Source organism: Pleurodeles waltl, chromosome 1_1, assembly GCF_031143425.1.
Source record: "Pleurodeles waltl isolate 20211129_DDA chromosome 1_1, aPleWal1.hap1.20221129, whole genome shotgun sequence".
Classification (NCBI taxonomy): Eukaryota; Metazoa; Chordata; class Amphibia; order Caudata; family Salamandridae; genus Pleurodeles; species Pleurodeles waltl.
The window spans coordinates 671,061,066-671,133,154 of record NC_090436.1 but is presented as its reverse complement, the minus strand read 5'-3'; positions in this window follow the sequence as shown (position 1 = coordinate 671,133,154).

The following is a 72,089-nucleotide window of genomic DNA, read 5'->3' as shown; positions in this document are numbered from 1 at the left end:
TCACCCACAGTATTTTGTGTTCAATGGTGTTCCCTTTAGAATCTCTAAACCCGTTCAGTTTCCAATGATTGAGATAGCCATTGTATGACTGGACGCAGTAATACAAGTCACAGACTATTAAGGTCTGGCAGCCTGGCTCAGTATGTTCGAGAGCTAGAATAAGAGCTTTAAGCTCAGCCAACTGGGCTGTGCAGTCCCCTAAGGTCTATGTGTAGGTATTGCGAGGGTGGAAAACTCCATCTTCCATCACTCCGCTCACGGCTGCGCAAGCTGCCGATTATTGATGTTTAGTACCTACAGCCTGTTGTGCTGAACCATCAGTATATATGACAGTATGGTAGTTGTCTAAAGGCAAGATATTTAGAGGAGCGGGGTACTCTTGTTCGTACTGAAGAAATTCTTGTGTTTGGAGTTTTGGATCATAAATGTAATCGACATCAGTGGCGGTCAGAGACGTTGCCCATTGAATCCAATGTGGATGTAATGCTTTAGCGTTAGGAACGCTTGCTTTGGTGAAAGCCTTTAAGGCCGGCACCGCGGAGACAACAATAATACATTTCCCCTGGGCAAGTGGCCTCTCTTTTATGGCGTCCATCTGAACTGCCATCAGAATCTTTCCTGTAGGTGCAAAACGCTGTTCAGTATAAATGTGATTTATATGCTATGGGTACTGTGTCATCCTTATTAAAGGTGACATAAGTAAATCCAATGGCACCAGCTATTATTCTGATGACCAAATTATTTTTATTGTCACCGGTGTGCAAGTGTTTAGCTTCTAGCATGTCCTGTTGCATTTCCCTAAGGATGTGCGTGTGTTCAATTGTCCAGTGCCTGCTAGAAAATTTGGGCTGAACCAAGTCATAAAGTGGCTTGATCCGTTGTGCATAATCTGGAATGTATGTTCTGCCAAAATTAAAGAAACCTAGTAATGACTGGAGTTTCTTCAGCGAGTTAGGAGGGTGCAGTTGAGCAAATTTTTCTAAAAAGTGCGGGGCCAGGCTCTTTCCCTCGTTTGATAGCTCATATCCCAGGAATAATACACTGAGAAAGGCTATCTTGCTTTTCTTAAAATTGAATTTCTAACCGAGATCTGCAAATCCCAAAATGATCCGATCGACCCTCGCAAGATAAATGTCGAGGACGTCGTCTATGAGATATATGTCATCCACATAGGATAATGCCTCGGAATCAATATTGTGTAGTATCAACGTTACACGGGCTGAAAATAGCCCTGGGCTATTTTTATAGCCTTGAGGTAAACAACAAAAGCGTTTCTGCGAGCCAAATGAGAACGCGCTCAGGTCCCGACTTTCAAGTGCTAAATTCTGGCAGAAGAATCCATTAGAGATGTCTAATGTTGTTTTATATTTTTTACGCACTATATTATTTATTAGTGCTGTGCTGTGTGAATTCTGTATAGCATATGTGCGTGTATGACTATTTAGATTTCTGTAATCAATGTCTATTCTGTATGAATGGTCTGGCTTTGCAACGGGGAATAATGGATTATTCATTGCAGATGTACAGGGCTCAATTACTCCCTGGTACTCAAGTTGGGCGAGTATTTCCTTCCCCAGAGCTTTCGCTTCATGTTTAACAGGATATTGTGGCTGCGGTTGGGGTGTTGACCTAACAAGAATAACATGACAAGGCGACTCCTTGTCCCAACCTACATGATTGTGGTATAACGCAGGTGCTTGTGCTAAAGCCCATTCAGAAGCATAGGCTTCTTTGTCTGCTTCCGGAACAAGATCGGAGAAAGAAGGCAAAATTACATCTTCCCCATGCGGGAGCTTGCAGACGTGTTTAGGTGGCCAGTCTCTTTCAGCAAATTGGATATCACTAGTAAGTTCATCCCAAAATATCACACTAATAACGCGCTCCACGTCTCCCTCAATCTGAATTTTTAATTCATAAACCCTATCTGGGGGAGTACGCGGCCATCCACTGTTTCGACTGCGATGAAATCGCTAGTTGCTGTCTCATCCAGATGATCTTTCAGATTATGGCGACATATCGTGACCTCTGCCGCACTGTCTAACAGGGTCACTGCCCACGTCTTGTTCCTCAACAGTGTTCTCAAGTATACTGGCATTCTTAGCTGTCAGTGCTGCCACCTTCTTCTTTTTAAACTGTGGCTTTTGCTGAGGAGTCTTTTCTTCTTTTTTTATGTTAGACTGAGGAGAGTCTTTCTTTTCTTTCACGTATTCACGACGTCGATCTTGACGGCCCCCTCTCTCGCTACGTCTATCTGGTGCGTCCTGAAAGGAACGAGAGGGGCGTGAATCAGTATATCTGTCTGGAGTTTAAATATTCTCCCTATTTCTATGATTATATCTCCTTTTGGAGTTCTCCGGGTGTAGAGAATCAGCTCTCTTATTCCTTCTTTCTTTAAAGTCTTTTTGTTTGTCCCAGCACTTCTTTGTGCCTTCTTGTGCCTGCTTTGTACCCTCCTTATGGGCGGTACCGTGCAATTCCAACTTCTTTGGTTTGGCTCCCAAACTATCCTGTCTTATACTAGTATAGGTATCAGAGACCATTTTCGGTAGCTGTCTCTCTTGTTCCTTGTTGCAAGCACATTGTGAGAAGTCTATGTTTTTCCTGTGGTCCCGTATAGGGAAACACAGCTTCCAGCTGATTCGTTTTCTGGGCAATTCAGAACGTTTTTTTTTCCCCGTTCCGCGGGTACCTTACCCATAATAGTATGTACTGTTTGTGGATTAATCCCAGTAGCCAATTGATAACCACCAGGTGCTGGCGGTGCTGGACATGCTGGTGTGTTCAATGTTCGCATTACAAACTGAACTAATCGTCTATATAATGTCACTAATTCATTATATAAGTCTCGCAGATCTGCTAGTGGCTTATTCTGTATGCCTGGGTGAGGTGTGTACGTGGCAAACATAGGCCATGTAGGTCTGTCGTTACTTAAGGGACCTAACCTCACTCTTTGTAATACATGTGGTAGGGCACCTTCAAACCAGTTCTGATGCTCTTGGTATGTGAGAGATATTTCATGATAGTGGTATGGTCGGTACCGCTGAGGTACTTTCGCAATTTCATATGTGTGGAAAGTATGTGTTGTTTGGTCCACCTCAGGAAAGGTGACCCAGCAGTAAAATGTTTCTGTTTGGTATGCTTCATTAGCTTCTATAATAAGAGTAACATCCCGCCCTCATTGTAAGGCCATGCATTAATAAATGTTGTGTTAGTGCTTTTCTAGCATTTTTAGACTGGGTCAGCGTCAAGACGACTGCAGCATCGATGTCAGCAATGGTGGCGATGCCCTCTGGTCGGAATCCCTCTGATTATCTGTCTAAAGTGCGATATATTTATACAGATCTTCAAGGACCCCCGACGTAGGTGTGTTCCCAAACAATAGATAACAGACATGCTTGGGATGGCAATTATCCTTCGAAAGTATAGAGAGGGAAAATCCCTAAGTGTGAAGGCCTACTGTTTGTTTGTCTTTGGTGCTGGATCTTGACGCCTTAGCGCGGCGACACTGATAATGTAACCCATAACAAGTGGCCTAACTCTAAACAAGGCAGCCATCTTAGAAGAAATAAATAATTAAATGTGCTAAGACAGAGCAAGCTAAGTAGGTTAAAAGTCACTAGGTGACGGGGACACAAGTCTGCAAGCCAAAGGCTAAGCTAACTCCTGTTATCCCATTAAAACGAAGTAGGGTTCACTACAATCGCTTTGTAAATATGGAGCAGGGCATTGCTTCACTGGCACATCAGAAAAAAGTGATGTTCTGGTGGTGCAATGCCCTTGTAAATGAGGCCCTAAATTTCTACATGAGAGCAACTAGCAGTGGTAGCCCTAATCCTCCCTTCTGGTCCCTGGAATGAAGCCCATCCCCAAACCTGCATTCAGAGGTGAAAAAGAGGGCTGCTATTCTGCTGGGGGTCCTCCCACATAGACGAAGAGGAACCAAAAGATTTCTGCAGATGATGTGCAGCATGAGATGGCAAGCTCGCTATAAAGTCCCCTCAACCTTGGTATAGGCAATGTGTTTTATAATAACATATCTGTTATTCTAAGAACTGTCCTGACGTGAAAATACACATTTTTCTGTGTAGGATAGACAATGTACTCTTTAGACTGGCAATAACCGGTAAATATCGTGTACAGACTTGGGTTAAGCACAAAATGAAAATGCCCACTTTGGCAGATGGTAAAGCAAACAATTCCTTGACAAGGAAAACGAGGGAGCACTCATGTTCCTTTGCTTCAGCCACAGCTCATGGCTGAGGTGGCAGTTTCCCATGCAGTGACAGATTTTGTAGCACCTGGAGCAACTTGATCCCCAAAGGGGGTTCATAGGAAGCTTCCCATAATAGTTGCAATCTCAATGTACCTGTCTAGAAATTAACCCTCATCAAGAATACCAACAGACCAGCATCCAAAAAAGGTATGTGCTGCATGGTAAGACACACTTCTATAAGTCTTGCAGGCATATGTAAGCGGCATGTGTTTTTGAAACAAAACAGCCTTTAGTGTGTTCAGCCTGTCCAAATTTACATTTGAAGTAGCAATATGAGGCCAAATTTCTGCTACTTTTATCTTTCGTGTGGAGAGAAAAAACACATTTCTGCAACATGTAACAACTTGGGAGACCAAAACTACGTAGGCAATTCCGGCTCAAATACCACAACATCTGATTTTGTTTAGCATCACATAACTCCTATTCAAGAGCACTTGCAATGCTGGATGAATCAAAGGGGCAGGGACCCCCTTCAGATAACAGACTTCATTTGCAGCTGCAGCATTACATGCTCCGTACAAGGACAGCTGGTTACATATCATTGAACGACTTACAGACGTCTCACATTCGCTTCTGTTAGGAAAGAGATCCTTCTCATATTTGAAACTTGTAGCTACCAAGCATCATGGATGTAACAATCTCATAGATTTTCAAATCTGCCAACAAGAATGTGCTTGAAACAAAGTGAATTGAAGTGTTGAAATAGGCGGATTTATAAACTTGTGTATTAACCAAACTGCAGATGGTATTTCCACCACAGTAAAAGGCAACTTTTTAACATTTTCAATGTTTGACAAAATATATGTTGCCTCTTTCTTAGCCATTATTTGTTGCTGTCACGTCAGGTTAAACGTGGCAAGCAGTTTCCTGGAGCTGACTTGTTGTTAGGGCACAAAACCACTTTTCAGAACTGGTAACATCGAACGTAACTGCATAATGGACCTAAGCTAACTCTGTCCATGTTGTAAAAATGACATGTCATTTTCTATGATGTCAATTGCAGATGAAACAATATTATTTAGGGCATAAATGCAGATGGATAAAGTGTTCATGCCATTATCTACAATGGTTAGCGCTTTCTGTAAGTTTTCCTCATCAATTTGCCTTAACCAGACGGCGGCTTCTTTTTGTGAAAGTTTCCATATTTCATTATATTTTTCATATAAGTGTTTTGTGCATTGTTTTCGAGGTCCTACCAAGAAATCTTGTAAGTCTGTGTTTTCTGACAGGAGACTAAGGGTTCTTTAACGGCTGTTAATGTGGAAGATTTCAACCGTTGTTGACATAATTTGTCCACACTATGGCTGATATTTATACTTTTTGAAGCAAACCAGCGACGTTGCTGGTTTGCGGCAAAAATGTTACCGCCGGCTAACGCCATTCCTACGCACCATGTGGGCGTCTTATTTAAGGAATGACGTTAGCCTGCGCTGCAGACTGGTCAGAGTAAAAACAAAATGACTCAAACCAGGCAGCGTCGGCGTAGGGGAAAATGGGGGTTGTGCGTCAAAAAATGCTGCAAGTCAGGTTTGAGGCAAAAATCGTGCCTCAAACCGGACTTGCGCCATTTTTTGACGCACAAACCCCATTGAAATGACTTCTGTCTTAGCAAAGATAGGAGTCATGCCCCCATGGCCATTGGGCACAGTGGCATGTAGGGGGGCCTAAAATAGGCCCCCATGCCACTTAAAAAATATAAAAAATATATACTTACCGCAACTTACCTGTACTTACCTGGGATGTGTTCCCCATCCATGGGTGTCCTCCAGGGGTGGGCAAGGGTGGCAGGGGGTGTCCCTGGGGGCAGGGAAGGGCACCTCTGGACTCCTTCCATGGTCAGATATCATGGAAGTGAGCCCACAGATCCCTTAACGCCTGCCCTGACCCAGGCGTTAAAAAACGGCACACATCAGGCTGTGCGACGTTTTTTAAGGCCCGCCCTCTCCTTTGTGTCAAAATGACGCGGGAGTATAAATAAGGCGCACATGCCTTGCATGTCATTAACGCAAGGCAGTTTCCTGCATCCAAAAAATAACTCACATGGAGGAATTTTGACGTCCGCGGGCTCGGGCGTCAAAGTTTAATTATAGGGCAAGGTTTGCGCCGAATGTGCGTCAAAAATTTTGACGCACATTCGGCGCAAACAGAGTATTAATATGCCCCTACATGTGGTGACAATATTGGAGTCTTTTTATGACATTTAATGAGGGTCTGGTTGGGCGCTCTAAAACCCCCTGTGGAGTGTACAAAATGTGCCTGACATCTATTTATGTCCACTGGCCATAGTAACCGTCCGTAAGGAGCTGAAAGTGTTGAGTTAAATGTTTAATTTCTGACCCACAGTCGAACAGTTTTTCAGTGACATTTAAAATATTTTGCCATTTGTTAAATTTAGCTTGTGACAGAATTCTGGCCACACTCAGGCGGTTATTCTAACTTTGGAGGAGTGTTAATCCGTCCCAAAAGTGACGGTAAAGTGACGGATATACCACCAGCCGTATTACGAGTTCCATATGATATAATGGACTCGTAATACAGCTGGTGGTAAATCCGTCACTTTTCCGTCACTTTTGGGATGGATTAACACCTCCTCCAAAGTTAGAATAACCCCCTCAATTCCTTAATTTGTGCTAATCCAAAACACCTTGTTTGTTGTACAGTTTGATTTAAGATTATAATTTGCAACAGAATAAGGCATGTTCTCAACAAAGCTTCCCACCCCTCTGTTTGCCAATTTCTAGTTCCCCACACACTCTTTAAGTCAATCAACTTTACCCATTATTCATAGCCTTCAATAGCCAACTGGGAAACAAAGAAATAAGAATAGAATAAATTGGTATCTGTTAACAGGACATTCTGAAATTTCATAGGAGGCACTTAAAATAATAAGCATTTGTGACATCATGCCAAGAAAAATATGCAAACTTTTCTACATGTGTTTTAGAACTCCCCACTGTTTGAGCTGGATAGTGTTCCATTGTGTGTAATTGTAGACATTTCTCTGAGGGCTGGCTTTGTGTATACAATGGTGTCCGTAATTATAGTAACAGAACATTTCCCCATGATTTGCTGTTGTTTGGTAAACATCTTAACTTAAATAAAGTATAATATTCAAGCTCAGAAAGCAAAGAACCAACTGCTATCACATTTCAGTCATCTGAAACCACCCCAGGATTTATTAAATCATTCATAGAAACTTTAAGTACATCTAGAATACATATGCAACTGGAATCATTTCTGTCAGTCTGAATACATCAAATGATACTGAATCCTAAACAATCCCATCAGGAATTGGTCAAACTGGAATCTTCACTAGGGGCAAGTCTCTGTGGACCTTATGTGAGGACAGGTGAGGCTTCAAAACCTGATCCACCAGTTGAACAGCAAAGCGTTCAGGAAGATAATGACCATGTATTAGCAGAAAGAAAACAATGACCAAACCAATCCAAAGAAGCAAGGCAAGAACAGTCAGCAGCACTTATAGATAATACCATGGACAAATGAAATAGTTAATTTCAAGCCAATTGAATAGCTCACATGCTCTTGACACAGGCACAGTTGAAAATGCTGAAGAGTTTGAAAAAGAATCGTTGATGTCGGCAAAATATCCAGAAGCAGTTTGTTCAAACACTGGAACTGGTATTGGAGAAGGTTAATTGGAAGCTGACAGTGGTGGTTCATAATAAATAATGCCATCTGTCTGTGCTGAATTTGAGTAATATTGCTCAGGATTTTGGACATTGCTTGGTGTAGATGTAGCCACAGGTATAATGAGAGTTCATATACCGCCCTCCTCCAGCTCGGGAGAGTCTCATCACTGTAGGTTAAAATTAGGAGGGTCGCATTAAGATTAGCAGTGGGGGAGTTTGGGAATTGCTCAGGGGTCCTTGTGGTCTATGGTGTATGACCAAACACTTGAAATTGTCAATTGAAGCAAAAGGGTTTTTCTTAGAACCAGACAGCAGTTGTAGAATGGCCATTCTAGTACCATGTATTCCCAGGACTGGAACCGGTGCTCAATATGATGGGCCAAATTCCTTCTTCCCAGCACACTGGATCCACAACTTTCAGAATTGAGCTGGTAGACATTGTTAGTGAACCCCTCATTCCCAAGGTGGCAGCACATGCAGATGAGTTTTCATCAGGGACTGTTATAATACTTGCAAAACAGTGAAATGTTTATTTAGGTGTGACTGCCTCCACTGCACCAGGGCCATCAAGTTATGGGACATATATAGGTATGCCAAACAGAACCTCATATGGGGTGCTCCATCCGAAGCACTTTCTGGCCAGATTATTAAGTGCTCTCTGGTATCTATACAGGTGGCTAAGCCAACTACGACCTGAACCTTGTACTCTAACTGTCAACAACTGCTTTAAGTTTTGGCTCTTGCACTTCATAACAGTATTTCCCTCAGGATGATATGGAGAAGAGAAATACAGTCCGACCCCCATCGTCGCCACAGTGTCCCTGAACAGTTCAAATGTCAGCTGATAATTGTGGTCATACCCATAGAAATCTGGAGTAAGAATCGACAGAGACTAAGATATATTTGTATGAAACAACAGGTGCTAGGGGACCACAACGGTCGAGGAACACACATTGTAGTGGTTTGTTGTAAATTAGGAGGGGTGACTGCGGTGGACGTTTAATTGTGGACTCTCTTATTTTTTGACAGATGTCACAGCAAACTACATACTGTTTGGTCTGTTTGGATGGACCTTGCTACCAATAGCATTTTTTCAAAAGTGTAATTGTAGCTGCCACAGAAGAAACCCCTTCATGCACTGTTTTTATTAGATGTAATATTTGGTCCTGGTTAGGGATCACATGATCACCCACCCCTGATATTGTTACAAATGCAACATTTTGGGCACCTAAACGGTAGGAATATTTGGTGGTACATGCTTTTTAGCATGGGCTTGCTGTCGGTCAAAGCTTTTATATCAGCCAGTGTTTTTATCATCCAACCTCATCTTAGAACAAATAATCGCAGTAACAGAAGACGCAGCTACTGCTGACTTGGCTGCCTCACCAGCCAAAGAGTTTCCTGCCATGTGTATACCTACAAGTTGCTGGCCCATTATATGTACAACATGGGTATTTGGTAGCATCTCTTTCAGATCTGCTACCTTCCCCCACAGGAGTCTGTGTTTAATGGTGTTTCTTTTGATCCTCTGAACCCATTCTTGTGTCAGTAATGCAGATATTCATTAAAGGATGGGATACAATAATACAAATCAGATACAATCAGTGTTCGGTCAGGATCTGTGTGATCCAGTGCCAGTAATAGAGCCTTAAGCTCTGCCAATTGTGCAGTGCAGTCCCCTAAGGTCAGCGTGTAAGTGTTTTGGGAATGGAACTTGCCATCTCTCAGGAATCCACTCAGAGACACAGAGGCAGCAGAGTATTGTTGTTTTGTGTCTACTGCTGGGTGTGATGAACCATTGGTGTAAATAATCATTTGATACTGATCAAGAGGCAAAATATTTGTAGTGTTCGATATTGAAGTTCGTATTGAAGGAACTCTTGTGTCTGAAGGTTAGCATCAAAAATATAATCAACATCAGTGGCAGTGAGAGAGTAGGCCCATTGTATCCAACTTGGATGTAATGCTTATGACTTGAGAACGCTGGTTTTCATTACAGCCTCTAAGGAAGGTATTTTAGTCACAACAACAATTTGTTTGCCCCTGAGCTAGAAGTCTCTCTTTTATGACAGCCATCTGAAAAGCAGTCAGAATTTTCTCAGTTAAAGCAAAGCATTGTTCAGCTACTGAATTCAAATGTGATTTGTATGCTATAGAGATGGTATCACCTTCATTGAATGCAACATAAGTGAATCCAATGGCACCAGCGAGTACTCTGGTGACCAACTTTGTCTTGTTATCACATGGGTGTAAGTGTTTTGCTTAAAGCATGTCCTGTTGTAATGCTTTAAGAAGGTGTGTTTTTTCAACTGACCAATATTTATTTGAAAAATGTGGATGTATCAGGTCATATAGTGGTTTTATGCGTTCAGGAACATATGTTCTGTCAAAATTGAAGAAGCCCAATAATGATTGTGGCTTTCTGATGTTTTTTTGTGGTTGTAATTGTGCACACTTTTCTAGAAAGTGAGGCGCTAGGCTCTTTCCTTTATCTGATAACTCGTATCCCAAAAACAGGATACTGAGAAAGGCAATTTTTGTGTTCCTGAAATCAAATTTGTAGCCTATTTCAGAAAAACTCACAACAATGAGGTCCACCCATCTTAGGTGTGTGACCAGTGCATCATCTGTTAGGTAGATGTCATCTTCATAGGGTAATGCCTCAGGGTTACTGTTGTGAAATATGCATGTTGCACATGCTTAGAACAATCTACGATTGTTTTTAGAGCCCTGTGGGATTCAACAAAATTTCTCTTACAAACCTAATGCGCTGAAGGCAATCAAATCCCAGCTTCCAGGTGCTATATTTTGGCAGAAAAAAAGTTGGAAAATAAAAGGTTGTTTTCTATTTTTTGGCCACTAAATTGTTGATGAGTGCTGTGCTGTGTGCATTTTGTATAGCAAATGTGCGTGTGCCACTGTTTAAATGTCTGTAGTCTAAAACTATTCTATATGATTGGTCTGGCTTAGCTACAGGGAACAAATGTTTGTTCATTGGAGATATGTAGGGTTCTATTAAACCCTGGTACTCAAGTTGTGTATTTCCCTCAATGGTGCTTTAGCTTCATGTTTTTTAGGGTATTGTGGTTGTGATAATGGTGTCAATCTTACTGGTATTATATGGTTATGGAAGTATTTGTCCCTTCCTATATGGTTGTGATACAGCACCTGGGCTTGTGCCAATGCCCAATCTACTGCATAAGCTTGTTTTAACTCTTCAGGAACAAGAACAGAGAAAGATGGCATAATGATATCTTCCCATAGTGGGAGTTTATGGACAAATTCTGATGGCCAATGTTTTTCTGCCAATAGGATGTCAGAACATAACATTAGTTTTTCCCAGAATATAACTTTAACTGTGCATTCTAAGTCTCCCTCAATTTGTATTTTCATGTTGTAGACCCTATCTAGGGGGAGAGTTGCATGTCCACAGTTTCAAGTTCTAAGAAGTCGTTAGTTGCTGTCACTGCCAGAAGCTGTTGAAGAATCTGGTGAACTATTATGACCTCTGCCAAGCTGTCTAACAGAGTCATTGTCCATGTCTTGTTCTTCAGTAAAGCTCTCGTTATCTGTGACATTTCTAGCCATAATTGCTGCAACATTTTTCTTTTTAAATTGTGTTTTCTGTTGTGAAGGTTTTTCTCCTTTTTTTGTGGAAGGCGCAAATGAGTGTTGTGAATCTTTTCTTGGTGTCATGTACTCATTTCGTTGTTCCGAATGCCCTCCTCTCTCACTGAGTTTATCTGGTGAGTCCTGAAAGGAACAAGATTGGCATGTATCAATATACTGGCATCAATCAGGAGTTTTAAAACTATCTCCATTTCTCAAACTGTAGCTTTTCTCAGAGGTCTCCAAGCATGGAGATTCTCCTCTTTGTTTTGTATTATCTTTATCTTGCTTTTGTTTATCTCCAAAATTTTGAGATCCCTCTGATGGTTGCTTGGTAGAAGCCTTATTAGATTTACCTTATAGTTGGGTTTTACTTGATCTGGCACCCAGACTATTCCAACCTATACTTCAATAGGTTTCAGCAATAATCTTTGGCAGCTCGCTGTCCTGATCCTGTACAGAAATATCCCAGAGCCCTTGGCATACTGCCAGTGCTGCGGCTGCTGCTTTCATTTTACTTGGTATGATCGAGAATACTGTAGCAAAATTACCCATTAATGCATCCCCAGATCTAGGGTCGGAAAAGCCCTAGATTTATCCTGAATTTGTTTAACACTTCTGGAAGATGTGGGGTAGTGTAGAGTGAAGCCAACACTGCACCCCAAGTGGGGCAGTTATCCACTGAGAGAATCATCCCAAATGGCAAGCACATTGTGAGCTTTCTTTGTTTATCTTGGGGTCCCGTATGGGGATATACTGCTTCCAAAGCACTATTTTGTGCTAACTAAAACAGAATCTCTTCACATTTGGTAGGTACTTTACCCATAATTGATTGCACAGTATAGGAATAATCCCCCCTGTGGCCAAATGTGGTTGGGCTGGAGCAGCGCTTGCTAGGGCGGTATTCAAAATACACATTACAAACCCTTTTAGTCATCTATATATCCATAGAAAAATTATGTATAGGGGTGTACGTCTGCTACCGCCATTGTACCAATGTTAGGATGTGGTGTATAGGTAGCCAATTCTGGCCATGTACGTCTGTCTTTACCTAAAGGACCTAAGGGGGTCATTCTGACCTCGGCGGTAAAAGGCGCTTACCGCCGGTCAGAAGACCGCCATAACACCGCCGCGGAAAGCCGCCACGGTCATTCTGACCCACAACGGCCAAACCTCCAAAAATCCGACCTCCACTGCAGTCCGCCACATCAGCGGGCAGCGATAAACTGGAGATGACCAAACCTCCACCGTCACGCCAACAGAAAAACGCCCATGCCATTACGACCCACGAATCAACGCGGCTGGCTTTCCAACGCGGTATTCCATTGGCGGTACACACCGCCGCGGTCAAAATACACGCACAGCACCAAAACACAGGCACATTGGACAATTACAAATACACACACCTGATACACATACACAACCCACTCCCACACAATCAATCAACTATAAAACACACCCCCACATCACCCACAAACCCCTACGACCACAATTACTGAGAGAAGGAGAGAGAGACACAGCAGACAATCCATAGCAATACACACTGAGGCACACTACACCATCACACACACCACATAGTAGCACAAAGCACCACACACCAACATACTCATCATCACATACACCACCCCACACCTCACCCACACCACCCCATGCACCCCAAAGGCACCCACGCTTTTCGGACCAAGAACTCCGGGTCATGGTGGAGGAAATCCTAAGAGTGGAACCCCAGCTCTTCGGCTCACAGGTGCAGCACACCAGTATAGCTAGGAAGGCGGAGCTATGGCAGCGGATCGTGGACAGGGTCAACACGGTGGGACAGCATCCCAGGAATAGGGAGGACATCCGCAAACGATGGAACGACCTACGGGGGAAGGTCCGATCGATGGTCTCCAGGCACAACATCGCGGTCCAGAAGACTGGCGGCGGACCCCCACCCACCCCTCCCGAATTTACATCATGGGAGCAAGAGGTCTTCAACATCCTGCATCCTCAGGGCCTCGCAGGAGTAGCCAGAGGAATGGACTCTGGTAAGTCCAATCTCAACTACTAGATCCCCCCCACCCCACCAGCATGCCAACCCACACCCCCACCCTCACCCCCAACCCCCCAGCACACATCCTCCCTGACAATGTCTCACCAGCACAACCCACCCATCCCAACACCAACTCCTGCATGCCAACACAATCCATGGACACCCATCAACCAAGCATGACCACTGCACTTACTCCCCCCCCCACTAACTACCCTCACAACACCTCCCTCAAGGGAATGCCTGCACTGGGGGACGAGGGCACCCATAACACGCACGCTATTGCACACACAGAAACAATAACCAAACTCTCTTACCCCATGCAGGACCCGAACGCCAAAACACCAGCCAGGAGGGTCCAGAAATGTCCATCCCACCCCCGGATCAGGCCCACAGTGAGGACAGCAGCTCTGTCGACACTGAACCTGATGACCAGCCCGGACCATCGGGGACCTCTGGGCAGTCGGTTCCCCTCACCCAGACACAGGCCACACCAGACCCGACCCCCTCTGCCAACACCAGCACAGCTCCCACCCAGCGGGCCCATGCCTCTGTCTCTAGGACACGTCAATCAGCGGTGTGTCTGCCACTACAGGGCACCCAGGCTAACCCAACACCCCAACAACAACAGGGACCTGGGGGCAGTGGGAGCGGGCACACCATCCAGGAGACAGAGGCCGGGGGAAACCGGGCAGCTCGGAGGGCTGCTGTGCGACAGGGGGGGGAGGAGAGGCCCAGGGAACCCACTCTCCAAGAGGCCCTCACCACCATCATGGGGGCCTACCACCACTCCCAAGAGACGATGGCGACGGTACTGGCCAGGTTCACGGAGATCCAGGCACAGCAGGAGGAACGCTACATGGGGTTCAGGGAGGAGCTGAGAATCATCGGGACCGCAATGGGGACCATCGTCCTGGCCCTCAACAGGATAGAAGACGCGTTGCGGGACCATGTGGCACCACACAGGGCCCCTGTCACTAGCCCGGACCAGGAACAGCCTACCACCTCCGCCGGCGCTAGTGGACAGGAGGCCCCAACACCACGGCAGGCCACCAGAACCCCACCTCCTGCTGAAGAACAACCACCCCGTAAGAGGAGCCTGAGATCCAAAAAAAAGACAGAGTAGGATGTCAAGACCCCGCCAGCAGGACATACCCCCTGAACTCTTCCCACTATCCCACATTGCCACCCTGTCCAACCATGAACTGCCTCTGCTCCATCCTTCCACAGGCAAAAGGACAATGCACCTGTGAGACTGAGAACTGGACTCTGCCATGGACATTACTCCACCCCCACCCATCACCCTTATAATCACATGTACCAATATCTAGCCCTGTAAATAAATCACATATTGCACACAAATCAGTTTGGAGTCATGCTGTATTATTAGCAAATGTATTACATATTACTGTTCAATATCTGTTCTGTCAATTAGTGATGACAACATACCAATGTCAATACGCTGTAGTTCATGGGCAAACCAAGCAGAAGTCAGGCACTGAGTCATATAGCACTGAGAAGGGAAGGGAAAAACAAAAATTACCCAAAAAGATCTGGTGGGAACTACAGAAAGTACAGAAGCAGGAGGCTAGAAGCAATTGTGAAATGGCGTGGGTGATTCTTACCTGGGTGTTACTGGAAATACTGTTGTATCACTCTGTCCCTATTGTCTGTGTCGTCCTCTGAGTCTTCCTCCTCTTCACTCTCCACAGGCTCCACGGCTTCTACAACACCACCATCTGGACCATCCTCCTGCAGGAAAGGCACCTGGCGTCGCAAAGCCAGGTTGTGAAGCATACAGCACGCCACGATGATATGGCACACCTTCTTTGGTGAGTACATTAGGGATCCACCTGTCATATGCAGGCACCTAAACCTGGCCTTCAGGAGGCCAAAGGTTCGCTCAATCACCCTCCTAGTACGCCCATGGGCCTCATTGTACCGTTCCTCTGCCCTTGTCCGGGGATTCCTCACTGGGGTCAGTAGCCACGGCAGGTTGGGGTAACCAGAGTCACCTATTAGCCACACACGTTGTCTCTGTAGCTGCTCCATCACATAGGGGATGCTGCTATTTCGCATCACATACGCGTCATGCACTGACCCTGGGAACTTGGCATTTACATGGGAGATGTACTAGTCAGCCAAACAGACCACCTGGACATTCATCGAATGATAACTTTTTCTGTTTCGGTACACCTGCTCATCGTCTTTTGGGGGTACCAAAGCCACATGGGTCCCATCAATGGCACCAATGATGTTGGGGATATGTCCAAGGGCATAGAAATCACCCTTCACTGTAGGCAAGTCACCCTCCTCTGGGAAAATGATGTAGCTCCGCATGAGTTTCATCAGGGCAGACAACACTCTGCTCAAAATCTTAGAAAACATAGGCTGAGACATTCCAGATGACATGGCCACTGTGGTCTGGAATGACCCACTGGCCAAAAAATGGAGGACTGACAAAACCTGCACCAGAGGGGGAATCCCTGTGGGTTGGCGGATGGGGAACATCAGGGCTGGCTCCAGCTGGGCACACAGTTCATGGATAGTGGCACGGTCAAGTCTGTATCGAAGTAATATATGGCGTTCTTCCATTGTCGACAGGTCCACCAGCGGTCGGTACACGCGAGGATTCCTCCTTCTCATCGCAAGTCCCAGCGGACGGTGCCTAGGAAGGACAACATGGAGCACAGAGTCAGCCAAACCACAGGTACGTACAGACAGCTTGCACAGTTAAAGAATGGCAATGGGTTGAAAGGCGTGTATGTGTGGCAATGCAAGGCCTAGGCCTGTGTGTCGCAGTCAAAATTAAGCCATGTAGGCCCTTGAAATGGCGGCTGCCTGACCTGTGAAGTGGGACAATGGGATGTGAGGTCAATGCGCTGGCGGGGCACACCATGGCGGTAGGCGGTCGAAGACCACGGCGCAAAGCCGCATTGGTTAACATTGAAGCCTATGGGTTTCAGGAGCCAATGACGAAGTGCGCCGGCGGTCGCGGTACGCACCACCGCGGGCGTGACCACCATTTTCTATCTGCTTAATCACTCGAGACCTGATCATCCACAGGAGAGGACCTATACTGCAAGTGCTGCTGTGACCTCGGTCTGGAAGATACAATGGCTGCTGCGACTGGGGAAAGGGCCCCTGCCTTCACGTCTGAAGAGTTGGAGAAGCTCGTGGATGGGGTCCTCCCCCAGTATGCGCTACTCTACGGTCCTCCAGACCAACAAGTGAGTACACCGGGTGCACATGGAATGGGCTATGCCTGTGTGGATTGGGGTGGATGTAAGTTGGTGGGGTGGGGGGCGAATGAGGAGTGCAACGCCCGACAGATGAGAGCATGTGCCATATGGCAAAGTTGGTGGGGGGGGCCAATCACATCTAACATGCAGGTCATTCATGATTTCCTCCTTTCCACCCTGTACATGTCAAATAGGTCAGCGCCCATCAGAAGATCGAGATTTGGCGTGCCATCGCCAAGGAAGTCCAGAACTTGGGGGTCCACAACAGACGGGGCACCCACTGCCGCAAGAGGTGGGAGGACATCCGCCGCGGAACAAGGAAGACCGCAGAAACACTGCTGGGGATGGCCTCCCAACCTAGGAGGGGTGCCAGTCGCACCATGACCCCCCTGATGTCCCGGATCCTGGCGGTGGCCTACCCTGAATTGGATGGGCGCTTTAAGACATCACAGCAGACACAAGGGGGCGAGTATCAGCACATTCTCCTATCTTTCTGCGCAGTGGAGGCGTCTGGGTGGGGGAGGAGGGCTGTGGGTGACATTAGGCCAGGGCGCTTTCTGTAGTGTAGTCCTCTCCCTTAGGCATGGCCCTGTGCCCCCGGCCCCCACCTCGGTAGGGTGACAAGTACAGCCATTGAAGGTCCAGCATCTCCCATGTGCGCGTTTGACGTCTCTTGGCCTGTTGTCTTAGTCAGTAGTACTGAGTAGTGTACCCCGAATGCGCGGATTAGTGCATTAGGCAGCTGTGTCTGTCCTCTCCGCCAACGGTGTTGACATTGCATGCACTCAACCTGGTCTTCTTTTTTCTCCCCCCACCCTTTCTCTTCATCTTCTTGTGCATGTGTGCATTAGCATCATCAGGCGGAGGAGATTTGGCATCGGAGCACGAGGGAGCTGCAGGACACAAGGCCCCGGTGGGCCCAGGAACAGACACCGAGGGCACCAGTGATCCGGAGGGCGAGGGGAGCACCACGACGGGGACCGCTGGTGAGAGCAGCGAAAGCGACACGTCCTCGGATGGGAGCTCCCTAGGGGTGGCGGCAACATCCGTGCCCCCCGCCTCTACAGGTACAGCCGCCACCCAGCGCACCAGCCCCGCCCTCCCAGCAGCCCCTCAGTCTTCGCTCCGTGCCGGTTCGCCCAGGAAGGCGCGCGTCTCCTTCGCCCCAGGCACCTCAGCCCCTGCCCCTGTTGCCCCTGCTGCCCTCAGTGCGGAGCTCATTGACCTGGTAAGGACGCTCATTGTTGGGCAGACGACCCTTTTGAATGCCATCCAGGGTGTGCAAAGGGAGGTGCAACAGAGCAATGCGTACCTGGAGGGCATTCATTCGGGTCAGGCTACCCATCAACGAGCGTTCACTGCTCTGGCCTCAGCACTGACGGCAGCCATTGTCCCTGTTTCCAGCCTCCCTCTTCTTACTGCCTCCAGCCTTTCTCTGTCTCCTGTTCCTCAGCCTATCCCATCCACACCATCAGACCAGCCTGCACACACCTCAACACCCAAGAGCAGCTCCTCCAAACACAAGCACCACAGATCCCACAAACACTCACCCAAGCAACACCCAGATGCAGACATGCCAACAGCCACTGCCACCCCTGTGTCCCCCTCCTCCTCGTCTCCCTCCTCCCTCCCTGTGACGTCTACACTCACACCTGCATGCACCCCAACATCAGCCAGTGCTTCCATCACCACCTCACCCTCCAGTACAGTCCACACTCGTGCAGTCACCACCCCCACTGCCATTTACACGTCCCCTGTGTCCTCTCCCACTGTGTCTGTCACCCCCTCTTCCAAGACACACAAACGCAGGCAGACACCCACCCAACAGCCATCCACCTCACGACAGCCTACAGCACCAGCACCTTCACCCAATGACAGCACACCTGACTCTCCTACAACCACCTCCTCTACCTCCACTTCCATCTCCACTTCTCCTACCCTTTACCTTGGCCCTAAAAAACTTTTCCTGGCTAATCTTAACCTCTTTCCCCCCGATGAGCTCCCCCATCCATCTTCAAAGAGTCCCAAGAGCACCGCAGCCACCACCAGCCCAGCTTCGGGTGTCACTGTTGTGCCTGGGTTCTGGAGCCCACCCTTTGCCAGCAGTGACACATCGATCAGCAGCAAGGACACGTCCAGCCCCCCCCCCGGCAAGAGGACCCGCAAAAACAAGGGCCGCCGTGCGAGGACCGACAGGGCTGCCCCCAAGGAGCAATGTGCGGCCACTTCACCACCCACACCATCTAGGGGAGGCAAGGGCCCGAGAGCCTCATCAAAGGAGCGGAAGGGCAGAAGGAGCGCGGAGAAGGTGGACCCCACATGCCACATCCCAGCTGGGAAGGAGGACACTAAGGAGGCCAGGAGTCCGTCCCCGAAGGGTCCAGAAACGTCACGGTCCGAGGGCGACTGAGCAGGGAGTCCAGGCCAGGTCTGGCTCCCTTGACCTGCTGGATGAGCACCGCTGAACAGGGCCCGCGGTGCAGAAGAGCACCGCTGAACAGGGACCCGCCGTGGAGTAGAGCACCGCTGAACAGGGCCCGCGGTGAAGAAGAGCACCGCTGAACAGGGCCCCGCCGTGGAGATAGGCACCGCTGAACTGGGCCCGCGGTGCAGAAGAGCACCGCTGAACAGGGCCCCGCCGTGGAGATAGGCACCGCTGAACAGGGCCCGCGGTGAAGAAGAGCACCGCTGAACAGGGCCCGCCGTGGAGAAGAGCACCGCTGAACAGGGCCCGCGGTGCAGAAGAGTACCGCTGAACAGGGCCCCGCCGTGGAGAAGAGGACCGCTGAACAGGGCCCCGCCGTGGAGAAGAGCACCGCTGAACAGGGCCCCGCCGTGGAGATAGGCACCGCTGAACAGGGCCCGTGGTGCAGAAGAGCACCGCTGAACAGGGCCCCGCCGTGGAGATAGGCACCGCTGAACTGGGCCCGCGGTGCAGAAGAGCACCGCTGAACAGGGCCCCGCCGTGGAGATAGGCACCGCTGAACAGGGCCCGCGGTGAAGAAGAGCACCGCTGAACAGGGCCCGCCGTGGAGAAGAGCACCGCTGAACAGGGCCCGCGGTGCAGAAGAGCACCGCTGAACAGAGCCCGCCGTGGAGAAGAGCACCGCTGAACAGGGCCCCGCCGTGGAGAAGAGCACCGCTGAACAGGGCCCTGCCATCTCAAGCACCGCTCCGCTGGGCCCTTCCTCTCAAGCACCGCTCCGCTGGGCCCTTCATCTCAAGCACCGCTCCGCTGGGCCCTTCCTCTCAAGCACCGCTCCGCTGGGCACCGCCGTCTCAAGCACCACTCCGCTGGGCCCTTCCTCTCAAGCACCGCTACGCTGGGCACCGCCGTCTCAAGCACCGCTCCGCTGGGCCCTTCATCTCAAGCACCGCTCCGCTGGGCCCTTCCTCTCAAGCACCGCTCCGCTGGGCCCCGCCATCTCAAGCACCGCTCCGCTGGGCCCTTCCTCTCAAGCACCGCTCCGCTTGGCACCGCCGTCTCAAGCACCGCTTCGCTGGGCCCTTCATCTCAAGCACCGCTCCGCTGGGCCCTTCCTCTCAAGCACCGCTCCGCTGGGCCCTTCCTCTCAAGCACCGCTCCGCTGGGCCCTTCATCTCAAGCACCGCTCCGCTGGGCACCGCCATCTCAAGCACCGCTCCGCTGGGCCCTTCATCTCAAGCACCGCTCCGCTGGGCCCTTCATCTCAAGCACCGCTCCGCTGGGCCCTTCATCTCAAGCACCGCTCCGCTGGGCCCTTCCTCTCAAGCACCGCTACGCTGGGCCCTTCCTCTCAAGCACCGCTACGCTGGGCCCTTCCTCTCAAGCACCGCTCCGCTGGGCACCGCCATCTCAAGCACCGCTCCGCTGGGCACCGCCGTCTCAAGCACCGTTTATGGTTCACTGTGCCCACCATGCCTCCTCCTTGACCAGTGGAGACTGTCATCCACCTGATGGACTGTGGCTTTGCACTCCCCAGGATGGTCCAGTGGGCAGCCCACCCACTGTAGAGACATTGAGAGACTGTGGCTTTGCACTCCCCAGGATGGTCCAGTGGGCAGCCCACCCACTGTAGAGACATTGAGAGACTGTGGCTTTGCACTCCCCAGGATGGTCCAGTGGGCATGGTGGCTCCTCGTGGATCTGGCGTCGTGGACTCATGTGGCTGTGGTGCCCCCCCTTCCCTACCCCTGAGGTGCCTGTAGTTTTTACATCTGATGCCCCTGCAGTGTTCTCTCCAAAGGACTCAGGTCTCCTGTATGGGCTTTGCCCTTATTTCTCAAGACTTTGGCCCACGAACATGCTGAATTCGTAGGATGTGCAGGACTTGGTACTTCAGTTATACACTGATGTGTATGTCATTAGTTTTGTTGTGAATATCTTTCATGGTTGTACGATAATTTTCTGGAGCTTTTTGGTACATAAATATTTATTCCAAATTTGATTATGTCCTAGCATTTTTCAGGGGTGTTTGGGTGGTGTCACTGTGACTTGGTGCTCTGCATTGGTGAGTACATAGTTGGGGGGGGGGTTCGCATATGTGTGTGCCCGTAACCTTTCGTCCTCCCCCTCCCGTGTGTCGTAGGTGCAGTACTCACCGTTGTCGTCTGCGCCGGACTTCGTACTCGTGGTAGATGAGAAGGTAGACGAGAGCAGGTAGGATGTTTAATTCGGGTTCCATGCTGTCCTCCTTCCTCCTGGACTGCGTAGTGGTGAGCGTTTTCCCATCCGTAGTCTGTTTCCGCCGTATTTTTATCGGCGGTGCTCCCGCCCCGGAAAAGGTGGCGTATTGGTGAGTTGGAATAGTGTGGGCGGTACATTGTCTGCCGCCTGTCTGTTGGCGGTGACCGCCGCACTGTTTGTTTGTACCGCCGTGGCGGTCGGAGTGTTAAGGTGGCTGTCTGTGTTGGCGGTTCCCGCCAGGCTCAGAATCCCATTTTTTTTACCGCCAGCCTGTTGGCAGGTTGGCCGCCGCTTTAACACCGACCGCCAGGGTTAGAATCACCCCCCTACTAGTCTAAAGTTCTGTGGAATGTGGGGTAGGGTGCGATCAAGCAAAGTTTGGTGTTTTTGTAGATAGTGGTATTTCTAAATACACATATGGTTTATATTGTGTGGGTGTATTTTGTGGAGTGTAGTGATTAAATGTTTGTGTACTCCCATCTGCTGCTGGAAAAGTGGCCCAAGAATAAATAAATTCTGTTCTGTAGGCGTCGTGAGCCTCAACGACAAATGTAACCGGTCCTCCCTCATCCATGACGCCATTATTTAAAAAATGTATTGTGACAGAGAGTCTCATGTTCAATGCTATTATGACCCTGTTTTGGTCCACCATTTTTTTATAGCAGAATTTAATTGTTCAGAGATAGGCACATCGCCTGGGAATCCTTTTAAGAGTTCAAGCTTGAATGAGCTACAGCATCAAAAAGGTACTTCCTATTTAGCAGAGGAGGATATTCCTTAATACGACAGACAGCTCTGTATAAGGTAGTTAGGGTGACTTTGGATGAAATGATGCAGAGATACTTGGGAGATCTGCAAAATCAGTTCCTAACCAACTTTAGAGGCAACATGTCGTAGACTCCCGCGATAGTAACAAGACTGCTGGATTTTGGGTGACAGCACCACCAGGTATGGGGGACTGAGTCTGAGCCCACACCATGTGATAGCTGTACCATATGACAGCTGTAGGCCTAACCCCTCCGGCTACCTAGCAGTTCCTCACCAATGCCAAAGGTACGAGTGATTTTTGGCAGCCTCTTGCATGACACTCAGACTCCTCAGGGAAGTCGTGGTGGAACAGATCGTATCCCTTTCTCTCAGTTACACAATTCTCATACATGCAAAGTCAAAGAGAAGCAGGAACTTGGCTCAATACATATTTTATTGAAGCAACTGTGTTCTATGTAAGAAAAAGTATGAATTGCGATTATGAGCATAATGAAACACACCGTTATCACAAAAGTGACCAGGAAAGTGACACATAAGAAGAGTCCCACCATTCTGTCACAATCGTGTGCCTAATATTCCCACATACACTACTAAGGCCCTCATTACAACATTGGCGGTAAAAGCCGCTTACCACCGTGCAGAAGACCTTCAACACACCGCCGCGGACGCGGAATTCCTCCACAGCTATTATGACCCACATTTCGAAATCCGCCAAAATTCGGACACCCACACAAGTCCGCCACACCAAAGGTCAGTGATAAACTGGCGATAACAAAACCTCCACCGTCATGCCAACAGAAATACACCCACACTATCACAACCCACGAATCCACGCGGCGGTCTTTCAACCGCGATATTCCATTGGCGGTACACACCGCCGCGCTCAAAATACACACACATTTACAAAACACTACCACATTGGACAATTTCAAATACACACACCTGATACACATACACACACCACTCCCACACACCCAATACAATATAAAACACACACCCACATCACCCACAAACCCCTACTACCCTCCCAGCAGCCCCTCAGCCTTCGCCCCGTGCCCGCTCACCCGGGAGGGTGGGCATCACCTTCGCCCCAGGCACCTCAGCCCCTGCCCCAGTCACCCCTGCTGCCCTCAGTGAGGAGGCCATTGACCTCCTCAGGTCCCTCACTGTTGGGCAGTCTACCATTTTGAATGCCATCCAGGGTGTGGAAAGGCAGTTGCAACAAACCAATGCATTCCTGGAGGGCATTCATTCTGGTCAGGCGGCCCTTCAGCGAGCTTTTCAAGCATCACACACATGCAGACACACCAACATCCACTGCCTCCACTGTGTCCCCCTCCTCCTCGTCTCCCTCCTCCCTCCCTGTCTCGTCTACACTCACACCTGCATGCACTACCTCTACAGCCACTACATACCTCTCCAGCACACCCACCACCACACCCCCCTCACGTGCAGTCACCACCTCCACTACCATTAACACGTCCCCTGTGTCCTCTCCCAGTGTGTCTGTGATGCACCCTCCCAAGATACACAAACACAGGCACACACCCACCCACAGCCATCCACCTCACGACAGCCTCCAGCGCATGCACCTTCACCCAAAGTCACCAAACGTACACCTCCTACAACCACCACCTCTTCCTCCACTCCCAAACCCCCTCCAGCTACCTGTCCCAGTGTGTCCCAAAAATGTTTCCTGTTCAACCTTGACCTCTTTCCCACACCTCCCCCACCCCGTCCGTCTCAGAGGTCCCGAACTAGCACCTCAGCCACAACATCTCCGGGACCAGTGGTGCCTGTGGTCACCGGAATCTGGAGTGCACTGGCCACCAGGGCAGCCAGTGTGGCACGGAGCCACAGCACAGACAGTCCCCCACCTGTGAAGCATCAGAAGTTGGCCAGTGCCCGGCGAGAGAGGGGGAAGACTCCAGCCACCAAAGCCGCTCCCAGGTGTCCCGGTGGGAGTGCGGAGTCAGCTGTGACACCTTCCAAGGTGGGGAAGGGCAACAAGAAACCCAGCAAGTCTGGGAAGAGCAGCACGGCGGAGAAGACCGCCATCATCCCCGCTGCCCAGGAGGCAACCTCCAGCACCAGCCCAGCTGCCCAGGGCAGGACCACCAGCACAAGCCCAGCTGCCCAGGACAGGCCCGCCAGCACCAGCCCAGCTGCCCAGGACAGGATCGCCAGCACAAGCCCAGCTGCCCAGGACAGGAACGCCAGCACAAGCCCAGCTGCCCAGGACAGGACCGCCAGCACAAGCCCAGCTGCCCAGGACAGGACCACCAGCACAAGCCCAGCTGCCCAGGAGGGGCCCGCCAGCACCAGCCTACCTGCCCAGGAGGCCACCGCCAGCACAAGCCCCGCTGGGCCATGAAGGACCGCCAGCAAAAGCCCCGCTGGGCCATGAAGGACCGCCAGCAAAATCCCTGCTGGGCCATGAAGGACAGCCAGCACCAGCCCCGCTGGGCCATGAAGTACCGCCAGCACAAGCCCCGCTGGGCCATGAATCACCGCCAGCAGCTGAGTCCCTGCAATGGAGACCTCCGCCTCAAGCACCGCTGAACAGGGCACCGCCATCTCAAGCACTGCTGAACAGGGCACCGCCATCTCAAGCACCGCTGACCAGGGCACCGCCATCTCAAGCACCGCTGCACAGGGCACCGCCATCTCAAGCACCGCTGCACAGGGCACCGCCGTCTCAAGCACCGCTGAACAGGGCACCGCCATCTCAAACACCGCTGAACAGGGCACCGCTGTTTCAAGCAACGCTGACCCATGAGCGCCAAGGGCACTGATGCTACTGAGTCCGTCACGGGCAGAATGAAGCACTCTGGGCACCATGCCCCCTCCAGAACCAGTGGAGACTGTCATCCACTACCTCTGTCCTGAGCAGGATGAAGCACTCTGGGCACCATGCCCCCTCCAGAACCAGTGGAGACTGTCATCCACTACCTCTGTCCTTAGCAGGATGAAGCACTCTGGGCACCATGCCCCCTCCAGAACCAGTGGAGACTGTCATCCACTACCTCTGTCCTTAGCAAGATGAAGCACTCTGGGCACCATGCCCCCTCCAGAACCAGTGGAGACTGTCATCCACTACCTCTGTCCTTAGCAGGATGAAGCACTCTGGGCACAGAGCCCCCTCCAGAACCAGTGGAGACTGTCATCCACTACTTCTGTCCTTAGCAGGATGAAGCACTCTGGGCACAGAGCCCCCTCCAAAACCAGTGGAGACTGTTATCCACTTGAGAGACTGTGGCTTTGCACTCCTGAGGATGGAACAGTGGGCAAACCACCCACTGTAGAGACTTGAGAGACTGTGGCTTTGCACTCCCCAGGATGTAACAGTGGGCAAACCACCCACTGTAGAGACTTTAGAGACTGTGGCTTTGCACTCCCCAGGATGGAACAGTGGGCAAACCACCCACTGTAGAGACTTGAGAGACTGTGGCTTTGCACTCCCCAGGATGTAACAGTGGGCATGTGGCCCTCTCGTGGATTTGGCGTTGTGCACTCAAGCGGCTGAGGTGCCCCCCCTTTCCCTCCCCCTGAGGTGCCTGTTTAATTGCTGTCTGATGCCCCTGCAGCGTTCTCTCCGTCATGGTTGGGGATCTTGTGTGGGCCTCGCCCATACTGTGTGGTCCCAGTGTTCCACGGACTTTCTTAGAGCACTACCTGGACTACTATGCTTGGTATATATTTTGTACATGGTGTATATATATATTTTTGCCTACTTGCTTTTGATATATTACAATGGTTACACTAATTTTCTATTGTCTTTGCATTCTTCCGGGGGTTTGGGGGGTGTAACTGTGATGTATTGATTTGCATTCGTGTGTGTGTTGTAGTGGGTGAGGGTGGGGGTGTTGCGTGTGTATGTCCCTGTTTTTTCCCTCCCCTCCTCCCCTGTGTCATAGGTGCAGTACTCACCATGGTCTTCGCCGCCGGCGTTCGTGCTCCTGGTAGAGGAGCAGGAAGACTATTGCAGGGAGAATTTGGAGTTCTGGATCCATGGCGTCCTCATTCCTCGTGGGGTGTGTAGAGGTGAGCGTTTTCCCTTCGGGATTCCTGTTTCCGCCGTGTTTTTATCTGCGGTGAATCCGCCCCGGAAAAGGTGGCGGATTGGCCTGCCATAATAGTGTGGGCGGTACATTGTCTTCCGCCTGTCTGTTGGCGGTGACAGATGCGCTGTTTGTTTGTACCGCCGTGGCGGTCAGAGTGTTAAAGTGGCTGTCTTTGTTGGCGGTTTCCGCCACCGTCGTAATTGCAATTTTTTTACTGCTGGCCTGTTGGCGGTCTTACCACCGTTTTAACACCGACCGCCAGGGTTGTAATGACCACCTAAGTTTCTACATAAGAGAAGATAGCAGTGGTAGCCTTAAGCTACCCTTCTGGTCCTGGGAAGGAAGCAAAATCCCCAAATTGTGTTCAGAGGTGAAGAAGAGGTCTGTAAGTCTGCTGGGAGTCGAAGAGGAACCAAAAGGTTTCTGCAGAAACTGCAACGACATGCAGCATGAGATGGCAAGCTGGCTGGAATGTCCCATCTACTCTGGTGTGGGTTGTGTGCTTGTTTTATAAAAACACATCTGTTATTATAAGAACTGCCCTAACATGACTACACATATTATTCTGTGCAGGATAGACAAAGTATTCTTCGGGCCAGCAATACCTGGTCAATTTCATGCACAGCCTTGGACTAAGCACAGGATGAAAATGTTGTGCAAAGAAATTAATAATTTCTGCGTGGAAGAGCAACTGATACAAGAATGAAAAACATCTCCACTAAAATGAAGCTTTGCTAAAATACTAAAAGGAATAAAAGCAAAATGTATCTAGGTGAGAGGGCACAGGCCTCAGGCCCAGGACTTAATAATGTGCCCATGTAAATGCTAAAATCACCTCATGACATCCTGTTTTAAGTGTTCCGGCTGCTTGCATTTCCCTTATTCTCAATGCTTTCAACTTGCTCTCAGCCCCATTGTGTGCATGCCTACTGCTTGCCTTTCCCTCATTCTCACTGCTTTCTACTTGCTCTCAGCCACATTTTGTGCATGTCTGCGGCTTGCCTTTCCCTGTTTCTCACTGCTTCCTCCTTGATCTCAGCCCCATTTTGTGTGTGCCTGCTCCCTGACTTTCCATTTTCCTTACTGCTTTCTTTTCCTCTCAGCCACATTTTGCAATTTTCTCATTGTAACTGCTTTCTCCATGCTCACCCCCATTTATTGCATGCCTGCTCCTTGCCTTTTCCTACTTCTCGTTGTTTTCTTCTTGCTCCCACCATGTTTTGTGCATGTCTGCTGCTTGCTTTCCCCTTGTTCTCACTGCTTTCTCCTTGCTCTCAGTCTTGTTTTGTGAATGCCTGCTGCTTGCCTTTCCCTCCTTCTCACTACTTTCTTCTTGCTCTCCGCCTCATTTTGTGTATGCCCGCTGCTTGTCTTTTCTGTTCTCACTACTTTCTCCTTACTCTCAGACACCTGCTGCTTGCCTCTCCCTCATACTCACTGCTTTCTCCTTTGTTTCGTTCCATTTTATGGGTGCCTGCTTCTTGCCTTTCCTTCCTTCTCTTAGCTTTCTCCTTGCTTTCAGCCCCGTTTTGTGTGGGCCTGCTGCTAGCCTTTCCCTCCTTCTCACTGCTTTCTCCTTGCTCTCAGGCCCGTTTTGTGTGTGCCTGCCACTTGCCTTTCTCTCATTACAGAGCTTTCTCCTTGTTCCCAGACCTGCTCTGTGAGTGATTACTGCTTGCCATTTGATCGTTCTCACTGCTTTCTCTTTGCTGTCAATCCAGTTTTGTGCATGCCTGCTGTTTGCCTTTCCCTGGTTCTAACTGCTTTCTCCTTGCTTTGTGCCCCATTTTATTTCATGTCTGCTCCTTGGCTTTCTCTTCTTCTCACTGCTTTCTTCTTACTCTAAGCCCCATTTTGTGCTGAATGTTGAATGCCTTTCACTCCTCCTTTTTGTGCATGGCTGCTGTTTGCCTAAAGCCGGATCCCAAACTGGCTGCCAACATATCTATATTGCTCTCGGTTTCTCTCCTCCTTTCTCTCTCTCTCTCTGTCTCTCTCTCTTACAGAAAGAATACACACACACACATATATATATATGTATGTATATATATATATATATATATATATATATATATATATATATATATATTCACTGAAAACAGACAAAAATTCACTGGGACGATATAGTTAGGTTCTGAATTTACTCATACAACACCATGGAAATTAAGCAGTTATAGTTAGAGTTTTTCAAGTAGCTATAACTCTCACCCTAAGGTAACTATAACTCGTGCCCTCGCCATGCACAGCTTTTTCTTTAAACATTTAACTGCAAATGTTATTTTATAGTTTTAAGAATGTTAGAGAAGTTGTCATGACTGCTGTAATGTCAGGGGTATTAGCAGTGCATGACAAGGGTGTGGCAAAAAATATTAAAACAGAATGGTTGTTAGCCCTGGGGAAGTCCCTCAGGGACCCTACCACCAGAGCTAAGGGGTCGGGGAGTCTATAACCTGGCCTCTTTTCCTTTTTTCTGATGTTTTTTAGTGGGACTCAGCTGAATCTGAGTCCCAAGATGGCCTCCACCACTTCCTGATTTGAAGTGTAGGCAGTCAATCAGAACCGTGCATTTCCCTGCATGAGCTTGATATTATTAGTTAATCCATTGCGAAGGATCTGCGTCCCTAGATTTACAAATGTGTTTTTCCATTAATATCTCCAAAACTACTGAACAGATTTACACCAAATAAGTGAAAGCGTAATCTGCATACCGAAAGCTAGCTTTCTGCAAAATTTGGTGTAATTTCGTATAGTGGTTTGGGCTCTAGTCGTGTCTAAAGGTCCTATGGGAATTACCATGGAAACTTTCTGTGTGCAACAAGAATCACCGGCACTTTTAGAAAATTTCATGAAGATTCATCAAACAGTGCCAAAGACATAGACAAGTCAAAAAACATTATTTCTATAGAAACATGGTCCTAGCTATAACTACTACAATCTTTTTTATATATATATGCACATAGGCCAGAGGTGAGTCCTTAATGCTCAGTGCCCAGGCTTCGCTATGACATTCAACTCATAGATTTTGAGGCAGAAAAAAGTCAATGTTTCAATGTTACACCACTAGGAATGTTTAACATTTTAAATACTGGAAAGTAAACAGGCATACTAACATTAGAGACAATGATTTGAATCTTCAGTCTACTGAGTGACAGTCCAAGAGCTTTACCATTAGGTCAGAAGTGGCCATGGTCTTCTGTCCATGAAATTGTTACTATAACGTTCGAACCAAACATCTTGCTAGTTTGACGCTTTGAATTCATTGTATGGAGTGACCATTGCAAGCAAAAACTCTCTCTCTCTCTCTCTCTCTTCCATCCTATTATGAGATGGAGGAGAGGCAGGGAGAGACTGACAGAATTACAGGGGGAGCCTCAAGACCCCGGTGGTCTTAGTCAGCTCCCCAACTCCTGCAAGAGCCGGCATTTCTCCCACAAACAGGGCCCTGCTCTAAACAGGAGCTCCCTGCTTGTGGGAGTATTGTTTTCATCTGTTTCCCTGGACACATACTTGTATGCAGGAAAACAGATGAACACTTCACATTTTGCAAGTAAGAGCTGTTTGACAGATCTCACTTACAGAAAGTGAAGTGTCTGCTATGACTTGGCGGGAGCCGTTAAAGCTCCTGTCAAGTCAGAGCAAACAGCTTTGTCCTGGGGTGGGCACTCTGGGATGTATCAGAAGCCAGCCGTAGTGGGTGGCAGTCCCCAGGGCGATCATGGGCTCCTCAAGGAGCTCGACCCCCCTCTGCCCTGGGAACCACCACTTCCCCAGGGCAAAATGCTTTTTTGATGTGGAGGAGGCCCAAAGGCCTCCCAGACAGACCCAGGGACCGCTAATGCCCCGGGACATTCTGAACTTGTGTGTGGGGGTTCTGCATGGCCCCCTGAAACCCCAGGGACCACCACCTCCCCAGGGCAAACTTCAAAAAATAGATCTCTGTGGGGACCCACCACCCCCCCAGGGGCGACTCCTGCTTTGTCCCGGATGCCTACCCAAAGGACATAGCTCTTTGCTGTGGCTTGGCTGCAGCTTTACAGCTGCTTCCAAGTCACAGCAAACACTCTGGTCTGATGAAGGGAGAGCAGAGATACAGGCAGGCACACAGAGGAAACGTCTCTCACAGAGTGGTCTCCCTCTCTCTGACAGCAATGCTGGCTCTCACAGGAGGTGGGAAGTTAGCTGGGACTGTGAGGATCTTCAGGCTTACCCCATTGTCCCCAACATTGTAATTGGGTGCTCTGCTGGGCACCCATGTCACAAGGCTGGGCCCTGGGGTTGGGGTCCCTGGGCTAAGATCAGCCCTCGTGAAGGGAGCCACTTAGCCCCCCCTCTTAAAAAAAAAAAAAAAAAAATGTAAATAACTAGGCTGGGTGCCAGGGGATGAGGTCCCCGGAGCCAATATCAGCTTGGGGGGGTGGGGTTACATGGACTCCCTCTAATATATTTAGGCTGGGCCCCAGGGGATAGTTTTCCTGGTGCCAAGATCGGCCTGGGAAGAGGTGCTGTGCAACCTCCCTCCAAAAATAAATAAAAATGTTTCAGCCGGGCCGTGGGACATGGGGTCCCTGCGGCTGAGATTGTTCCTAGGCAAGGGAGCCACTTGGTCCCTACTCCAAAAACAGGTAATAATTAGGCCAGGCCCCACCCAGGGGATGGCGTTCCTGGGGCCAAGATCAGCATGGGGAGGGGTGGCCTCCACAAATCTTACACCCCCTACACGATTAGTGTGTGGGATATAGAACGTGGCCCAGCAGGCCACGGGGTGGGCCGACTATTTCACGCTGGAGACTCCATTGTGGTGGGACACCAGCCGTCCACAGGTGATGTCATTGAGAGGCTTTTCAGTCTGGGATGTCATTGGCATCTCATCGCTGGGAGACATAGTTTACGAAGGGATATTCAAATCCTTCCAAGAGATCCGGGCTGAATTTGAACTTCACCACACACAGTTTTTCTGCTATTTACAGCTTGCTATGCTCTTCTCCCTACCGTTCAATCTAATTGAGACAAAAATTCTCCTTGTGCATCTTAAAGACGACAAACTTTCTGACATCTATAAAACGCTATTGCGCAATGTGCCTGACCCGCTACCTGGGGTACAAACAGCGTGGGAGGGAGATCTGAAGCAAATGGATGATGACGATTGGAGGGAGGAGGTGGAAGCACCTAGACAAGTAGTTATTGCATCACAATTTAGATTATTCCAAGTGAAGATGCTGCACGGAGAGTACTTCATTAGAACCAGACTACACAACATGTGCCTGATTACGGCCGGTGATTTCCTGATGTGTGCCAACCTGAGGGGTGATTTGCCACACATATTCTGTCATTACCCGTGTTGACCCCTTCTTCGAATGGCGTGTTGGGACAACTTGAGAGGGTTCTGGGTTGGTACATACCCCAGGATCCACAACTCATCTTATTACACATTACTGATGAACTGGGGGCCACAGATTACCAGAGGAAGCTTCTATTGCTGGGCCTAATAGTAGCTAAAAGGGATATCTCTAAAGCTTGAAAAGACCCGGGAGCCCCTTCTGTGGAGGTGTGGGCCAAATGCATGGACCATTGCCTGGGATCAGAACTTCGTTAATAATTATCATGGTGATGCCCTCCAAAAAGACTTTAAGATCCGGGGGCTGGGTGAACTACAAAGGGATTGATTTGGATCCCTATGCGAACAGACCCTGGGTCAGTGATGGAGGCTTGGGCCTCTACACTATGGAAATTCATAATGCACAAGTGGTAGTCTGGGACTCTGCCCTGTTGTAACACCATCTGCTATATGTACTGGACTAGTGTTGGGTGTGTTGAGATGATTCCATTAATGCTTTGTTTTTGGACTACAATATGGTCTGATCCTCTTCATCTGCTCTGTGCTCAACACAATATTACACACCTGAGTTGTAAAAACAAGAAAATGTTTTTTTTTTTTTAATAGTTCACTGGAGGTGGGTAGGAGACATCAGGAATCCAGATGGGTTGGGTAGTTAGGAATGGGAGTTGTCCTGAAACAAAGATTGTTGTGTGCAGGTACACGATTTGAAGGGAGTGGGCCATAGAAATGTTTTGGAGACAGGGACGATAGACAGGACTACCAGGACCCAAAGATAGACTCTTGAAGGATTAATGTATTTGAGAAATAGGACCACTAATCTTTGCTAGCTGTTGTAGTCAGATCAGGTGAATACAATGGGATCTTTGGATGTTAGTATACAAAAACCTTCCTCCACACTTTTACAAGAGCATTTAAAAAATGTAATTGAGGGAATACTTTTCTTCTCATTCCCTTCCTATCTGCCTCCATGGGATAAGCTGCAGACACAAGTCCGGCAAACCCATTTCCTCTTTTCTTTGTGTGCAAATAAAAAAACAGCAATGGGGGCAGAGAAGTCTAAACATAGTGGGCCCCACCAAAAGGGACCCCTTTCTACACTATGGGGGTCATTATGACCCCGCGGTTGGTGGAAATGTGGCAGTAGTATCACCAACAGGCTGGAGGTACATACCACCACATTATGACATTGGCGGGTTGGCTAAAGCCAACCCCCCAATCTACCACACTGACCACCATGGCGGTAGCAGCCGCTGGGCTGGGTATAACAATCTCCAACTTGGCGGCCACTGCTGTCCCACTGGCGGCATTATGACCCTGCCTACTGCTATGGTTTTTGTGGCCTTCGTAATGCCACGAAAACCAAGGCGGTAGGCCCTACCAGTGACATGGAATTCCTTCCCTGTCACTGGGAGGAGGCCCACCCACCCTGTAACACTCCCCAGACAACCCCCCCCATACATCCACCCTTCCCCTTCCAGTCCCCCCACACACACACACACTAGCAGGCACACACCATGCACTCACACCCTCACTCACACAAGCATACATGCATGCATCCATTCATTCACTCAGACATCCGTACACACAGCCAAACTTACAAGCGGACACGCATTCACATTTCTATTCATTCACACATTGTCACACATGCACACACACACAAGCAACACTACACATTCATTTGCATGCACGCACACACTCACACATTCATGCACACACCCCAACACACACACACACACACAACACCCCCCACCCCTCTCCCCTATTGGAAACCTTACTTACCTGAATTCAGGGCATCCTCCAGTAGGGGACAGGACGGGGCGCTGCTACCTCCAGCAGCGGCCACCAGCAGAACACTGCCATGCCGCATTGTTTTTCATAATACGGCTGGTGGCGGTCTACTGGCGTGGCTCTGCTGGTGATAGCAGTGCCACCTTAACACCGTCTGCCAGCATGGCCACAGCCACATTTCTGCCCTTCATATGAAGGAAATCTGGCTGTGGTCAAATCATGACGGATGGATATTAGCCACGGCAGCGGTCTTTTGGCTGCCATCATCGTGGCGGTAGGGGGTACTTACTGCCAAAGTCATAATGTGGGCCTATGTGCCAGCAGTCTGGTAAAGCCATGTGTAAATATCTAAAGCAATAGGTTGGACTCACAGGAATGGGAAGAAGCCCTTCCCAGGTCATGGTACTTTGGATCTGGAAAGATTGGTGAATTTGTCAAATAAGTTCAAGGGCCCTAGAAAATCAAATAGAGGATGAACTTTGGCTGCTCAATTGCAGTAGCATGAGGTACTCACACATTTAAACATGAATCCTAAGCTTGTGGCTCCTAGATTTCCGGCAGAAAACTAGTTATCAGATAGGTCACCTTGGTACAGAGTTAAGGTTTCTACTCTGCAGTGGGCTCCTTCAGGCTCATCCCATGGTCCCCTACATTGTGACTGGGTGCCCTGGGGACACCCAGGTCACAGTGCCGGGCACCAGGGGATGGGGTCCCCAAGGCCAAGATCTGCCCTGGTGAGGGGGGCCACAAGGACCCCCTCCCAAAAACCCCCCCAAAAATTAAATACTTAGGCTGCGGATTGTGTCTCGGGGACCAAGATTAGCATTGTTAGGGGGGTCGCGTGGCCTTTCTCCCCTAAAAAAATAAAATATTTAGTCTGGGTGATGGGGTCCCTGGGATCGAGATCGGCCCGAAGAGGGGGCTGCATGGCCCCCTCCTCAAAAAATAAATTCATGTTTAGGCCTGGCCCTGAGGGATTGGGTCCCGGGGGCCAAGATTGGCCCTAGGGAGGGGGGTCATGCTGCCCCCTCCCATCAAAAAATAGGCCCTGAGGGATGGGGTCTCCAGGGAGGTGATTGGCTGGGGAGGGGGGCTTTGAAAGGTTTGTCTGGTATAGGGGTTGGCCAGAGGGACTGGCTGCAGGCCAGGCCTTGCACCAAACCCCAGCCACGCACATTCAAAGGCCATGCACAGTGATGGTTGGATTAACCTATAGTGAATAAAATTACTATACGTAAAAAAAAAAAGAAATTTACAGAAAAAAACAAAGGTTATAGGAACATTATAGTTAGGTTCACATTTTAAACACATAGAAATTCACCCGTTATCTCGAGTAATTATAACGTGTGCCCTAAGGTAACGATTTACAGTTACTTGAGACAACTCTGACTATAACAGGTGAATTTCTGTGGTTGGGTACGCTTAAAATCTGAGCCTAACTATAACATCCATGTAACCTTTGTTTTTTTTAAAGTGATTTCTATGGTATATTTAATTCTATTTCCTAACTACAATGTCCCTGTAACATTCGTTTTTTTGTGTGAATTGGACCAGTAGAGAAAGCGTTTGATTTCGGAGGGGTGTACTCGAATACTTCCACTTGAAGCAGGGCAACAGTAGGAAAAGCAATAAAGGCAAAGAAGGTAATTTTACTATGCCTACTGCAGTCTAAGCAAGAGTAGGGAAAATACTTAACTTCAAAAACATTACATGTATGAGTAACCCATCACATGTATGAATATAGAAAAACATTACACTCTTAATAAATAATATTAATTTACATACAATAAATACATATATAATGTATTAATAAACTAAAAACAATTAATCAATTTACTAATCAATAATAAAATCAATAAATGAATAATTGTTATTCAATTATTTATTAATTAACTTCCCAACGTTTACCTCTACAAACCTAGCAGCCTGCAATTAAAATATCAGTAAAATAAATAACTATTCTATTAATGACATAATTAAAAATCCATTACATTATTATTCACCTAATTAATAATATTTGATAATTAACTATTACTTAATTAATTTCCCAAACTATACCCCTACATACCCAACAGCATACAAACAACATACACTGAATATAAATCAGTATTATAGAAATTGCATAATAAATGTCAATCATATAATGTAATGAAATATATTAAATAATTCTTACTCATATACTACCTAATTAACTTCCAATGCTATTCCCCTACACACCGAACAATCCACCATGACACCAGAAATTACTATTACATTTTAATAAACAGTTCTAAATCACTTAAAATTGCAAGCTATAATTACAAATAATTAATAAAATGTATACAAACAATAGTATCACATAACATAGGAATTTCAATGTAAACACAATAAAAATGTGTGGATGTGTGTGTGAATGGATGTATGCATGCATGGATGAATGTGGATATGAGTGTGTGTATGCGTGTGTATGATGGTGCGTGCAAATGCGTGTAGGTCGGGGGGTCGGGAGGGGGAGTGGGAGGGTGGGCGAGGACACTGGGGAGGGTGAGGGGGGCAGGGAAGACTGCTATCAGTGACAGGGCAGGAATTCCCCGCTTGTGGGCTTGTGCCCCGATGGCGGCCTGGCTGGAGACTGAAGTCTCCAGCCCGGCTTCTGTTACCGCCCTGGCAGACGGAGTGGTACATGGCCAATGTCATATTTTAGGGAAAGGTACCACCAGCCTGTTGGCAGTACTTTTCTTCAAAATACCGCCGTCCGCCAGGCTCATAATGCGGGCCTATGTTAGTGAAAACTATATTAATATCAACATCATTTACAACATTATTAGTTACGTTAAAAAATGATATTTTTATCATCAATTTTGTGCATTGCAATATTTGCATGTCACAATATTTAATTCCTGATATTTCTGTAAATTCACATTTTGTCCAAACACCCAACAGGGATGGTTGAATGGTCAGAACAACCCCTCCACTCCTCTACTGTAGGGCTACACTCTGATTGAGCACCCAGTATAGCAGAGCATTGTCCTTTGTTGGAGAGCAAATAAAACAAATGTGAAGTATCCCTAAGGGTATTCAATACTTAAGTCTACTGGGGGAAAAACTAGGGGTGGGCGCACTTTTTATTTCCGCCAGCACAATTGGAGTAATTTAGTATTTCCTTGTTACTCGTGTAACTAGGAATTACAATTATTTTTCTGCTCTGCCGGCGGGATTAGATCTGCAGTGTAATGTTTTAGAAACAGGGCTGGAAGATCTTCCATCACTGTTTAACATACCATTGTAGTGCGGAGTATAGCCCTTGGCGCCCTTACATAAGCATGCAAGGGTGCTTTATGGTATTCAATAAAGTGGATCCCCCGTCATTGCCCTTACATAAGGGCACACATTCTGCATCACAGATAGAAAGAGGAAAATGCTTCAAGGACTTGTTTTTTGCAGGGAGGTATACCCTTCCTGCACAAAACTATCCTCCTTGTAATGCAGGAACCCTTGCAGCGTGGTGCACGTGTGCCTGCGTTGATGCTAGGCTGCCTGAAGAGCCCCACGCTATGAGAGAGCAGTAGTCCCCCATATCTTGTTGCTTTTCTACGCTCTACCTTTCATGCAACACAGCGTAGCAAGTTGCCTTGCTGCACTGCGATGTGTGAAAGGTTGTATAACTTGCCCTCACATATGTATATAAATGTATATAAAGGGCAACCTGACCTAGAGCTATTTTATTTTGCTAATAAATGGCTGTGAAGAAGTCTCTCAAATGAAAGTTACAGAGTGATGTAGAAAGAACCCAAGTATTGGTGACAGGTGCACTTTATAAAGTCTGCAATGATTCCTGAGTGTCAGATAAGAGGAATTAGATCTTGTTTATTCTCGAATAACATTGGACTTCTTGTAAATATTAGCTTACATTACAAAGCACCGGTCATGTGCGTGTTGGATTCGGCAGGTTGATTGTGGCGCCTGAGTGCTGAAAACGATCTGAGATAATGGAGATACAATATGATTGTATATATTCTTCTTTGTCATGAGGCATGTCTGGGAAAGGCACACGCTGTGAAACTGAATAATGAAGCGATAAAGACATATTCTCCTGTCTCTTCCCTGGATGATTGTATCTTATGATTAAACCCAAACAGTAAGCACTTGATAGACTTTCAGTAAACCTTCCCAGGTAGGTCAATGTAATAACATGTTGACAAGTCATTTACAAGTGCTGTATGTTTTTCATGATATTTTTATAGCTGAAAAATGACACATTTAGCCAAAAACCTGGCAAATCGTTGTGTTAGAAGTACGAGCTGGTTTCATGAGCCATCAGCACGGCAGTGCTGTGAGGCATTATTTTTTTAACTGTAAAAAAAGTTTTAGGAAACTTTAATTTGTGTCTGAAAATGTACAGAAATTTCACCGTGTTCCTTCTGCTCGAGAACGCCAGTAAACTGCAGCAACAGAAATATGTGACATGCAGCAGTCAATCAGAGTCTGATGGAAAAGTCCATTTGGAAAACATGCGAAGATTGCAGAATACACAGTAAAGGTCTCCTGATTTTAGATCAATAACGTACCCTCCAACACACCTGTACAAATATGTTATTAGTAAGCATCATGGGTTTTGGAGGCAGCACGTTCTGGTTGGCTGAGGCGAGGCACTAGCCAGGCAGAACCTACCACTTCAGTCAGGGATGGGTGATTACACTCACTGTAGAATCTCCTCTCACCCTTGGGTATCTTGGCACAGAGAAGTCAGGCTTATCACAGAGGGAATGTGTAAAACATTGGCACAGCATGACCACACAATAAGCACACTGAGCATCACAAACAAGACTTCACACAAAGTGTATGTAAAGAAAGTTTGTATTCAACACACACATGAATTAACACCACATAAACATCATGTAAATCTGGGCATAAATCACATTCAGAAAACTAATAGTATGAGGCCCAACAGTGTTAGTATGAAATCAGCAGTATGCCCATGTGAGAAAAATACTTTCCCTCCCGCACCCACATGTGGTACTACCATGTTGGCAGCGTTCCACTACACCGATCAGTCCTATTCAATATAAAACAGCTGTAGGATGATCCCTTTTCCTAACGATAGCAGCAATGTATACATACAGAGAACTATAGCACTTTTGAAATAACTCTGCGGCCTATGCCGCACCAGTAAACGTCATTGCCAAACACAATAGTAAACAATGAGCATAGCAATGTTGCTGCAAGGTGAAGTCAATTCCAGACACTCACTCCAACATTCATTCCTCACCACTACGTGGTGCCACGGGTGTCAGCCATGCTTGCCTACACGCACTCGCACAAACTTGCTTCCAGCACCCTAATGCGATGCACTGACAACCGGCAGGTGAGGCGTAAATGAGTTCACAGAACCCTCTTGGACGCAAACCTTTGTCCACCCTTCAACCAATTCCCACGCTCTCAGAGTTAGAAATGAAGCAACGTTTCCCGGAAAGCAGGCGGCTCATGGTTGGTGGTTACACTTAGTCAAGTTCTTGGGGCAAAGGTACGAGGGAAGAAGGAGAGGACAGTCGGCCTGTGGAGGCTTGGTCCCCCTTTGGAAAGTTCACTCAAGGGTCTCCCCACCGGCCTTCCGCCGCGGGCCCTGGTCTGCAACACACAGGGGGAGGGTAGCCTTAGGACACGCTGTTCATAATGGTGCCCAGCCAAGCCACACACTCCACTTCATAGATAGTTACCTATCCAGCACTTCCCAGGACAGGAGGCACCACGTCTGGGGTGCGAAGACTTGGACAGCCTCAAGTATCCTGGCTTCACACACAGAGGTTACCAAATTCTGTGCCATTTTGGTATGGGCACACAGTCTGGTGTGCACTGACCTGAGTCGCACCAGACACTTCTGAATGCAGAGGCAAAGTGCTCCATGCAGGGCTTCCCTTGGATGAGCCCCAATGTCTGGTTTGTGACAACTTGAGTCGCACCAGACAATCCCGCTTGCACACAACAAATTACCAATGCAGTGCCTCCCTGAAATAAGGCACAATATCTGGTGACCCTGGAATGAGACACCACACCTGGTGAGCAATGATTTGAGTTGCTCCTGGCACTTCTAAACACACAATCAGTTCCTGTTCCGCCCCTTCCTGGAATGATGCCCAATGTCTGGTGCTCGATAACTTGGCAAGTCTGGTGACACACACAGAGTCACCGGTACAGAGGTACCAAGGAGGTAAAATGTGGCACTGCTCCCGGGATGCCCCCACCTGCAAGGGTCACAGCCAATGATCACTACCAACCAAATGCTTATGCGTGATGTGGCCCCACAATGAAGGGCAATACGCCATGATGTTCGAGGTCCTGCGCCAGGCAAATCCTGTCTCCAGGTCCAATACTTACTTCAGCACTCACACCGCTGCTTCCAGATGGAATCCAGCAGATGACATAGATGCATAGAAGGTCACCTCTCTCTAGAAGACATGGTAGATAGTGTAGATCCCTCGCATTTGTTTCCCCAACACCCAGCAACTGCAGCAGGAAATCAAACAAGGATTATATGCCATCGCTGGGTTCTCACATATGTTGGGTGCCATGGACTGCACGCATGTGCAACTCATTCCTCCTGGTGCAACTGTCCATCTATACCACAAGAGGAAACACACCCACTCCATCAACGTCCAAGCCCTTTTTGACCATCGTGAGTTGATCACAAATTTGGTGGAAAAATCCCCCAGCAGTGTGCATAATGCATTCATGTTCTGGCACTCCATCATCAACCAATGATTCCAGGATGGACTTTGTGGGAATGGGATAAAGCAAACAGCAGGTACCTAAAAGACACAATAACAAAGAGAGATAGGGACACAACACAATGCTCACTGTCTGCCTACTCAGATAGGGACTGCAGGATGAGGGCCGTTCCACATGCATGCAACATGCTTCAGTTTACATATGCAATGAAAATCACCCTGACATACATGTGAATATATCTCAAGGGAGTTCTGCAGATATTGCATGATATTAAGGCATACAGCCATGCATGGCAGGCAGGAAATCTGGCCAACATCGCTGTGTGCAAGGGAGGTGTACCATATACCACTGATCGAGATGTGGCAGTTGTGACACCATGTCACTCAGTTGGTATGTGGGAGTGCATACTGTGTGGATGGCAGCATGTCAATTGCCCTAGATAATATTGCACAATCAAAGGCCTAGGCCAATGCAATGTAGGCCAACACCAAAATCTGAGGATGACCATAGACCCATGCATATGTCTGTGTTAGCCATGTCCCTTTTTGTAGGACCTACAAAACACAATCACATCCACATTTTGTTTCTCCATGCATGTAGTGTGAACACATAAACCTGAGTGGACTAGAGAAATAGGAAATAGCCAGCACCAAAATCTGCTGCAGAAATATGACAGTAAGGATGTTGAATTGTACGATGTTTGTACTCATGCACTGCATGTGACATCACACAGATTGATTGAACAAGCCACTGTAAACATCATGACACATGCATGATTCACACATCATGTGATCATAACTGGGAGAAGTGCATGACAGTACCACTACACCTATCACACATGAGCAGGACTTTAGCAAATACAGCTATTCAAAACATTGACACTGTCTCTTTTTTCCATTTCAGCTGACCAAGGATATGGGATCCAGCATTGGATGATGACTCTATATGCCAATCCACAAATAGAGGGAGAGAGGCCTACAACCAGGCCCATATTTTCACACATAATGTCATAAAATGGACCTTTCCCCTGCTCAAGGCCCCTTTTTGCTGCCTGGATGTTTCTGGGGGTCAACTGCCATATCCCCCTCCCCGGTCTGCAAAATTATTTTGGTTTGTGCCATACTGCACAACATTTGTCAGCCCACAAATGTCCCCTGGGATGAGCAACTTGAGGACCCAATGAAGGAGGAGGAGGAGGCAGCACATGATGGTAAAATCCAAAACACAACTGCAGGTGCACTTAGATGCACACTTGTTGTGCAGAATGTCTTCACATAAGTAAGTCAGTGAAAGTATGATAGTGCTTCCACACATAAATAAATGATTAATTGTAAACTATATCTTGGAGTTTATGTCATGGTCCAAATAAAAAAAAAAACTCGCCCACATCCAGGAAACCATAAGCAGTCATCAATCAAATGTGAACACAGTCATCATCCCCAAAGCCCCAGGCACAATGTATTGAACTCTGAAAGATGTGGTGTGTAATGTTTGAATTGCCTGTTAAACAAACATGTTGAACTGAAAACACACATATAAACCAAATATGTGTTGGTAAAAAAGAAAAACAGACATATTTGACTTCTATGTGATGTTTTAGGCCCACGCTTGATGCTTATACATGAGATTAAAAGTCATACAAGTGAACTACATTGTGGGCAAATTACTTATTTTACTTGTGAGAAGTCACCACATCATTTGCACTCACATGTATTACAAATAGTAAGGGTATCACAGAGGTCAGCACACCTGTATGTGTAGCCCAGTGTCAGTCAAATCAGTAATCATCTTGCATGTATGCCAACCAATGTCATAGTGCCTCTCATCCTGTTGGCAAAGTGTATGAGTCAATCAGGACACAGAACAGTTTGTATATGCCAGTGGGGCCATCAGCTGTCATTACCCAATCCACCCATACTCACTGTGCATCTGACAAAGGATATAGTCTGCAGCTGTGGGTGAGTACTCCTCACAAAGACACTGATTCCGAAGGCCAGCAGAGCCACATTCATGTCCCAAACAGGACCAGGTACATTGTGGGGGGGACTTCCAGAGTACACAAGTACTACTTCAGGAGTCAGGATATGTGTGAGAGTCATTGTTCAACTCACCACTAATGGTGAATAACTAATACGAGTGTGCTGCATATTGCAGAAAATATGTGCATGGCCAAATATCCCATGGCTGGATGATAATGAGGAGCATGAGAAACTGGACAATGAGGATGAGGAAGATGAAGAGCAAGCTCAAAATGTACCATCAGTAGCAGAAACAAGGCTGATGTACCATATACTAGAATATCTGTGCGGCACATGTGTGAATGACTTTCACAAGGGCACAAGATTATGACAAAATGAATCATTGTACATACGTAAAACAACACATGTAAGCACAACCAGTGTGTAGCTAACTTACCTGCCCAGTCACAGTGTGAGAAATTCATCTTTTAAGCATGTTTATCCCACTTTTTTATGACTGATACTGGTGATAACTGACCCTGACTGTAGAATGGGTCTGATAAACAGCCCCAGGGTCAGTCCTCTGAATAAAGGGTATATGGTAAAGTGGTGCAATTACAGTTGCCAATGGTGGACTCCTGTAAGTCCCTAGTAGATAGCAGGACAAGGGGGATTCAAGCTACCTCTAAGTCCCTAGTATATAATAAGACAGGGAAAATATAGAGGCCCAGTAGATTTCCTTCACTAGAATATGTGCAATGCTGTATTGCCTGCTGTCCTTTTTTAAGGCAGTCCTCCCTTGCAGACTGTCCTAAAAAAGGTAAGTATGTGCCAAATCGACTTTGAAAAAAAGTGTACTTGCAAAGTGTTATTTTAACTTATTTTTACATAACATTCACCCAAAAGGTCTCTCAGTGGTGGGGTGCCACGTAACTATAAGCAGGGACATTTCAAAAGATGTTTTTCATAGGGCGTGATGAGGGGAAAACTGCACATCAATTTTTTTTCTCATTGCAGAAACTTAGGGCCAGATTTACATTGTTTTGGTGCAGAGCAGCGCCGCAAGCCTTCTTGCGGAGCTGCCCTGCGTCGAAACAAAAGGGCAGTAATGATATACAACGCATTACTGTCCTTTTCCCCTGCACTGGCCCACAAATTACTGCTGTGTGCCAGCACAGGCACCCTTACACCATGGTATTTCTCACTGTTGTGTCACTTCTGTACCACCCTTGGGGTCGCAAAGGTTTTGACACATGCCCAGGTTTACAAAACCTTGTAAATCTGGGAATGCATCAAAATCCATAGGTGTTGAGTGGAAACACCCACACAACTCCCTGGTGCAAAGTAAGGTAACGCAGTGACTTGCGCTGCGTTGCCTCACTCCATATCTATAAGGCCACGTACAGCCATGCAAAGTGGCTTTGCGTGGGCTTGTAGATATGGGTCAGCAGCTTGTGCTGCCAACACGTCAAAAAAGTGACGCAACAGCAGCGAAGGCTGCTTGTGAATCTGGGCCTTAGCCCTATAGGCTAATGTGGGAATATCTCACCTAAACATAAATATTGCTAGGAAGGTGCTAAATGTGTCATGAAAGGACTCCAAAGATTGGCATTGAGAAACTGGCACTGTTGAATTTATCATATCTAATACCGGAAATAAGAAATAAGACTTCCTTTTCAGTAAGCCATATCCCAGGCTGCTAGTGGCCTCTCCTCGGATGGCAAGTCATACAGATACAAGCCTAGGTACCACAGGCTGATGACACTGGTGTCACCCCTCCAATGGACCATCTAGTGCCACAAGCCTCTCAAGAATATCCATGAGGCCATGCAAAGTCTAGCTGTGTGGGTCATTGTGTACTCATAGCTCTGGAGTAACCAAATGCACCCCAAGAGGCTTACAAGTGTCACTCAGTGCAGTGGGTGTATTGCAGAGACATAGTTGGTGCATCAGTGCTGGACAACCACACAGATAACCTTGATGACCAATATAAACATGTGGATGTCAAAATGGGACTGTAGAAGAGGCTCGCATATCCACACAATCTGCTGTCATTTTGCATCACAGTTCACTCAACACCTTCATGCACATGTACCATTCATGGCCTAGTGCAACGTGGCCAATGTGAGCTACATAATGGGCAGGACACATTGAAACAGATAGGCCAAGGTCACATCAAATGATGCATATGTGTTTATGCTCTGCTGGAGATGTCTGGCAAGTTTGGGACTGACCTTGGCCCATATGAGTCTCATTACCTGTCACAGTTTTAAACTACATGGGTTTCCCATGTGTACAACCACTGCTATGCACAAGCAACACCACCTTGATGCAGAGTGAAGTAACAGTTTGATGTCCACTGCCTTGCTGTCCTTAATATGGCAGAAGTCACACAAAGGCATGCATGGTGTGGTAACATTGCACCATTAGCATGACTGAAAATCATGTGCACCACAAATCATGTGAAATGGACTAGTCAGGGCACCTTACATGCTACCCCATTTAGAAATGGCACAATAGTGCTGTGGGGTATAAGTCCTGCAGATGCACCATTGCCCTTTATACACACGTTGTGGTCCCCGGGCCCCTAGAAATGCCTGAAGGTGCTGCACAAGTATGTGCTGACCTTCATGACAAAGCTGTGGCATAGGGAGACTCACAGTGGCTGCAGCATCAACAGATTGTGCACTCTCTTATGCAGAAGTGCATGACCACCTGCCAAGTAGAACCCCATTTTGATTTGGACTGTATGTTGTATGTAAGATGTGGGGCCAGGGGCAAAGTCAATCTCTGGAGGTGCACTGACAATGTGTCCCTGATGGTAGCCCCCCAGCGGGGGGAACGTGGCATATCCACCCTCAACCATCCATACATCCCTTTACGTGTGTGTCCAGACTATCACAACACTTGCCTGCACAGAAGTCTGTGGTGGTCATTACAACCCTGGCGGATGGTGTTAAAGCGGCGGTAAGACCGCCAACAGGCTGGCGGTACAAATTTTGCAATTATGACCGTGGCGGAAACCGCCAACAGAGACAGCCACTTTAACACTCCGACCGCCACGGCGGTACAAACAAACAGCGCGGCAGTTACCGCCAACAGACAGCCGGGAGACAATGCACCGCCCACAGTATCACAACCTACCAATCCGCCACCTTTTCCGGGGCGGATTCACCGCGGATAAAAACACGGCGGAAACAGCCATTTCAAAGGGAAAATGCTCACCTCTACACAATCCACGAGGAACGACGACACCATGGAGATGGAACTCCATATTCTTCCTGCACTAGTCTTCCTGCTCTTCTACGAGGAGCATTAACGCCGGCGGCGAAGACCACGGTGAGTACTGCACCTTCGACATAGGGGAGGGTGGAGGCAAAAACACAGGGACACACACACTCAACACCCCAACCCCCACCCGACCCTCGCCCACTACAACACACACACCAATGCGTATCTATACATTACAGTAACACCCCCCAACCCCCCTGGAAGAATTCAAAGACAAAAGGAAATGAGTGGAACCATTGTAATATATCAAAATACAGTAAGCAAATATATACATATATATATATACACAATAAACAAAATATACACCACGATTAGTAGTGCAGGTATTGCACCATTCATAGTCTGTGGACCACAGGGCCCAAAATGCATGGGCGATGCCCACACAAGATACCCGATCCAAACGGAGAGAACACTGCAGGGGCATCAGATAGAAATACAACAGGCACCTCAGGGGGAATGGAAGGGGGGGCACCTCAGCCAGATGAGTGCACGACGCCAGATCCACGAGGGGGCTCCATGCCCATTGATGTATCCTGGGGAGTGGAAAGCCACAGTCTCTCAAGTCTCTACAGTGGGTGGTTTGCCCACTGTACCATCCTGGGGAGTGCAAAGCCACAGTCTCTCAAGTCTCTACAGTGGGTGGTTTGCCCACTGTTACATCCTGGGGAGTGCAAAGCCACAGTCTCTCAAGTCTCTACAGTGGGTGGTTTGCCCACTGTTCCATCCTGGGGAGTGCAGAGCCACAGTCTCACAAGTGGATGCAGGTCTCCACTGGTTCTGGAGGGGGACTGGTGCCCAGAGTGCTTCATCCTGCCAAGGACAGACGGAGTGGATGCAAGTCTCCACTGGTTATGGAGGGGGACTGGTGCCGAGAGTGCAGCATTCACCCCGTGACGGTCCCTGTTGCGTCACTGCCCGTGCTGCAAATGGGCTAGCGGTGCTTTCCATGGTGGTCTTTGCCCTGTTCAGCGGTCTTTGCCCTGTTCAGCGGTGCTTGAGTTGCCAGTGTCTGACCTGTTCAGCGGTGCTTTCCATGGCGGTCTTTGCCCTGTTCAGCGGTCTTTGCCCTGTTCAGCGGTGCTTGGCCTGTTCAGCGGTCCTTGGCCTGTTCAGCGGTGCTTGAGTTGCCAGTGTCTGACCTGTTCAGCGATGCTTTCCATGGCGGTCTTTGCCCTGTTCAGTGGTGCTTGAGTTGCCAGTGTCTGACCTGTTCAGCGGTGCTTTCCATGGCGGTCTTTGCCCTGTTCAGCGGTGCTTGAGTTGCCAGTGTCTGACTTGTTCAGCAGTGCTTTCCATGGCGGTTTTTGCCCTGTTCAGCGGTCGTTGCCCTGTTCAGCGGTGCTTGAGTTGCCAGTGTCTGACCTGTTCAGCGGTACTTTCCATGGCAGTCTTTGCCCTGTTCAGCGGTGCTTGAGTTGCCAGTGTCTGACCTGTTCAGCGGTGCTTTCCATGGCGGTCTTTGCCCTGTTCAGCGGTCTTTGCCCTGTTCAGAGGTCCTTGCCAAGGCGGTCCGTCATTGCCCAGCAGGGCTGTGGCTGGCGGTCCTTCATGGGTCAGCTGGGCTGTGGCTTGCGGGGCCCTCCTGGCCAGCTGGGCTGTGGCTGGCGGTGGCCTCCTGGGCAGTGACAATGAGGCTGGTGGTGGCCTCCTGGCCAGTGACTCTGGCGGTGGCCTCCTGGGCACTGACTCTGGTGGTGGCTTCCTGGGCAGTGACGATGGGGCTGGTGGTGGCCTCCTGGGCAGTGACTCTGGCGGTGGCTTCCTGGCCAGTGACGATGGGGCTGGCGGTGGCCTCTTGGGCAGTGACTCTGGCGGTGGCTTCCTGGCCAGTGACGATGGGGCTGACAGTGGCCTCCTGGGCAGTGACCCTGGCGGTGGCCTCCTGGGCAGTGGCGATGGTGCTGGCGGAGGCCTCCTGGGCAGCGGGGATGATGGCGGTCTTCTCCGCCGTGCTGCTCCTCCCAGACTTTGGAGATTTCTTCTTCCCCTTCCCCACCTTGGGAGGAGTCACAGCTGAGTCCACACTCCCCCCGGGACCCCTGTGAGCGGCTTGGCTGGCTAGAGTCTTCCCCCTCTCCCGCCGGGTACTGTCCAACTTCTGGTGCTTCACAGGGGGGGGACTGGCTGTGCTGTGGCTCCGTGCCACACTGGCTGGCCTGGTGCCGGTGCACTCCACATACCTGTAACAATAGGCACAACTGGTCCCGTAGATTTTTTGGCTTAGGTGCTAGTACGGGACCTATGAGTTGGCCGGGGGGGTGGTTTTGAAATAGGTTAAGGGTGGACAGGAAAAGTTTTTGGGAGACACTGGGACGGGTAGCTGGAGGGTGTTTGGGAGTGGAGGAAGAGGTGGTGGTTGTAGGAGGTGTAACTTTTGTGGATTTGGGTGCAGGTGCATGGGCTGGAGGCTGTTGTGAGGTGGATGGCTGTTGGGTGGGTGTGTGCCTGCGTTTGTGTATCTTGGGAGGGGGCGTCACAGACACACTGGGAGAGGACACAGGGGACGTGTAAATGGTAGTGGGGGTGGTGAGTGCACGTGAGCGGGGTGTGGTGGTGGGTGTGCTGGTGCGGAACGTAGTGGCTGTAGTGGTAGTGCATGCAGGTGTGAGTGTAGACGAGACTGGGAGGGAGGAGGGAGACGAGGAGGAGGGGGACACAGTGGAGGCAGTGGATGTTGGTGTGTCTGTATGTGTGTGATGCTTGCGTGAGTGCCTGTGGGATGTGTGGTGCTTATGTTTGCCTGAGCTTCCCTTGTGTGTTGAGGTGTGTGCAGGCTGGTCTGATGGTGTGTTTGGGATAGGCAGAGGTACAGGGGATTGGGTCTGGGAGGAGGAAGTTGGAGGGGGGAGGCTAGACACAGGGACAATGGCTGCCATCAGTGCTGAGGCCAGAGTCTGAACGGTTTGATGAAGGGCATCCTCACCAGAATGAATGCCCTCCAGGAATGCATTTGTGTGTTGCAACTCCCTTTCTACACCCTGGATGGCATTCAAAATGGTAGACTGCCCAACAGTGAGGGACCTGAGGAGGTCAAGGGCCTCCTCACTGAGGGCAGCAGAGGTGACAGGGGCAGGGGCTGAGGTGCCTGGGGCAAAGGTGATGCCCACCCTCTTGGGTGAGCGGGCACGGGGCGAAGGCTGAGGGGCTGCTGGGAGGGCAGTGCTGGTAAGGGGGTGGCAGCTGTACCTGTAGAAGTGGGGGGCACAGATGTTGCCGCCACCACAAGGGAGCTCCCATCGGAGGATGAGTCCGTGTCGCTGGTTGCAGATCCTGTGACCGCCGTGGTGCTCCCCTCGCCCTCCGTCCCACTGGTGTATTCTGAGTCCGTAGTGTGGCCCTCCATGGCCATGTGGGATGCAGCTCCCTCGTGCTCCGGTGCCACTGTACCTCTGCCTGATGATGCTAATGCACACAAGAACAGGGAGACCACAAAAAGTGGGGGGACGACAGAAGAAAGACAGGTTGAATGCATGGCTTACCGCTACCGTTGGCGGACAATACAGACACAGCAGCCCCCTGCACTACGTCGCGCTGTTGGGCTCTACAGATGCAATTCCTGGGAAATGGCCTACAAGGCTATGGACGACATCTGCACACATAGATGACACAGGGGCATGAATACCTGTACTTGGCACTCTACAGAGGTGGGGTGGGGTGCCACATGGGCTGCCTTATGGAGGGGCCTTGCCTACGGAACTCGCCCTGGCCTAGGGAAACCCACAGCCCTCCTCCCCACCCAGACACCTTCACTGCGTGCAAAGTCTGCTGAATGATAGTGCACTCACCCCCTTGTGTCTGCTGTGATGCCCTCAAGCGCCCATCCAACTCAGGGTAGGCCACCGCCAGGATCCTGAACATCAGGGGGGTCATGGTTCGACGGGCACCCCCCCACGTTGTGAGGCCATCCCCAGCTGAGCCTCCGCCGTCTTCTTGCTCCAGCGGCGAATGTCCTCCCATCCTTTACGGCAGTGGGTGCTCCGTCTGTGACGGAGCCCCCAGGGTCCGGACGTCCTTGGCGATGGCACGCCAAATATCCTTCTTCTGGTGAGCTCTGACCTACATGACATGTACAGGGGAAGAAGAGAAGTCATTACCAACTGCACCGTCAAAGTGAGTGGCCCACATCCCTACCCTTGCCATGTGGCACATGCATTCACAGTCCTTCATGCACGCAGAACTGTGCCCCCTTCCTTCTTACAACCAGCCCTCTCCACACAGGCATAGCCCATACAACATGCTCCCTGTGTACTTACTTGTTGGTCTGAAAGACTGTAGAGTAGCGTGTACTGGGGGAGGATGTAGGAGGCTGGACTGGCTTGTAGTGAGTACCAAGGGGTACTTACACCTTGCACCAGGCCCAGGTATCCCTTATTAGTGTAGAGGGGTGTCTAGCAGCTTAGGCTGATAGAAAAGGTAGCTTAGCAGAGCAGCTTAGGCTGAACTAGGAGACGAGTGAAGCTCCTACAGTACCACTAGTGTCATATGCACAATATCATAAGAAAACACAATACACAGATATACTAAAAATAAAGGTACTTTATTTTTATGACAATATGCCAAAAGTATCTCAGTGAGTACCCTCAGTATGAGGATAGCAAATATACACAAGATATATGTACACAATACCAAAATATGCAGTAATAGCAATAGAAAACAGTGCAAACAATGTATAGTCACAATAGAATGCAATGGGGGCACATAGGGATAGGGGCAACACAAACCATATACTCCAGAAGTGGAATGCGAACCACGAATGGACCTCAAACCTATGTGACCTCATAGAGGGTCACTGGGACTGTAAGAAAACAGTGAGGGTTAGAAAAATAGCCCACCCAAGACCCTGAAAAGTGGGTGCAAAGTGCACCTAAGTTCCCCAAAGAGCATAGAAGTCGTGATAGGGGAATTCTGCAGGAAAGACCAACACCAGCAATGCAACAACGATGGATTTCCAGACGAGAGTACCTGTGGAACAAGGGGACCAAGTCCAAAAGTCACGATCAAGTCGAGAGTGGGCAGATGCCCAGGAAATGCCAGCTGTGGATGCAAAGAAGCTGCCACCGAATGGTAGAAGCTGAAGATTCTGCATGAACGACAAGGGCTAGAAACTTCCCCTTTGGAGGATGGATGTCCCACGTCGTGAAGAGTCGTGCAGAAGTGTTTTCCCGCAGAAAGACCGCAAACAAGCCTTGCTAGCTGCAAGAGTCGCGGTTAGGGTTTTTGGATGCTGCTGTGGCCCAGGAGGGACCAGGATGTCACCAATTGCTTGAGGAGACAGAGGGGGCGTCCAGCAAGACAAGGAGCCCACTCAGAAGCAAGCAGCACCCGCAGAAGTGCTGGAACAGGTACTACGAAGTGGAGTGAATCGGTGCTCACCCGAAGTTGCACAAGAGAGTCCCATGCCGCTGGAGGACAACTCAGGAGGTCGTGCAATGCAGGTTAGAGTGCTGGGGACCCAGGCTTGGCTGTGCATGAAGGAAATCCTCAGTGAGCGCACAGGAGCCAGAGTAGCTGCAAAACACGCGGTTGCCAGCAATGCAGTCTGGCGTGGGGAGGCAAGGACTTACCTCCACCAAACTTGGACTGAAGAGTCACTGGACTGTGGGAGTCACTTGGACAGAGTTGCTGAGTTCAAGGGACCTCGCTCGTCGTGCTGAGAGGAGACCCAGAGGACCGGTGATGCAGTTCTTTGGTGCCTGCGGTTGCAGGGGGAAGATTCTGTCGACCCACGGGAGATTTCTTCTGAGCTTCTAGTGCAGAGAGGAGGCAGACTACCCCCACAACATGCACCACCAGGAAAACAGTTGAGAAGGTGGCAGGATCAGCGTTACAATGTTGCAGTAGTCGTCTTTGCTAATTTGTTGCAGTTTTGCAGGCTTCCAGCGCGGTCAGCAGTCGATTCCTTGGCAGAAGGTGAAGAGAGAGATGCAGAGGAACTCTGATGAGTTCTTGCATTCGTTATCTAAGGAATTCCCCAAAGCAGAGACCCTAAATAGCCAGAAAAGGAGGTTTGGCTACTTAGGAGAGAGGATAGGCTAGCAACACCTGAAGGAGCCTATCAGAAGGAGTCTCTGACGTCACCTGCTGGCCCTGGCCACTCAGAGCAGTCCAGTGTGCCAGCAGCACCTCTGTTTCCAAGATGGCAGAGGTCTTGAGCACACTGGAGGAGCTCTGGGCACCTCCCAGGGGAGGTGCAGGTCAGGGGAGTGGTCACTCCCCTTTCCTTTGTCCAGTTTCGCGCCAGAGCAGGGCTGAGGGATCCCTGAACCGGTGTAGACTGGCTTATGCAGAGATGGGCACCATCTGTGCCCATCAAAGCATTTCCAAAGGCTGGGGGAGGCTACTCCTCCCCAGCCCTGACACCTTATTCCAAAGGGAGAGGGTGTAACACCCTCTCTCTGAGGAAGTCCTTTGTTCTGCCTTCCTGGGCCAAGTCGGGCTGGACCCCAGGAGGGCAGAAACCTGTCTGAGGGGTTGGCAGCAGCAGCAGCTGCAGTGAAACCACGGGAAAGGCAGTTTGTCAGTACCCGGGTCTGTGCTAGAGACCCGGGGAATCATGGGATTGTCTCCCCAATACCAGGATGGCATTGGTGGGGCAATTCCATGATCTTAGACATGTTACATGGCCATATTTGGAGTTACCATTGTGAAGCTATACATAGGTAGTGACCTATGTATAGTGCACGTGTGTAATGGTGTCCCCGCACTCACAACGTCCGGGGAATTGGCCCTGAACAATGTGGGGGCACCTTGGCTAGTGCCAGGGTGCCCACACACTAAGTAACTTAGCACCCAACATTTACCAGGTAAAGGTTAGACATATAGGTGACTTTTTTTTTTTTTTTTTTACACACATAGCTTTATTCGGTTACTTTCAACCATAAAAGCAAAAACAACCAACAATTAAATGAGAAGAAAATAGGAATTAAGTTAAAAAGAGATAAGAAAAGTAAAAAACAAATGTTTCAGCCTTAAAACACATAAAATTATTTTCCTTAAAAAAAAGCACCTAACCCCCTAATACCTATCATTTATCATCAATACATAGCTTTATTCGGTTACTTTCAACCATAAAAGCAAAACAACCACCGGTAAAAAGATAAAAGATAAGTAAAAATTAAGTTAAAAAAGGAAATAAGAGGAATAAAAAAGAACATCCTTTACGGCCTTAAAACACATAAAAACCAAACACCTAATCTCCTACTGACTGTCATTTAAATTAATCATGGGGTTTTGTTCCAGTCTAGGTGTGTGGTTAAGATTTGATGACTAAAACATTCCATTGTCAATTTTTCATATTGTCCTTATTTTTGAAGTAAGTTCTGCATCAGCAATTTTCCCCAAGCGATTAATACGTACATGCCAGGCAGCTGCAATGTACTTACTAACCGCACAGGGTAAGGGGGGGGAACTTTCCCTCATCAGAATTCTTAAGGCAACAATACAATGTCTTACCCCCATATTTCTACACACTGGCCGTAACCACTTTCGACGCGCAATCAAATAGGCAGGACATAAAAACATAAAATGTACAATGGATTCTGAATTATGGTTACAGCTCGGACAAAAATCAGATCTTGTAGTTGCACTCCACTTACTGCCATATGATTTGAGAGGCAGACAACCATATCTGAACTGGATATATAAACTCTTACTTAATGGGTCAAGAATTATATCCATAAAAGATTCAAAAGACGGATACCATTTAAAATCAAAAAATTGTGAGGTCAATCTGCCGTGAGTAGGGCACAGCAGATAGTTTTCCCTGACATAAGTCCAGTATGCAGTTTTCAAATGATTCTTCTGCTCCTTCCTTATACTTTCTGGATGACTCCATAGCTCACTAAGACCCAATTTATGAAACCATTTAGAGATGTGATTAAACCAGGGAATGGTGAGTACATTTGGTCTATCCAAGATGTCTTGGATAGACTCCTTGTAAGTAGATAACTCAGGGGTGGACCAAACACGGACCCAAAAAAGCAGAGGTCGTAGGGCAACTACATCTGAGATACGTGAAAGGCCAAGGTCCCAGAACAATGGCAGCAGTGGGGTACTGTGAGGGCAGGCCAAAGTAGACCTCACGAAATTGTTTTCCCCCACTGCAAGCCTGCCAGTGTTTGAGGACCCCCAAATTTCTGCCCCATAGACTGCAGCACTTTGTGCCTTTGCTCTATACATTTTAATAATTGGAGTAATCACTCTCTCAGAAGTAGACTTATGAAAACGAAGAATGGCTCCAGATGACTGTACCAGGCGAGCCAAACTTTTGTCAATTTGGGTCCCCCAATGCAGATTGTTGCTAATTCTCACCCCCAAGTAATCTATAGAGCTTACCAAACCTAGGGGTGTTCCATTGTAAAATATTGAATATCTCTTAGTGGGGCCACAACCCAAAGTCATAAGTTTAGTTTTGCTATGGTTAAGTTCCAGACCATAGTCACCGCAAAACGAACTGAACTTGTCCATGAGTACCTGGAGGCCCATAGGGGTTCTGGAGATCAAGAGAGAATCATTGGCAAATAACAAAATTGGAATTTTATGGTGATTCAAAGATGGGGCATCATTTTGACAATTGGACACGACTTGCACCACCTCATTAATGAACAGTGTAAATAGCGTTGGGGCAAGAACGCAACCCTGGCGCACTCCTCTCTTGATGTCTATTTTGTCTGTGAGTTCCCCCTGATTGCCCCATCTTACTTGTGCAAATGTTTTTTCATGTAATCTTTGGATTAAATGCACTAAGTTCCCTGGGATACCAATTTTGTTTAATACTTCCCACAGTTTCTCTCTTGGGACAAGATCAAATGCAGATCTTAAGTCTATGAAAGCCACATAGAGTTTTTGCTTAGATAAGGTGACATACTTCCAGAACAGAAGTGACAGCCTGAAAACTTGGTCCATAGTATTAGTTTTGGGCCGAAACCCAGCCTGTAAGGGAGATAAAATTTGCTGGTCTTGAATCCAATCAGTAAGCCTCTCTAAGACTTGTTTGGCAAACGTCTTCTGAAGGATATCAATAAGGCTAATTGGTCGATAATTTACAGGCAACCCTGTATCACCCTTTTTGTAAATCGGTATTATTTCAGCACCACGCCAAGACTCTGGAATAGGGCTGCCAGCTGCTATGGCATTAGACAATAAATTGATATACCATGCCCATATCTTAGGTTCTGATTTGAACAAGTCCCCTGGAATCTTATCCGGGCCAGGGGCTTTTGCTGGCCTCAGAGAATCAATAGCAGCTGTGGTTTCAGCTAAGGTAAAAACAATTCTCTCAGATGAGATCTTATTAGCAGCCCAACACTCGACATGTGCAGGGTCCTCCAGAGCTTGCTGTACAGGCAAAGCATAGATTTCAGAAAAGTAGGACACCCATCTTTCGGGCTGTATATGCAACCCAATATCATCCTTACCCCTTTTTGAACTGGAGGTCAACAACCGCCAAAAAGAGCTATCATCTTTACTTTGGACTGCTGCAAGCAGTTTCTGCCATGTCTCATTCTCCCAGTCTCTTTTGGCTCGCTTCAGGGCATTAGCATACCTACAACGAGCCTCTTTAATAGCCGCATGCGTAGAATTTTTAACAGCCTCTTTTAAGGTGGATCTTGCTCGCGCACAATCCTGATTATACCAGTCCCTGCGAAGGGTGTCAGCGGGTCTCGATTTAAAGGAAGTTTCCTTATAGAAGATACCCTGAAGGGAATCGACCATTTTAGTGTGGATCGCCATAATAGGAATATCCGAGGCTTCTTGATCCTCCTAATCTACAAAGAGTTTTAAAAAAGATGAGTAAATTTCCCCAATCAAGTACGGGTTAAATTCAACCTTTGGCCAGCAGACCCTAGGTGACTTATAAGTTACTTAAGTGCAGTGTAAAATGGCTGTGAAATAACGTGGACGTTATTTCACTCAGGCTGCAGTGGCAGGCCTGTGTAAGAATTGACAGAGCTCCCTATGGGTGGCAAAAGAAATGCTGCAGCCCATAGGGATCTCCTGGAACCCCAATACCCTGGGTACCTCAGTACCATATACTAGGGAATTATAAGGGTGTTCCAGTATGCCAATGTAAATTGGTAAAATTGGTCACTAGCTTGTTAGTGACAATTTGGAAAGTAATGAGAGAGCATAACCACTGAGGTTCTGATTAGCAGGGCCTCAGTGAGACAGTTAGTCATAACACAGGTAACACATACAGGGCACACTTATGAGCACTGGGGCCCTGGCTGGCATGGTCCCAGTGACACATACAACTAAAACAACATATATACAGTGAAATATGGGGGTAACATGCCAGGCAAGATGGTACTTTCCTACAGAGGACCCCGTCGACGAGCTTCTCCAACTCCTCTGCAGTGAAGGCAGGGGCCCTTTGCCCAGACGCACGAGCCATTGTCTCTTCCAGACCGAGGTCACAGCAGCACTTGCAGTGTAGGTCCTCTCCTGTCGAAGATCAGGTATCGAGTGATTGAACAGATAGAAAATGGCGGTCACGTCCGCAGCGGTGCGTACCGTCACCACCGTCGTATATCGTCATTGACTCCTGGGACCCATAGGGTCCAATGTTAACCAATGCAGCATTGCGCAGCGGTCTTCGACCGCCTACCGCAACGGTGTACAACGCCAGCGCAGTTACCTCACATCCCATTGTCCCAGTTTAGAGGTCAGGCAGCCGCCATTTCAGGGGTCCACATGGCCTAATTACCAACTGTGTCACACATACCTAGGCCTTGTCTCACAACACAAATACAGGCCACATTTTGTGTATGATTGGTGTTCTGTGTAGACTGTGGGTACATACCTCTGAGTTGTTTGACTCTGTGGTCGCTGTTGTCCTTCATAGGCACCGTCCGCTGGGGCATGTGAGGAGATGGCGGCATCCTCCGGTGTACCGACCGCTGGTGGACCTGACGACAGTGGAGGAAAGAAGTTTGATCATCACCTACAGGTTTGACCGTGCCACAATCCAGGAACTGTGTACACAGTTGAAGCCTGACCTTATGTCAGCAATCCACCATCCCACAGGAATCCCCTCTCAAGGGAAGGTGCTATCAGTGCTCCATTTCCTTGCAAGAGGGTCATTTCAAACTACAGTGGCCATGGCATCAGGGATGTCCCAGCATATGTTTTCCAACGTGTTGTCCAGAGTGTTGTCTGCCCTGCTGAAACACATGCAGAGCTACATAGTTTTCCCTTAGGTGGAGGTCTTGCCTACAGTGAAAGGTGACTTCTATGCCATGGGACATATCCCCAGCATCATAGGTGCCATTGATTTGACCCATGTAGCTTTGCCCCCCCCCCCACAGGAGTGAACAGGTGTACAGGAACCGGAAGAGTTATCATTCCATGAATGTACAGATGGTATGTTAGGCAGACCAGTACATCTCCCAGGTAAATGCTATGTTTCCTGGCTCTGTGCATGACGCCTACATCCTGCGGAATAGCAGCATCCCTTATGTGATGGGTCAACTCCAGAGGCACTGGTTGTGGCTATTAGGGGACTCTGGTTACCCCAACCTGCCATGGCTACTGACCACAGTGAGGAATCCCAGGACCAGGGCAGAGGAACGCTACAATGAGGCCCATGGGCGGACTAGGAGGGTGATCGAACGCACCTTCGGCCTCCTGAAGGCCAGGTTCAGGTGCCTCCATATGACAGGTGGATCCCTATTCTACTCACCAAAGAAGGTGTGCCAGATCATCGTGGCCTGCTGTATGCTTCACAACTTGGCTTTGCGATGACAGGTGCCTTTTCTGCAGGAGGATGGTCCAGATGGCGGTGTTGTGGCAGCTGTGGAGCCTGTGGACAGTGATGAGGAGGAAGCAGAGGAAGAAGACATTGACAACAGGGACTCAGTCATCCAGCAATATTTCCAGTGACACACAGGTGAGAAAACATTCCTGCCTACTACAAGTACTTTAACACTTCTACCTCTATGCTGTCTGTCGATTTCACTCAGTGTATGGTCACTGAGTTGTCATTTTCCCTTACGGTTACACAGGTGTGGTTTCCAACGTGTGTCATCTGCTTAGATTCCTCATGGACTTGAGCTGTGTGAGATAGGTATGTTGACATTACATTTGAAAAAGCATTTTGTCACTGTAATTGCTAATACACAAATTCAAAATCACAGACTGACTCCAGATTGTTTTGTGCTTCAAGGGTGTTTATTGAAGTGCTCATTATTGGAAGGGGTTGTAAAATGGTGAGGGGGGATGGTGGAGGAATGTCCATGGCAGAGTCCAGTCTATTAGTCTCACAGGTGCATTGCCCATATGGGCATAGGAAGTGGAGCTGGGGCAGTTCCAATATAGACATGGTTACAAAGTAGGACAGTGGTTTGACAATCAGGGTGGTCTCATTTCTTGGCGGGGGTCTTGGCATCGTGCTCTGTCTTGTTACTGGATCTCAGGGACCGCTTGCGGGGTGGTTCTCCGTCTGCAGGGGGTGGGGTGCTGGTGTGGTGGTCCTGTGGCGGTGCCTCCTGTCCACTAGCCCCGGCAGAGGTGGTGGGCAGTTCATCGTCCTTGGAGTGCCACAGTGTCCCTCCTGGTGTTAAGTATTTCCTTCAGCACCCCTACGATGGTGCCCAGGGCGGAGCTGATGGTTCTGAGTTCCTCCCTGAACCCCAAAAACTGTTCATCCTGCAGGTGCTGGGTCTCCTGAAACTTGGCCAGGACTGTTGCCATCGTCTCCTGGGAGTGGTGGTAGGCTCCCATGATGGAGGAGAGGGCCTCGTGGAGAGTGGGTTCCCTTGGCCTGTCCGCCCCCTGTCGCACGGCAGCCCACCCAGTTCCCCTGTGTTCCTGGGCCTCCGTCCCCTGGACCGTGTGCCCACTGCCACTGCCCCCAGGTCCCTGTTGTTGTTGGGGTGGTGGGTTATCCTGGGTTCCCTGTAGTGGTGGACACACAGCTGATTGACGTGTCCTGGGGACGGAGGTATAGGCCCGCTGGGTGGGTGCTGTGCTGGTGTTACCAGAGGGTGGAAGGTCTGTGGTTGGCTGTGCCTGTGTGAGGGGAACCCACTGTCCCGAGGCCCACGATGGTCCGTCCTGGTCATCTGGATGCAGTTGGACAGAGCTGCTGTCATCACTGTGGGCCTCTTCTGTGGGTGGGGTGGAGATGTCTGGACCCTCCTGTCTGGTGATGTTGGGTAGTGGTCCTGCAGGGGTGTAGAAGCATGATTATTGCATCTGTGTGTGTCATGGTGTGCAATGGGTGGGTGACCGTGTACCCCAGTGCTAGCATTCCTGTGTGGGGGCTTGTGTGAGGATGGTTGAGGGGGGTGTTATGGGTATGTGCAGTGGGCATGTGTTGGACCTGGCTTTTTGACAGGGACATCCCCAAACTTTTTGCCTCCTCCCTCCTATTTTTTCGGACCTGTTGTTGTTGGCTTTTGACCTCTGGGCACTTTACCACTGCTAACCAGTGCTAAAGTGCATATGCTCTCTGGGTAAAGTGTACTACTGATTGGTTTATCCATGATTGACTATTTAAATTACTTGTAAGTCCCTGGTAGAGTGCACTACATGTGCCTAGGGCAGGTAGATTAAATGCTACTAGTGGGCCTGCAGCACTGGTTGTGCCAGCCACCTCAGTAGCCCCTAAACCCTGTCTCAGGCCTGCCATTGCAAGGCCTGTGTGTGCAGTTTCACTGCCACTTCGACTTGGCATTTAAAAGTACTTGCCAAGCCTAGAACTCCCCTTTTACTACATATAAGTCATCCCTAATGTGTGCCCTAGGTAACCTCTAGAGCAGGGTGCTGTGTAGGTAAAAGGCAGGACATGTACCTGTGTAGTTATATGTCCTGGTAGTGTAAAACTCCTAAACTCGTTTTTACACTACTGTGAGGCCTGCTCCTTTCATAGGCTAACATTGGGGCTGCCCTCATACACTGTTGAAGTGGCAGCTGCTGATCTGAAAGGAGCAGGAAGGTCATATTTAGTATGGCCAGAATGGTAATACAAAATCCTGCTGACTGGTGAAGTCGGATTTAATATTACTATTCTAGAAATGCCACTTTTAGAAAGTGAGCATTTCTTTGCACTAAAATCTTGTTGTGCTCTTCAATCCACGTCTGGCTAGGTTTAGTTGACAGCTCCTTGTGCATTCACTCAGACACACCCCAAACACAGGGTACTCAGCCTCACTTGCATACATCTGCATTTTGAATGGGTCTTCCTGGGCTGGGAGGGTGGAGGGCCTGCCCTCACACAAAGGACTGCCACACCCCCTACTGGGACTCTGACAGACAGGATTGAACTGAAAGGGGGCTTGGTGCATTTCTTTGAAGTCACCCCCACTTCAAAGGCACAGCTTAGTATAAAACAGGGCCTCTGCCCTACCTCATCAGACACTTGCTGGAGAAGAAACCTGAACCAGAAACTACATCCTACCAAGAAGAACTGCCTGGCTGCTCAAAGGACTCACCTGTCTGCTTTTCTACAAAGGACTGTTGCCTTGCTGTTGGCCTGCTGCCTTGCTGAACTCTTGTCTGGCTGTAAGAGTGCTCTCCAAGGGCTTGGATAGAGCTTGCCTCCTGTTCCCTGAAGTCTCAGGACCAAAAAGACTTCTCTCTTCCTCTTGGACTTGAACTTTTCGACGCACAGCTTGTTCCGACGCACAGCTTGTTCCGCGGCAAGAAAAACGCCGCACACCGACGCTGATCAACGCGACGTCTTCGGGACGACCAAAACTTTGACACACGGCCTCGCAAGGACAACGCCGCCCGACTTCCCGGGAGAAATCGACGCGACGCCTGCCGTGAGATCAAAACTTTGACGCACGGCCTCGCAAGGACAACGCCGCCCGACTCCGCAGGAGAAATCGACGCGACGCCTGCCGTGAGATCGAAACTTTGACGCACGGCCTCGCAAGGACAACGCCGCCCGACTTTCCAGGAGAAATCGACGCGACGCCTGCCGTGAGATCAAAACTTTGACGCACAGCCTCGCAAGGACAACTCCGCCCGACTCCGCCGGAGAAATCGACGCAACGCCTGCCGTGAGATCGAAACTTCGACGCGCAGCCCCGCAGAACGACACGCAGCCGGAAAACAAGCAGGAAAATCCACGCACAGACCCGGGACATCTGGTACTCCCCGCAAACCACAGTAAGAGACTGTCCGCGCGCCGGAAGACGACGCCCGACTCCCCGCGTGGAAAATAACGACGCAAGTCCGTGTGTGCTGAGGAGAAATCGACGCACACACCAGTTTTCCACGCACCTCTTCTCCTGTGGCCCTCTGAGGAGATTTTCCACCAGAAACCAGGTACTTTGTGTTTGAAAGAGACTTTGTTTACTTTCTAAAGACTTAAGACACTCTCTATCACTTTTCAGTGATATCTTTACAAATCGTATTCCAACTCTGATCGTTTTGACCTGAAGATACCCAGATAAATATTATATATTTTTCTAAACACTGTGTGGTGTATTTTTGTGGTGTTATGCTATGGTGTTGTATGATTTATTGCACAAATGCTTTACACATTGCCTTCTAAGTTAAGCCTGACTGCTCGTGCCAAGCTACCGGAGGGTGAGCACAGGCTGATTTTGGATTGTTTGTGACTTACCCTGACTAGAGTGAGGGTTCTTGCTTGGACAGAGGGCAACCTGACTGCCAACCAAAAACCCCATTTCTAACAGCATGCTTTAGTGATGGGTGTCCATGCTTTGTTGTTGCATGCAGGGCTTGGTGTTGGGATGTGTGGTTTGTGTTATTAGTACATTAGTGAGGAGTTGGAGTGATAGGGGAGGGGGCGAGGGTGGGGGTCTGTGATAGCATGCAGGTAGGGTGGGGGATATGGTAGTTAAAGGTTTGACTTACCAGAGTCCATTCCTCCACCGACTCCTGCGAGGCCCTCAGGATGCAGAATCGCCAAGACCTGCTCCTCCCATGTTGTTAGTTGTGGGTGAGGAGGTGGGGGTCCACAGTCAGTCCGCTGTAACGCCAGGTGGTGTCTGGAGACCACGGAACGCACCTTCCCCCGTAGGTCGTTCCACCTCTTCCTGATGTCGTCCCGATTTCTTGGGTGCTGTCCCACTGCGTTGACCCTGTCGACTATTCTTCGCCATAGCTCCATCTTCCCTGCAATTGAGGTGTTCTGCACCTGTGCTCCAAATAGCTGTGGCTCTACCCGGACGATTTTTTCCACCATGACCCTGAGCTCCTCCTCTGAGAACCTGAGGTGTCTTTGCCGTGCCATGGGGTGGTGTGGGTGATTTGTGGGGTGGTGTGTGTGGTGATAAGTGTGGTGATATGTAGTGGTGTGTGGTGTTTTGTGCGTGGAAGTTGTGTGGGTGATGGTGTTGTGTGCCTGTGGATGCTGTTGTTCTTGCTGGTGCTGTCTCTCTCTGGCCTTCTTTCAGAATTTTTGGTAGTAGGGGTTTGTGGGTGATGTGGGTGTGTGTTTTATATTGTATTGGGTGTGTGGGAGTGGTGTGTGTATGTGTATCAGGTGTGTGTATTTCACATTGTCCAATGAGGCGGTGTTTTGTAGAAGTGTGTGTATTTTGAGCGCAGCGGTGTGTACCACCAATGGAATACCGCGGTTGAAAGACCGTCGCGTGGATTCGGGGGTCGTGATAGCATGGGCGTATTTCTGTTGGCGTGACGGTGGAGGTTTTGTTTTTGCCAGTTTATCACTGACCTTTGGTGTGGCGGAATTGTGTGGGTGTCTGATTTTTGTCAGATTCCGAGATGTGGGTCATAATAGCTGTGGTGGAATTCCGCAGCCGCAGCGGTGTGTTGGCGATCTTCTGCACGGCGGTAAGCGTCATTTACCGCCAATGTTGTAATGACCCCCTGTATCCTCCCCAAGTTGCCTGACAGCCTGCTGTCTGCATCTTGAGACACAGCACAGATTGTCAGATATCTGGGCTATCCTAGATGTAGGTATGCTGACCCCATTCTATGGCAAGTTTTCGGTATCCGTGGGGGTAATGTAAGCAATTAAATCAGGTTCCAATACATAGTTGGCGCATGGGGCAATCATTCTAAGGGGTGCAATTACACGAACATAGGAATTCTGCCATATGTGTAGTGTGATCCTAGTGATGCGTACACTTTCACATGTGTACACTCCCAAGAGACATACAAAAACAGGAACTATGTAAACCCAGCTATTTACAGGCAACACAGCAATCCCTATGGCTTATTGCATGCATTCCACATCATACTATATATAAATCCATATATAGGGAACCAGAGATCGGGATTTTTAAAGATGAAAAGTAAAACTAACACTTAGAAGCAAATATCGCTCAAAGAGAAGGTTGCACTGGAGCGCAACACAGTCAAGAGTTCCAGCTATCCACAATGTAACACTTTTACTCTTACTTCCAGAATTGTTTCTTGATGCAGGAAAGTGATCCACAACCTCAGTCTGAGGTTCCAGAATCTCTGATTTGCTCCTTAGGATGTTGGGAATACAATTCCCACAATGCACCTAGCCAAATCCTTGCAAGTCCACTGGACGCACTCCAGGCTGATACAGGGAATCTATTTTAACCTGTTGCTTCAGAGAGTCCACACCTGACTCATTTTTGAAGCAAGGTAAAGTCCTTTGGGCTGGGGTTCCATTGTGCAACAGGCACAGTCTTTAAGTGTGCAGGCCCCTGTGTTGCAAACCAGAGTTTCAGCAGGGCAGTCCATCTTCTTGTGGTTTCAGGCAGCGGATCTGAATTCCAATACATATCAGCCACTTTTATTCAGTCATCTTGGGGGAAAGTCAGTGGGCATCCTTGTCCAATAAGCTGCAGGGTGTCACCCAGAAGTATGACAACTTCCTCCAAAGTATGGAATCTTCTTTTCCCATAAAGCACTGCACTTTAACATTCCAGGGTGGATGATTTTTCTCCAGAGGAGTAAGAACTGACTAAACCAACCCTCTGATGTAGCTCATTTCCATTAACTCCCCCTCTGGACATCTGTAAATTCTTTTCCTAAGCCCACCATCTATTGTGAGGTGCAGGGGATGGGGGGGCAGGCCTGGCTGAATTCCTTTCTGACTGGTATCCTCTTGTAGCCTTAGCTTCATTCACCTAGCCCCCTTCCTAGCCTGGCTTCCATATCTTCCTGCCTTCCCCATCAGATAAACTCTGCTCACTGCAGCCTGGCTAATCCTGTCAGGGCTGACCAATCAGGAAAGACCACTAGCAGGCTGGAATTTGGCTTATGGTAAAGAAAATCTCATAACTTATTTTATGCATAAGTTATGATAAATTCAACAATTGCAAATGGTTGCATTTATCATTGCCATTTATTTGAGTCCTTTAATGGCATGTTCATCTTTTTCCTAGCAATATTTAGGCTTATGAAAAATATTTCCATTATCAATCAATCATAGGATTTGTAAATCTCAGCACTATCACCCCTAAGAATATCAGGGCACTGAGGGTACTGTGTCTCCATCAAAAGGCTATGTCTTGAGTCTCCTTCTGAAGTCCTCCAGTGAGAGAGCTGTTCGAAGGTGGAGGAGCAGGGTGTTCTAGGACTTGGCTGCAGTGTAGGAGAAGGAGTGGCCTCCGCTGAAGCTACAATGGATGCGAGGGTTTGTGCAAGGTTCCGCAAGTTGGAATGTAGTTGTCTTGCTGGGAAGAAAAAGCTCAGTCGAAAAGCCTATGGAGCCAACTTTTGATCAATCAAGCCAATAGCCTATGAAGCCAACTTTCTACAATGGGGGAAAATGAAAGGTGCAGTTTGTCCCTCATCAGGGCATATAAAACATATTTTACAATGTCTGTGCTTATAGTTACATGGCATCCTACTCCTGGGGCATGTAGGGGAGACATTGGGGTAAATCTTGATGCAAAAATAGGGTAGATTGTTACTTTGGAAGTACTTTTATCTCCAAAGTCAAATTTGCACACATGTTACATTTTAAAGACAGTCTGCAAGGCAGGGCTGCCTTTAAATATGACAACAGGCACACGCAGTGGGCACTGCAGTGTAGGAAATCTACTAGACCTCTAAACTTCCCTGCCCTATTATATTCTAGGGACTTATAGGTAGTTTGGGTCCCCCTTGCCCTATTGTCTACTGGGGACTTATAGGGTCTGTAATTGCCCATTGATATTATATCATTGTGCCATTTGACCATTTGCCTTTTATGCAGAGCACTGGCCCTGGGCCTGTTAAACAGAGACCAGGGCACAGTCAGGGTCAGATGTCATTAGTATCAGTCAGAAAGTTTAGGGTGAACATGCTAAACGGTTAACTTTCTCACAAGGCCCCCTCCCAAATGAAAAGAAATTGGTAACTAACCTACACCCTGGTAGTACACAGCAGCTAAGTGGAAAAACCTTTAAAGTCCGTCTGCATTAGCATGTGCCACACCTGGTGTTTGTTCCACTGTGAATACTGTACCCTATAGGGAAATGGACCACCTCAACAATTTAGGATTCTCCCCAATCATTTGCAGAAATCACCTGAGAGGTCTGTGGTCAGAATGAACGTGAAACTGAGTACCAAACAAGTATTCTTGCTGCTTTTTCATGGACCGAACCACAGCAAAGGCTCCCCTTTCAATGACACTCCATGTTTGGTCTCTGGGGGTCATTTGCCTTCTGATGAAGGCAGCTGGCTGATCAAGGCCCTCTTCAGTTACCCATGCCTACACTGCCCCAACATCATGTTCTGAAGCATCTGTTTGAACCAAAAATGAATGTGTGTAATGATAGGCCATCAACACTGGTGCTGAACACATAGGGGGTCATCATGATCATGTTGGGAATCCCCGCTGTATTCATGCTGGCGGTCTTATCACAGACCGCCAGCCCCCTTGAGACCCCGCTGACCGAATAAATAACATTGTGCTGGACTGGGACATTGCCGACGGCTCCACATGGAGCCGTCGTCAATGCCGCTGTGCGGCGGGTGCAGCAGCTCCCGTCGCGCAGATCATGCGTGACAGGGCACTGCACGGGAGCCACTGCACTGTCCATGCCAGGTGCATGGGCAGTGCGGGGGCCCCCAAGGGGGCCCCGGAGCACCCCTTCCGCCATGTTTTCCCTGGTGGGTGAACCCGCCAGGGAATGGCTGGCGGAACAAGGGTTCTTTATCCGCACGGCTGCACTGCCCTGTTGGATGAAAAATTCCACCATCGTCAGGCTGCCTGTCAGCGGTAGCCTGGTGGTGGTGGAAGGCCACCTGTGGCATTCCCCACTGTCTTCATTATGTGGCAGTTGAGACCGCCATGCCGGTGGCAGAAATTTCATAATGAGGGCCATAGCCTTTTTCAGAGTGTCAGAGGCCTCCTGATACTCAGGAGTCCACATGTCTCTCTTTGGCCTCTTTTTAAAGGTGAGTTCTGTTACAGGAGCCACAATGGTCATATAATTCTGAACAAACCTTCCATAATACCCATTCAGACCAAGGAAAGCCCTGGCTTTTGTTTGGGTTACAGGAGCAGTCCAATCCAAGATGGTTGGGATTTTAGCATGGAGAGGTGGTATATTGCCTCCACCTGCAAGCTGACCTTGGTTCTGTCATTCTGTCAATCTCGTACAACTCCCTCAAATGACCCAGCTTGCCAATTGTCAGAGAGGAGGTCTGACAGTGGCTCAGTCTCCACTTCTCCCTCATCTGTGACCATCTAGATGGTCATGTCTGCCCTGTCTTGGTGGAGTTTCACCCTGTTACCATGCAGGACCCTGTAAAGATTCCTGGGGGTGTTAAAGCCTGCTAGATAAGTAACTGTACCCTTCTTTTCTAGGATTGGATGGAGCCCAGTCCACTTGTCCTAGAGGGCCCTGGGAGCCACAGACTCCAACACCCTCACCAACTGACCTAGTTTGTATTCAGGCAGGGTAGTTCTCTGGTCATACCAGAGCTTCATGATCTCTTGGCTGGCCTCCAAGTCCCTGCTTGCTTTGTACATGTAGTCTACCATACAAGATCTCAGTCCTAGTACTTAGTCCAGCACATTGTCCTGAGCTTCTTTGAGAGGTTTGTCCCAAGGCTCTGTCACCAGACACAATGGCTCTCTTATAGGATGCCCACACAACAATTCAAAAGGACTGAAGCCAACCCCTTTTTTTGGAACCTCCCTGTATGCAAACAGTAGGCATGGTAGGAGAACATCCCATCTCCTGCTCGGTTTGTCAGACAAATTGTTGATTATACCCTGTTGAACCTTAACACCAGACCATTAGTCTGGGGTTATATGGGGTGGTGAACTTGTAGGTAATACCACACTATTCCCACATTGCTTTCAGATAGCTGGGCATGAAATTTGTGCCCCTATCTGACACAACCTTCTTTGGGAAACCCACTCTGGTGAGCACACAAAGCAGGGACATAGCCACTGAAGGTGCAGTGACTCTTCTGAAGGGAATTGTCTGAGGATAAGCGGTGGCATGGTCCACTACCACCAAGATATATCTGTTCCCTGATGAAATTGGTGGGTCTAGGGGACCAACAATGTCTATCCCCACACTCTCAAAGGGGGTCCCTAACACTGGCAGAAGTATCAAGGGACCCTTTGGTTTGCCAACTGTCTTGCCACTGCTCTTACAGCTTGCAAAGGAGCTGAAAAACTCCTTCACTTTGGCAGACACGTTGGGCCAATAGAAATGGTACACCAGCCTATTCCAAGTTTTATTCTGACCCAGATGTCCTGCCATGGGGATTTCATGTCTCTGAGTGAGGAGGAGTTCCCTATACTTTTGAGGCACAACTAACCTCCTGGTAGCACCCTCTTTGAGGTTTCTAGTCCCAGTATTTAAGACTCCCCCATCCCAGTAAACTTTATGAGATCCACTTACATCACCCTCCATTTGCTTAGAGGCAGTCTACCTCAACCCCTCAGGCGTGGGACACTCTCTCTATCCCTGGCAAAATGTCTCTTTGGTGGGTCCACTTGTTCCTGTCAATTCTTCCAAATCGAGCAGATCTTGCAGGGGTGACACACTGTCCTCAGGGGTCAGCTCCCCCTGTACCTTCAGAGTTCTCTGGGTTGGTTCACCAGACCCAGTGCCCTTTCTCTTGTTATTGGAAACTTGGCCCAATATTTCAGAGTCCAAGGCCCATATTTATACTTTTTGACGCAAAACTGCACTAACGCAGTTTTGCGTCAAAAAAATTAGCGCCGGCTAATGCCATTCTGAAGCGCCATGCGGGCGCCGTATTTATTGAATTACGTTAGCCGGCGTTAGCCGGCGTTAGCCGCTGGCGCCGTCTGGTGTGCGTTAAAAAAAACGACGTACACCAGGCAGTGCCGGCGTAGGGGGATATGGGGCTTGGGCGTCAAGAAATGGGGCAAGTCAGGTTGAGGCAATTTTTTCGCCTCAACCCGATTTGCGCCATTTTTTTCCGACTCCCAACCCCCATAGAAATGACTCCTGTCTTAGCAAAGACAGGAGTCATGCCCCCTTGCCCAATGGCCATGCCCCTGGGCATGGTCATTGGGCATAGTGGCATGTAGGGGGGCACAAATCAGGCCCCCCTATGCCACAATTTTTTTTTTTTTAAAACACTTACCTGAACTTACCTTAATGTCCCTGGGATGGGTCCCTCCAGCCTTGGGTGTCCTCCTGGGGTGGGCAAGGGTGACAGGGGGTGTCCCTGGGGGCATGGGAGGGCACCTCTGGGCTCCTTCAGAGCCCACAGATCCCTTAACGCCTGCCTTTTGCAGGTGTAAAAAACGGCGCAAAAGCGGCCGTACGTCATTTTTTTTGACCCGCCCACTCCCGGGCGTGAATTTTGCCCAGGAGTATAAATCCGACGCACATGCCTCGGAGTCGATTTTTTAGACGGGAATGCCTACCTTGCATATAATTAACGCAAAGTAGGTGTCCACGCTAAAAAATTACGCTAACTCCATGGACTTTGTCGCTAGACGCGTCTAACGCCAAAGTATAAATATGGAGTTAGTTTTGCGTCGGAATTGCGTAAAAAAAAAACGACGCAATTCCGGCGCAAACGGAGTATAAATATGCCCCCAAGTGTCTACCATTTCCCTGCTGAGCAGCCTGTGACCTGGTCACAGCACAAACCCACTCAGGGAGATCTAGCATCCTTGCATGGATCATTCTCTCTACTCCTGACCAGTCAGAAGCTTCAAGATAATTTCCCAGTAGGGGATGTGGCTAGGCAACCAAGATGGTGGACGCATAGCAACAAAGCTCCCGGGCCCCAACAATCATCGTTAATCTTTCACTAATCAGTGGCCACAGCCCTGATGAAAGGAACACAGCACTCCCCTGTAACATCTCCGCCCTGACTGCAAAGGGGATTTCCATTGTGACCCTAGTGGAGGACTTTGGAGACTGACAGCTAGCTGTGCAACTACAAGGCCGAAGAATGTAGCAGGCCTCTCGCAAGACTACAACAAGCTAGCTGGGGCAATTCAGCTAGACCTTTTAGGTTGGGGCAGCAGAATGCAGAGTCAGCATCTGAGAAGCAACGTTGGTGGTTTCAGACGAAGTTAGGGCCATCACTCCTCACCTGTAAGTGCTAGGACAGATGAGAGAGGGGATCGAGGAAAATGGGCTACCTCAGCCCAGAGTTGACTGGGAGTGGGCGGGCTTGTGTAGAGTGTGTGGGCCTGTCAACCTTTCCCTCTCCTGTGCTGGGCATGCAGCAGTGGTTGACCTGTGGAGGGGGCGAGGCAGGGCCACCTCCTCCTCTGTTGTCGGAAGGCCATAGTTGCCTACCTGCACCACAGCCACCTACGGGACGCAGACTGCAGGGCCAGAGAACATCACGGGGACCAGCAAGAACTCAGCGAGCTGACCTGGGCAAATCAGCCTAACCTTCTAAGGCTGAGCTGGGAGTGTACGGCCAGAGTATAGTGAGGCAGTGCGGGTGGTAGCGGATGAATCTATCAGCTCCCGCTCCACCCCTGGAGGTGACTGGATCAGGTGAGGCTGGTGGCCTTGGCCCGGGTGAGTGGGAGCGGGTGGGCCTGGGCAGTGTGTGTGGGCCTTTCGGCCCACTCCTCGCCTTTATTGGCCCTGGCACAGCAGTGGCTGACCTGTGGAATGGGAAAGGCAGTACCATCTAATACATAGTTATTGGAGACCCATATTTGCCTGCTTGCGATGTGTGATGTCGCGGCGGTGACCCTGGTACATTTTCCTGGTGTGGAGGTGGCTGCTTACGGCTCTGATCAGAGGACCTGGGTGCTACAGAGATATGCATCTGCCAAATTTAGGTACAATGTCCCCCTGCGTACTCTTATATATGACTTGAGAACCGCTGATGATGGGTATTGTGATAGTGTGACAGGAGGTGAACCATGATACCAGCATCCCAATGTTGACAACTGTGTGTGGTGTCAGGTGGTTACAGGCGGTACCCGCCCCACTGGAGCCATAGTGCCCCCTGGCATTGAGTATTGTGAAGTGTTTAGGTCCAGCCAGTTACTGGAATGGGTAGAAACAAATCCAAAACCCGGGCCCGGAGCTCTCTGGCATGCTCCTGCTCCCCTCCCTTGAAGGGCTCTTTGACCCATATCCTAGTATCCAGCATCCCTCCCACTGGCCAAGCACCGCCTCTGGACAATTTAGATCTTATCCTACAGGAAATAAGAGAGTCCCGACTTGCCATCAATCAGAGGATGGGAGCAATTACCACTGATGTATCACTACTCAAGTACGAACACACAAACTAGTGGACAGAGTTAAGTCAAACAAAGACTTCCTGGGACGTGCTAAAGAAGACCATGCTGCACAGATCACTAAACTAACACACCAAATCAAATTTCTTCGGCAGATGACATAGAAGGTCACTCTCACAGAAATAATTTTCGAATTCTAGGTCTACCAGAGGGTCAGATGGCCTAATGCTGACCCAGTACATTGAAAATTGGCTTTAAATTGTAATAGCACCGGAGGGACTCTCAGAGCTATTTGTAGTTAAGAGTGCTTATCGAGTTCCCAATAAAAAACCTAGCCCGGGAGCACCTCCCAGACCTTTGCAGGCCAAAATCTTGAACTATAAACATTGTGATGTACTTCTCAGAGCAGACGGAGAGAAATCTTCCATACTACTAAACAAGGCAAGGATTTCACAGTTTCCTGATTACACAATGATGATACAGCGGAGATGCTCCTCATTCCAAGCAATAAAGCGTGACCTGAGATCGGCTGGTCTATCGTATGCTCTGCTTTTCCCTGCAAAGCTCAAGGTCTTGCATGACAAACGGGCCCTCTTCTTCGACTCCCCGGATGCTGCATGCAAGTGGCTGGACCAAAACGTCTCGAACCTTGACAAATTGGTGCATAAGATGCAGTATCCCCCCAAACTGCAGAGGAGAAGACGCTGTTGTTGCCCGGCTACCAATCTAAGCACAACCCGGGAAGCTACACCCTCTCCACAACAGGCACTGATGGGTTGACTGGAGGTGACCGGATTGACCTCCCAACTCCAAACTAATACCAACATGAATAGGTCAAGCTCATTGCAAGACAGCAGCTCTGAATCTGGCTCAATTGGTAGCATGGCCCTATTCCCACCTATTACTCCTCAAACAGCTAACGATCTATTCAGGCCTCAGCTTGATTCACCCAGCCCACTTCCTCGCATCACCATATGTCTACATCCCCCAGCAGATAACCTTTGCTCATTGCAGGCCACTTATCACCTCATCAAAGCAGCCTGGCTAATCCTGTTAGGACTGACCAATCAGGAGAAATCACTAGCAGGCTGGAATTTGGCTTACAATAAAACAATTCTCATAAATTATTTTCTGTATCAGTTATGATAAATTCAACAAAGGCAAATTGTTGCATTCATCATTACCCTTCATTTGAGTCCTTCAATGGTATTTTCATCTTTTTCATAGCAATATTTAGGCTTCTGAAAAATATTTCCATTATAGCCTATGGAGCCATTTTCTACAATGGTGGAAAATGAAAGATGTAGTTAGTCCCTCGTCAGGGCATATAAAACATCTTTTATAATGTTCCTACTTATAGCATGGCACCCTACCCCAGGGGCATCTAGAGGAGACCTTGGGCGACCTACATGTAAAAATAAGGCTGATTGTACTTTGGAAGTATCTTTAATTCCAATGTCGAGTTTGCATACAGTTTTAATTTTAAAGACAGTCTGCAAGGCAGGACTTCCTTTAAAAGTGACAGCAGGTACACAGCAGTGCACACTCCAGTGCAAGAAATCTACTGGGCCTGTAAACTTCCCTGCCCTATTATATACAAGGGACATATAGGTTGTTTGAATCTCCCTTGCCCTATTATATACAGGGGACTTACAGGGTCTGTCATTGCCAATTGGGATTATAGCACAGTGCCATTTGACCATATACCTTCGTATTCAGAGCACTGGCCCTAGGCCTGCTAAGCAGAATTCAGGGCACATTCAGCGCCAGTTACCATCAGTATCAGTCAGAAACATTGTAGTGAACATGCTAAAAGGGTGACTAGTTTAGGTATGTTAGTGTAGTGTAGGTTAGTTTTAATGCTGTGTCGTTTTTAGTAGGGGTGGGTACATTTTTAGGGTTTTGGTTGTATTAGGAGTTTTCAGTTGGTGGGGTAGATGTGTAAGGTATGTGTTTATGAAAAATTGGAAAAAATACAAAAATTACATTTTTTTAAAAAATACAGACAAATATATATTTGTTTAGGTCTAGATGTTTAATTGGTTTATGTATATCTGTAGTTACTGCTGCTCCTATCTGGAGATGTGTTTTAATGGGGGTGGGAGGTTGTTGTTTATAATGTGGTGTTAAGTGTATAGGATAAATT